Source organism: Vitis vinifera, chromosome 2 (genome assembly GCF_030704535.1).
Source record: "Vitis vinifera cultivar Pinot Noir 40024 chromosome 2, ASM3070453v1".
NCBI classification, from domain to species: domain Eukaryota; kingdom Viridiplantae; phylum Streptophyta; class Magnoliopsida; order Vitales; family Vitaceae; genus Vitis; species Vitis vinifera.
The window spans coordinates 10,162,286-10,234,374 of NC_081806.1; the positions used below are offsets into that span (position 1 = coordinate 10,162,286).

General features: G+C 35.5%; 4 protein-coding genes across 6 annotated transcripts in view; 3 read left to right on the forward strand and 1 right to left on the reverse strand.

Moving 5' to 3' along the window:
* The window catches only part of LOC100253940 (homeobox-leucine zipper protein ROC3-like), a 6,912-nt gene extending 645 nt beyond the window's left edge, over positions 1-6,267 (forward strand). For all 3 annotated transcript variants that reach the window (XM_002277637.5, XM_010664800.3, XM_010664796.3), the window contains exons 2-12: positions 28-189; positions 294-454; positions 590-707; positions 1,242-1,430; positions 1,965-2,435; positions 2,683-2,781; positions 2,928-3,140; positions 3,337-3,505; positions 3,960-4,228; positions 4,317-4,412; positions 5,217-6,267. In XM_002277637.5, coding sequence (XP_002277673.1) covers positions 43-189; positions 294-454; positions 590-707; positions 1,242-1,430; positions 1,965-2,435; positions 2,683-2,781; positions 2,928-3,140; positions 3,337-3,505; positions 3,960-4,228; positions 4,317-4,412; positions 5,217-5,681 — 2,397 coding nt within the window. In that variant the 5' untranslated portion in view covers positions 28-42 and the 3' untranslated portion in view covers positions 5,682-6,267. The remainder of the gene's footprint in view (positions 1-27; positions 190-293; positions 455-589; positions 708-1,241; positions 1,431-1,964; positions 2,436-2,682; positions 2,782-2,927; positions 3,141-3,336; positions 3,506-3,959; positions 4,229-4,316; positions 4,413-5,216) is intronic.
* Positions 6,268-16,922: 10,655 nt separating this feature from the next.
* On the forward strand, positions 16,923-22,521 carry LOC100264252 (plastoglobulin-1, chloroplastic). Its single transcript, XM_002276443.5, has 3 exons — positions 16,923-17,655; positions 21,342-21,537; positions 21,999-22,521. The coding sequence occupies exons 1-3, from the start codon at positions 17,018-17,020 to the stop codon at positions 22,311-22,313; spliced, it is 1,149 nt and encodes a 382-aa protein (XP_002276479.1). The 5' UTR covers positions 16,923-17,017; the 3' UTR covers positions 22,314-22,521.
* A 666-nt stretch (positions 22,522-23,187) lies between these two features.
* LOC100241974 (probable calcium-binding protein CML18) lies at positions 23,188-24,621 on the forward strand. The gene has a single exon (XM_010664780.3). The coding sequence runs from the start codon at positions 23,938-23,940 to the stop codon at positions 24,427-24,429; it is 492 nt and encodes a 163-aa protein (XP_010663082.1). The 5' UTR covers positions 23,188-23,937; the 3' UTR covers positions 24,430-24,621.
* Positions 24,622-65,892: 41,271 nt separating this feature from the next.
* On the reverse strand, positions 65,893-70,552 carry LOC100260748 (uncharacterized). The gene is made up of 2 exons (XM_002277445.5): positions 70,306-70,552; positions 65,893-66,773 (listed from the first exon to the last, which is right to left on the reverse strand). Exons 1-2 carry the CDS (start codon positions 70,434-70,436, stop codon positions 66,290-66,292), a joined length of 615 nt encoding a protein of 204 aa, XP_002277481.1. The 5' UTR covers positions 70,437-70,552; the 3' UTR covers positions 65,893-66,289.
* Positions 70,553-72,089: the final 1,537 nt, after the last annotated feature.

Consider the following 72,089-nt stretch of genomic DNA (forward strand, 5'->3'; position numbering starts at 1 on the left):
GGTTGAAAATATACATTTCATACATAGCAAAGGCGAGGGAAAATGTACGGAGACTGCCAAGTTCTGACATCAATGGGAGGCAACGTAGTCTCTTCAGATTCCCTCTTTTCTTCGCCGATCCGAAACCCTAACTTCAACTTCATGTCATCCATGGGTGGCCCTTTCCATGCCTTCTCATCCATCATTCCCGTAAGTTTCTCCTATATGTATCTCGTTTGCCTTAAAAAAATTTCCTCATTAATTTGTACTGAAGATATGAACTAAGCAAATGTGGTTTGTGTTCTGTATTTCAGAAGGAAGAGAGTGGGCTTTTGAGAGGGAAAGATGAGATGGAGAGTGGGTCTGGAAGTGAGCATATCGAAGGAGTGTCAGGCAACGAGCAAGAGAACGAACAACAACCCAAGAAAAAACGCTACCACAGACACACTGCTCGCCAGATCCAAGAAATGGAAGCGTATGCTACTATTTCTCTCTCACTCTCTTCAAAAACATGGTTCTTATACTTCAATCACAACCCATTACGCATAAATGTTGGGAAAATCACCTAAACTCACACTCTAGTTGCACCACCGTCACTCATTTTTTGCAGTTTATTCAAGGAATGCCCACACCCAGATGACAAGCAGAGGATGAAACTCAGCCAAGAACTTGGCCTCAAACCACGCCAAGTCAAGTTTTGGTTCCAAAACCGGCGAACCCAGATGAAGGTGCGCATGTTAGCATCTCGTCATTTAATGATACCCACCTCTCCTTCTATCCCACTCCATTCCTTTCGCTTTCATGGTAACCCTAAAATTAACCAGCGATCAAGCTTGCACGATTCCCGAGAAAAGATAGAAAGCGTTTTGTTTATTTATTTACTATCGTTTGTGCCTGCTCGGAGGGAAAAGGGCCTTTTTTTCCTACTAACATTAACGTTTTAAGCCCTAAGAGGCTAATACCGTGTGGTATGGGTTCGCCATCATCACTCTCTCTTTCTTTCTCTCACTGTTGCAGAATCTTCATTAAGTTTGGTTCACTCATACAGTCTGTAACCCATAAATATATATACAGTTGTGGGTATTTAACCCTACCTGCACCTGTGGTTGTCAGAAGGAGCAAAAGCTTAAATACCAGACTGTTTAGGGTTAAAGTGTTCGGAGTTCAATAATAACACGATGACGATGAATGTGCTCAGAGTGTGTGTAAGGTATAAGATGTAAGATGGGGTTAATTCATTTTGTCGTTTGTTTGTTTGATAGGCCCAACAAGACCGTTCTGATAATGTGATACTAAGAGCCGAGAATGAGAACTTGAAGAATGAGAATTACCGGCTGCAAGCGGCCCTCCGAAGTGTTATCTGTCCTAACTGTGGTGGTCCAGCAATGCTGGGGGAGATCGCCTTTGATGAACAACAACTTCGCATCGAAAATGCTCGGCTTAAAGAAGAGGTATAAGTGATTGTTGGTGGTTTAAAATAAATACCATTTGACAGATAATTGGAACTGTATGTCTTCTTTTGCTGGTGAAGGCATATATCTATTACTTAAAAAACATACACCAGAATATGGATTAATAAACCTGAACTATGTTAAACACCAGTAAATTTTCTTCCTCCCCTCCTGCGAGCCCTCCCCCTCCCCCACTTCTTTATTTTTTTCTACTCTGGGTTATAAAAAAATGATAATATTCTGTGAAACAAAATGGGATGATTTCTTCTACTGTTGAATCCAACTGCTGCTTACTGCTTACTGCTACCTATAGAATATGTTTCTTATTGAAAGTCTGAATTTCCGTTTGAAGGTTTACAACTAAGAAAGGAAGTTCACGCCAAGCATTGTGAAGTGGTTTTTCTTTTAGGCCAGGAAGCACCATGAAGTTTGAAATACTTATTGTTTGTGAAATAAAATTGATGATTTTTTTTTACCACCATGACCTAATTTTTGCTCATACAATTTGTGTTAACGATGTTGAATGTTCTGCAGTTGGATCGTGTTTGTTGCCTTGCTTCACGCTATGGTGGCCGGGCGATCCAAGCAATAGGACCGCCCCCTCCACTGCTTGCGCCTTCCTTGGATCTGGATATGAGTATCTATGCCAGGAATTTCCCAGAGCCTATGGCTAATTGCACCGACATGATTCCAGTGCCTTTAATGCCAGAAAGCTCTCACTTTCCAGAAGGCGGTCTCGTATTAGAGGAGGAAAAGTCTCTTGCGCTTGAACTTGCCATATCATCTGTTGATGAGCTTGTGAAGATGTGCCAGCTTGGGGAGCCTCTTTGGATCCGAAGCAATGAAAATGGGAAGGAAGTAATTAATGTTGAAGAGTATGGAAGAATGTTCCCATGGCCGATGAACCTCAAGCAGCACCCAGGTGAATTCAGGACAGAAGCTACCCGTGACAGCGCCGTAGTTATAATGAATAGCATCAATTTGGTAGATGCCTTCTTAGATGCTGTAAGTGGCTATGATCTATAAATTTGTTTACAGTGTGAATGTTGAAGTATCCTCAATTAGAGTGAAACTAACTGCTAATAGGACCCATAATTTCCTACAATTCGTATCCATCATTAGCACTTACTAGGATTAATTTCATGGGTGTTTTGGGGGGTTATTGTGATATTTTTTATTATGTTAAGCATGATTTTCTGCTTTAAATCACTTGCGCTTGACCAGATGTTTCTATTGCTCATTACTTCTTCAGATGAAATGGATGGAGCTGTTTCCTTCCATTATTTCTAGAGCAAAAACTGTTCAAGTTCTTTCAGGCGTTTCTGGTCATGCAAATGGTTCCCTTCATCTGGTAAGTAATTCAACACCCGAAATTCAATCTCAGAAAATTTGCTAACGCTAACATTAGAAAGCTGTTTAGCTTTTTGTAAGTTGGTGGGTATACATCGAGTTTTGTATGTCACTCACGGCTTAATTTGCTACTTTTTGTTTCTTCAGATGTATGCAGAATTGCAAGTTCTCTCACCTTTGGTTCCAACGCGTGAGACACATTTCCTTCGTTACTGCCAACAAAATGTCGATGAGGGAACTTGGGCAATTGTTGATTTTCCCATTGATAGCTTCAATGACAATCTCCAACCTTCCGTGCCTAGATACAGGAGACGACCCTCTGGCTGCATTATTCAAGATATGCCAAATGGATACTCGAGGGTGTGTTCTACTGTCCCTTTTTGTATACTTAGATCAGTATGAAGACATTCAATTTTGTTGGTTTTAATCTTCTTCGTTTTCTTCCGTTAAAACAAACACCATAAATGCTAAATTGAGGGCTGCAGAACAGATAGAACAATAACTACTCAAATCCTTTCTCATGGTGGGCGTTTTTTTTTTTTCTTTCTCAATACAGGTAACATGGGTAGAACATGCTGACGTAGAGGAAAAACCTGTCCATCATATATTTCATCACTTTGTCAACAGCGGGATGGCATTTGGAGCTACACGCTGGCTTGCAGTCTTACAGCGACAATGCGAGAGGGTTGCAAGCCTCATGGCCAGAAATATATCAGACCTAGGAGGTTCTTGTGTTCACTTCTTTCTCCTCGGCATTGCATTACAAATTTGTACATGTTTTTCTGCATGTAGAGCTATTTATAGACCTGTTTATATGCTCTATAGTAAATGCCCAATTTCATTTTCTAAACTTTTCTGTATCTATATATACATAGATATGCATACATAGTTATCAATTAACCTTCTGTTAATGCAGGCCTAAATGAAGTATGAATTTTGTAGAATGGTAAAATGTAATACACATGTACATGTGACAAACTGTCACAGTAGGGATTAGGCAATTGCTACCATAATCATGTAATCTCATCTGATAACTTGGAAAAAAATCTGTGTTCACAATTTTTCATGCTTTACATATACACAGAGAGACGTGTCTAATTTTATTTCTCTTTCATATATGTTTGTATGCATTCATGCTCACATTCTTGTATGTGACATTTCCCACTCTGAAATTTACAGTGATACCTTCTCCTGAGGCTCGGAAGAACCTGATGAATTTAGCACAAAGAATGATAAGAACATTCTCGGTTAACATCAGCACTTCCAGTGGTCAGTCTTGGACGGCTCTTTCTGATTCCTCTGATGACACTGTTAGGATAACCACAAGGAAAATCACTGAGCCTGGGCAACCCAATGGGGTTATCCTAAGTGCTGTATCCACTACTTGGCTGCCACATCCTCACTACCATGTTTTTGATCTCTTGAGAGATGAACGTAGGAGAGCTCAGGTTTGATTCAGACATAATTCTTTCAAATCTTCAAGACACATCCTAAAACCCATACTCAAGACTAAAAATGATAACTTGTATTTTGCAGCTTGATGTTCTTTCCAATGGGAATTCCTTACATGAAGTGGCACACATTGCCAATGGCTCTCATCCAGGAAACTGCATTTCTCTTCTTCGCATCAATGTAAGTCTTTTCTACTATACAGATAGTTCTATAATATTTTCCCTTATCATAATTCAGATCTACTGATCATTAACATAGGAAACCAACATAATCAGTGTATTCAAGAATGAAAATACTGTCTCTTTTATGCATCATATATATCTCATCTCCCAAATGATATCACTTAGAATCTAGATTAGTGAAGTCCGATCAATCTCAACCTCATAATAGATTGAATAATTATGTTCAATAACAAGGAAAAATATGAAAATGATCCATGGTTATTCTGAAGGAATGATAAATGTTGCAAAAATTTAAGCAAATGTTGTGATTACCAAATTATGTGGGAAATGATTAGGAAGTTGGGTGTATGGTTTGGGAGCCATATGCAGTGACATCTTTTAGATGTTTTCTTATTACAAAAAGTTAGCCATGTTAGCTTACAATTTTGGGATTTGAATCTGCCATCCATTTACTGGATTTATTAAGGAATGGTTATAACATATTGCAAAGAAAAAACTAATGACTACAATTGGGTTTAACTTTCATTATTGTACCCCTAAACCTTCATAGAAAGTAGAGAAAAAATGGTTTATTTATTTATTTATTTAGTTTTCTTTTGTCCATCAGTTGATTTGGATAATCGCATTCCCACCAACGATTATTGATGCTATAGATTTGAGTGTTCACATGTATATTAGTTAATAAAATTGAAAATATTTAGAGAGATGAAATAAGTGCTGAACCAATCTTCTTTAGGAGGTGCTCATCAATTTTCATCTAATTTAAAAGTGTGTAAATTAGAGACCCTTTTCATGCATGCAGGTGGCCAGCAATTCATCACAGAACGTAGAGCTCATGCTGCAAGAGAGCTGCACCGACCAGTCCGGCAGCCACGTGGTTTACACCACCATTGACGTGGATGCTATTCAGCTAGCCATGAGCGGTGAGGACCCCTCCTGCATTCCCCTGCTCCCAATGGGGTTTGCCATAGTCCCAGTGGTACCTAACAATGACTGCAACATCATGACCACCACCGACGACAACCCGATGCCGCCTTCAGGAGACGGAAATGGACACAACTCAGGCTGTCTGCTCACTGTAGGTCTACAAGTTCTGGCCAGCACAATCCCAACTGCAAAGCTCAACCTGTCGAGCGTCACGGCCATCAACAACCATTTATGCAACACAGTACATCAAATCAATGCTGCACTTAGCAGCATCTGCCCTGATAATAGCAGTAGCATGGTCGGCTCTTCCACAGAGCCAGCTGCTCCACCAAAGCAGTAGACCTAGGTTTCCGTATCTTAATTACCCAAAATCTCCCTTTCTCTACCTTCTCCTCCGATGGAAACAAACATCCCTGCCTCACACCAAACGTGAATCTTGGTTTTTTGCATAATGGTGTGAGAAGGGGCGAGGGGACCACTGGGTTCCTCTCTTCTTTTTGGGGTTTCTGAAATGGAAAAAAGGATGGGGGGAGATTTTGGATAATTAGTAGGAAACCAAGAGAGGAGTGAAAGGTCAAATAAGCGAGGTGGGTGTTTTGGTAAATAAAGAAAGAGACAACGATGTAATGAAGGTAGTAGTTAGTTAGGTAGGTGAAAATGTCTTAAATGGAGAAATGGTAGGGACAGTGGTGGTGGAGGGAGTCAAGAGCGCACCAGATGGGATCCTTGCTTGCTGGTAAGGCTTAAAATGCGTAAATGGCGTTTTGAATGCGCTGGCCTCACCAGTCAGCAAGGGTGTTGGTTCGGGAATTGACTCCTGCTTTGTTGTTTCCTCTTCATTTTTTTTTATTTTTTTTATTTCAATTTGAATTTGAATTGGTCTATTTTTAATTCCTATGCTACTGATGAATTGTTTTATTTTTGTTGACGTCCCCTCTTAGCTCCCTGCATGCTATATCTTCAATTATCTACTTTATCTGATACCTCATACAACTCTCTCCTACCTCCCAATTGGTTGCCAATTTACGTTGGGAGTATGGATTGGATTTAGTTGAGCCCCGTTGGATGTAATTGGCTTGAATTTATGTTTTAAGTAATATTATTTTCAAAATATTTTGCTTAAATTATGATATTTAAATTTTTTTAATTAAATAAAAGTATTATTTTTCATTGATTTTAATGAAAAAATATGGTGTCTCTCTAAATACTTGGAAGATCTGAGTTTAACCTTGAGAAATGTGGATGATGGTAAAAGGCTATATCCAAACTCTCCAAGGTGATGAATAAGCTTTTCCAAATAGGATATCATGTTTTTTCTTTGGCCTCATTACATGTCTATACAATCATTCCTTTGTGTTTAAAAAATAAAAAATGGAAGGCTAAGTACCCAAGAACAAATAAATCAAGCTCGTCAAGATCTCCTTCCCTTTCTCAAATTGGAATTATTCTATTACAATAAATATGATGTTTTTGCATAAACATTTTCAAGGTAGAAAGTTTGATTTTTGTAGTAAAAACATGTTTATCATGAAAAAAAATTTGTCACACAATTATCACAATAAATCCATAACGAATTAATTTTATGCACGAATAAAATTTGTTTTCGTATTCCATTAAGAGTTACTTTTAGCTATGAATAATATTTGTGACGAAATATAAAATATTCTAACAAAAACTATCTCTAACTTGAGACAAGTTTTGTGTCAAAAAGTTTATTTATTTATTTATTTATTTATGATGAATGTTGTTTTGTGACAATATAGCCCATCTTTCACTTCATGACCATTTTTCGGAAAAATTTTCTTTCTTCTATATATGAACCAATTGATGTTTAAGGAATTATACTAAAATTTTAATTAAGTTCAACATCATTTCTATATTTATATTTATTTCAAACTACGATTATTTTTCATACTCTTATAAATGAAAGAGTAAAAGCTTTAAAAAAAAATTAAAGATTTCAAATAAACTTTATAAAATTACTAACACTTATTTGTATAATTCTTCTTTAAAAAAATTCAAAGAAATAATTTTTTTTTAATTTAAAATAAAAATGAGATTTAAAATAATAAAAGCTTTGGAAAAAAATATAAGGAAAACCAAAATTGTTAGTAAATGAATCTCCGAAAAAATGTAATAGTTATGTAAGTCAAAAGAAAAAAAATTAAAAGAAAAAAATTATTTTATAGCATATATAAGAAACAATTTGATCAGCTCAACAAATACAACCACTTTATAGCATTAAGTCATCCATATTCAACTAGGGACATTGCTAAACCTCTTATAGACCATGTCTTTTGTTTACATGGCATGCCTACTACTATTATTAGAGATAGAGATCTAGTCTTCACGAGCACCTTTTGGAATACTTTTTTTCGAGTTGCAAGACACTCAATTGTGCTTGACTTTTGCATATCACCCTCAATCAGATGGATAAACAAAGGTTGTTAATCATTATTTGGAAAATTATCTTTGCTACAAGACAAATTGATCGACCAAAAAATCTTATTAACTCACTTTGGACAAATGGTGGTTCAACACTTCCTTCCACATTGCCACTAATCTTACACCATATGAAATAATTTATGATCTACCTCCTTCTTTCCTAATGCATACTCCTAATGATTTTAATGTGGTAGTTGTTGACCAAGAGCTAAAGGACTGTAGTGCCATAATGTAGGTGTTGAAATAAAATTTAAAGAAGGCTTAACACCATATGAAGCAACAAGTTGGCTAACATCATTTTGAAAGATCCTTTGAGGTGAGCATATGGTGTATTTGCATTTTTGACCATATCAATAATCATTTATTACATTTCGTAAAATCAAGAAGGTCCCTCCACAATTTCATGGAACTTTTAATGTTCTTTCTTTTTTGGATTAGTTGTTTATCGTTTGATATTACCTCCTTCCTCTAAAATTCACTATGTTCTTCAAGTTTCTTGTCTAAAGAAGAAGATTGGCTAAAATTAGTTGCATAACCTAAGTTGTCATTGATTAATGATAATGGCTAGGTCTTGTTTGAACCCCTTGCAATTAAAGTTCATCATAGTATTAAACATGGAAACTATCCCAAGACTCAATTCTTGGTTCAGTGGTTCAATTCCTTTTCAAAGAATGCCACATGAGAAGATTGGAGGAATCACTTAATTGTTGTTTTCCTCATTCCAAACCATGGTTGTGAAAGGTGCGCCTAGGCTCTGAGAGGTGCGACGCTACCTTCCGGTGCCTCACCTGAAGGCAAGCGACGCCCCTTCACGAAGGCGTTGCTTAGGAATGCAAGGCGCGACACAGTCCACAGGTGCGCCTCAATCTCCTACCTCCTTTTTCTCCTTCTCCTCCTCCTTCTTCTTCTTTTTCTTCTTATTTTCCTTTTCTTCTTCTCCGGTGTCAGGTTGTAGAGGGTAGATAGAAGCCCTATTTTTATTTTTATTTTAGAACAAAAACAACATTGTTTGGTCTCTGTTCTTTTAAAAGAACAGGCTAAAACAACGCCGTTTTGACCTTGTTTTCCCTTCCAGACACCTTTTTTGGTTGTTTTCAACCCGACAACCCTCCCAAATCTTGCCCTAGCCTTAGCCATGCAGTGAAAAAGTGAAGAAGACGAAGAAGATGAGGAAAAATAGAGGAAAAATAGTCACGTACCTTTCTAAGACCTCGGTATTTTTCTATTTTCTTCACTTTTTTGCATTTTTTTTTCATTCTTGTCTCATAACTCTCATTGGCATTTAAAAAAAAAAATATAAATATTGTATTTTGACATGAAAATTTTACTAAATAAAAAAAAAACAAAAAAAACACTTATGTGCATATTTTTTGTTAATGTGATATGTATATTTTTTTTTTCAATTTTTTCTTAATTTAATTATAATTATTTTATTGTAGTATAGATAATTTGTTCGCAAGATGGATAATGAGAGTGAAACTCAAGTGGATTATAATTCAAGTGGAAAAAGAGATCCTGGATGGAAGTATGCTCGTTTGGTTAATGAAAAAGATTTGGACACCATCATATGCATTTTTTTTTGTGATAAAGTAACCAAATGAGACATATATAGACACAAACAACATCTTGTTGGTGGATATATAAATGCTTAAAAATGTAGAAAATGTCTGGAACATGTTAGAGAAGAAATAGAAGAGTATATGAGTTCCAAGAAAAGTCAAAAAAGGCAAATGAATACGGGGAAAGAAGATGTTAATGAATATTTGTTTGGTTTGGAATATGAAGATTTTGGTGAGAAGATTAATAGTAGAATGAATGTCACTAACATTTCTAGTAGAGGTAGTAACCGAGGAGGAAGTGGTGGTAAGATGTTTTCTTCAAAAAAAAACTAAGACAAAAAGGTTTTATGGATCATTTTTTCACTCCTAATGCAGAGATAGTTATTCAAAATTGGAGTAGGAAGATGAATCAAACTATCATCAATGATGCCTACAAAAAGGAAGCAAGAGAAATAGCTTATATGTTTATCACAAGGTGATGTATGAGACTGCTATTCCATTTAATGTAGTCACATATTTGAGTTTCCAACTAATGATTGAGGCTATTGACCAATATGGTGTAGGTATAAAGGGACCAACTCTTCATGAGGTAAGAGTTACTAACCTTAAGAAAGAATTGGCTCTCACAAAAGATTTGATGAAAGATCATATGGTGGAATGGAAAAAAAAAAAATGAATGTTCAATTATGTCGGATGGATGTACCGATGGGAAAGAAACAACTTTGGTGAACTTTTTGGTTAATTGTTCAAAGGGAACCATGTTCATGCAATCTATTGATGCTTCTTCAATGATTAAGACAAGAGAAAAGATGTTTGAGTTACTTGACAAATGAGTAGAGCAAGTTGGTAAGGAGAATGTTATTCAGATAATCACTCAAGTTATGTGATAGTAGGTAATAAATACTATTTCTTGAATTTTTATTTACTTTTAAAATTTAAATTATTTATCTTGAGAACTTATGTAAATTTATTATCTACAATGTCACATAGGGAAGTTGTTAGAATTAAAGCGCCCGTATTTGTATTGGACACTATATGTTACACATTGCCTTGACTTGATGTTGGAAAATATTGAAAAATTACCAAACATCAAGAGGACATTGGAGAGGGTTATATCACTAAATGGGTATATTTATAAAAGCTTAGGGTTACTCAATGTGATGAGGTGGTTTACTGGACAAAGGGAATTGCTTAGGCTTGTTAAGAATCGATTTGCAACTGCTTTCATCACATTATCGCAATTGCATGAACAAAAAAACATTTTGAAAAAGATGTTTACAAGTTTAGATTGGTCAGATAGTAAATGGGCAAAAGAGCAGAAGGGGAAAATATTGCCAATATAGTTCTAATGCCTTCATTTTGGAACACTAATGTGTTTTGCTTAAAGGTTTCGAGTCTCCTAGTTCGTGTGCTTCGTTTGGTTGATGGTGAAAAAAAAAATCTTATGGAATACATCCATGAGGCCATGAATAGAGTTAAGGATACAATTGTGAGAAGTTTTAATGGAAATGGAGAGAAGTACAAACAAATCTTCAAAATCATTGATAAGAGGTGGAAGATTCAATTTCATCAACCTTTGCATACAGCATGGTACTTTTTGAACCCAAAATTTTTCTATGATAAACCAGAAATAGAGCATGATGTAAAGATTATGAGTGATTTGTATAAATGCATCTTAAGGCTAACAAGATACCCTGCTAAGCAAGAAAAGGTTGTGGCCGAAGTGAGTTTGTACACAAATGCCTAAGGACTATTCGGGAATAGTTAGTTGTTAGGACAAGGAAGACTAGAACACCGAGTTAGTTATTTAGTTTTGTTTATTTAAATCATTAGATTGTATTTTTGCTAAAATTGGTTATAATTGTTTCACTAAATTGTTAATATCTATACTACAGCTGAATGGTGGGCTGCATATGGAGCTTCAACTCCAAATTTGCAAAGGTTTGCAATGAAAGTCCTCAACTTAACATGCAGTGCATCGGGTTGGGAACGGAATTGGAGCATCTTTGAAAATGTAAGTGACCAAATAATTACAAGTAATAATCTAATAGAGTCTTGAATGTAACTTAAAGTTAAAACTTTAAAATATATTTATGAGTTTATGAATTTTTACATATTCATAGCAAAAGGAGAAATAAGTTAGATCATCAACGCTTGAATGATTTGGTATACATTAAGTATAATCGAGCCTTGAAGAGAAGATACAATATACGTAACACCATTGATCCAATTTCCTTGAAAGATATAGATGATAGCAATGAATGGTTGATAGGAAGAATGGAATATGAGGATTCTTATGGAGGTGCACAAGATGATTTTGTATTTGATGATGACAATTTGACATGGGGTGATGTTGCTAGAGCTATTGGAGCTGAGGAGGCCAAGTTTGATACTAGAGCTAGAGCTAGAACAAGATCAAGCATAATACCACCGACGAGAGGGATAACTTCAAGTTCTAGAACTTTGCCTTCTCATTCATTAATAGATGAAGATGAAGATGGAGACATGGTTGATTCAGCAGATGAAAAAGATGGGGAAGACTACAAATGTGATGATGATTTTATTGATTTAAAGGAGGAGTGATGATTGCTTGTTGTGGACAAATTTTTTATTTAAGTGTTTTTAATGATTTTTTTGAATTGTAGACAAATTTCATGTTTTGGTTTGGAAACTTTGGATTTGGATATGTATTAGGCTATTAGCAATATGGATTTGGATTTGTTTTTATGCTTGGAGTTCTTTATTTTTATGTTTTTTGTTGATTAAATTGAAGTTTTGGATAATATTTGATGATTTATGTGTTTAGGACAAATAAATAATTGTTAAATTTGATTATATTATATAAAAATATATGTGTAAATTAGGATGTGCCTCACTTCACTAAAACTCACGCCTTAGGTGCGCCTCAACCTCCATAACTACTTTGCACCTTGGTGCGCCTTAAGTCTTTTAAAACTATGTTCCAAACCTTGAAAACAAGGTTCCTTCAAAGGAAGGGAATGCTATGTACTTTCCTATAACCAAGGGTAATAAACTAGAGGGAAAATTTGAGAATCAATTGACTATCCTAATTTTAGGAAGTTTCAATTATGGAGATAAATAGGATATAGATTGCTAAGATAATGGGTATGAAATGCTTCAATTTTTCTTATTTAATATGTATTGTAAGTGAAAGGAAGTAATCATCTATAGCTATTGTATTATTTTTTAACTTTCAAAAATAAAGTTCTATCAAACTCTCTTTATTATTCTTGGTTTGTATCAATTAATGGTGTTTCTATCATGGCTGGTGAAAAAAAAAAAAAATGTATAATGAAAAAATGTTGAATAGGAAAAAAAAAAAAAAGGAAAAAGAAGATAAACGATGTCTTTTATATTTAAAGAAATAAAGGTGTTTTTACATTTAAACCTTTTGTTAAGGGGTCTAACAATGGTGGGAACAAACTTTAATGATGGGTGTTATTGTAATTTTAGAGACTTAAGTGTAATTGTCAAATGCCTAAAAGGGGAGTCCATATAGTTTATCCTAATATTAATGACATATTGTCTGAATAAGACTAGTGTTAAAATGTAAATGTGAATTCACATTTACATCAAATCTTAATTCATAATTAGGGGTCTCCAAAAAGCCCGCGGCCCGCCGGGCTAAAGCCCGGCCCAAGCTCGACGGGCCCGAGCCCGTTTATGGGCGGGCCGGGCCGCGGGCCTAAAATTAGGCCCGGCCCGGCCCGTAGGCCAGGCCCGTAGGCCCGCCCGTTTAAAAAAAAAAACTAAAAAAATAAAAAGTATTAAAAAAAATATTCATTTCAAAATTTTATTCATTGAATGTATAATTACATTTTAAAATGTGGGAAAATTTTACATCACTACAAAATAAATACATCCCAACTAGGTTGGCACCTATTTATTTGTCAATCATTTGTATTTTTCAACCACAAAAAATAAAAATAAAAATATAATATACATTTAGTCATTATTTTCTGGCGGTGATGGCGAACTATCATGCATCCATGAAGATCTTGATAGTTTTAAAGATTCCATATCGACAAGCATCTCTGTTTCTCGAATGGAATCGTACATCCTTTTTTCTGCAATTTCCCAATCTTTTACACATATCCCTGCTTCAATAACGTCTGGCGCTAAGTTGCATCGTTTTTTACTAATAACTCTTCCACCTGCACTAAAAGCAGCTCCTGATGCAACTGTACTCACAGGAACTGTTAGTACATCACGAGCAATTATAGAAAGCACAGGATATTTGTGTTGATGTGATTTCCACCATATTAAAATATCAAAATCTTCTTGATCTTCAAATGGAATTATATCAGTATTAAGATATTTATCTAAATCAGATGTATTATTTGGAGAACTATTTGTTGTCTTTTTTCGACTTTTCAACATTTCTAGAGCTCTTTTATAAAAAGATGAGGAGTTTGTAGATGTAGGTGGTAATTTATTAGTATTAATATCATTACCATATTTTTCTTTATAATAGTTATATAAATTATATAATAATGAATTTATTTCATTTTTAATTTCTTCAATTTTTATTTGGTCATTAAAATAAATAATTGTTAACCATTCATCCAAAGCTTCAAATTTCAATCTAGGGTCCACAATTAAAGCAATATAAAAAATTAAAGGTATTTCTCCCCAATATTTTCTAAATTTTTCTATCATTGCAAATATTGTATCATTAAATATTTCAAAACTTAAATATTTTTGAAGTACAATAAAAATATTAGTTATTTGCATAATAACTCGATTTGAAGTTGGATAATATACACCACAAAAAATGTTTGTTGAAGTATCAAAAATTTCAAAAAGATCTCTTAAAAGATCCGCAACATGCCAATCATAATCACTTAATGCATCAATATCTGCATCACAATCATTGTTAAGTAATTGTATTTCATATAATTCGACTACTTTTCTATATTTTGTAATATTTTGTAAAAGTTTATATGTGGAATTCCATCTAATGGCCATATCCAAATTTATATTTTTTCTTTTCATATTTAACATTTTGCAACAATCAAAAAATAATTCATGTTTTGCTTGAGAACTATTAATACTATATGCAATGCCTCTAATTTTTTCTAATGTATCATCAACATTTTTTAATCCATCCTTTACAATTAGATTTAAAATATGTGCACAACAACGCACATGAAATATTTTAGCATGATCATCTTTTACTTGCCAATATAGTTTTAGTCTATTTATTGCTGCATCATTATTAGCAGCATTATCTAATGTTACTGTCAATATTTTATCACGAAGGCCTAAATTTATAATTTCTTCATTTATTAAAGCTGCTATATTTTTACCACTATGTGGAGCATTTATTAATTTAAATGAAATTATTCTTTTATTTAATTTCCATTCATTATCAATGTAATGAGCAGTTATACATAAAAAATCAGTGTGAGTTAAAGATGTCCAAATATCAGATGTTAAACAAATATTTCCTTCAAAATTTGCAAAAAAAATTTTTAAAATTTCTTTTTGTGTATAAAATTTTTTCATAATATCTCTTTTAACTGTATTTCCAGACCAACCTTTAAATTGAGGATTAATACCTCGTTGAATTGTTCCTACAAAATCATGAGTTTCCATCATGTTGAAAGGTTGTTCTGCTCTTATTATATAATCAATCATTTCTTCACAACAGTTAGATTCATCATAAGAAAATGTTTTTAAATTTCCACTTTTATTTTTACCTAATTGCATATAATTTCTAATATCTACATTATTTTTAGTTTTACAATTTTCGTGATGTCTTTTTAAATGACTTGTGCCTGCATTTGAGCCACCAGTAAGAAATTTATTACAAATTTTACATTTTGCTTTTATTTCTTTTTTATTATTTTATAAAATTATTTCTACTCTATCAAAAAAATTCCATATATTTGAAGTAAATTTTTTGTTTGATGATATTTCATCACATGGACTAGATGAAGAAGCACTTGTTGTCATATTATAATTATTGATAAAATATTATGCCAAAAATAATAAAGTAATAAATATAAAAAAAAATGTAACAAAAAAATAAAGTAGTAGGGGTGAAGTATGTTACTCAATTAGAGAACCGATGCAGAAATTCCTAGCAAATTTGAACTCTTGGAGCCACCAATGCTTGTTTTGCACCACCAACAATATTGTATAATTTGAGGGAAAAATAAAAAAAATTGAAATATTGTAGAATGTGAGAGAAATAGAGAGAGAAATAGAGAGAATTTGATGAAAAAATGAAAAGGGAGAAGATGTATTTATAGGAAGGTTTTTTTTTTTTTAAAAAAAAAAAAAAAAAAAATTGGCCATGTGACCGTTGCCCAACGGTCACATGGCAGCTAGGAGCATGGGTTGGACTGTTGGAGCCTTTAATTTTTTTTTAAAAAATAATATACTTTATGTTATATATATATAACTAACTCTAACATTTAACACAAAAGTAATGTGACTCAGTTGGTTAGAGCCTTTACTTTGAACCATGAGGGGAGGGGTTCGAATCCCCCCCTCTCCATTCATTTCTAAAGCCTTTTGGCTTATTTAAAAAAACCCAAGGCTTGGCCCGCCAGCCCGGCCCGTTGACCAGTCAACGGGCCCATAGGCCCGGCCCGAGCTGGGCCGCGGGCCTCCTATTTACGGCCCGGCCCGGCCCGGCTCGCCCGTTGGAGACCCCTGTTCATAATTATCAACTTTTTCTATTATATTACATATTTTAACATAACCAATGTTTATAATTGCATTATTTTGTACAATTTGGGTTTTTGATGTAGTCCATCCATATTTGGTTTTCAAATTATTTCAAAGGATATGCAATTGATGTTATATTAAATATGGAATATATAAATTTTAAAATTAATTAGTTAATTATTTTTTCAACTCATATGAGAGTAAAATGTCATCCTAACTTAATGCAATCAAATTAAGTTTAGGTTAAAAAAATTTCACCAAAATTGAGTCAGCAAAAATTGTATCAACTTATGCTATTAGCTTAGATGATGTTTGGTAAAACTTAATAGTTATCATTTAATGACTTAAGTTGACTTTAAGTTAAATTATATTTAAGTTGTTAACTTAAAATTTATTACTTAATTTTTATTTTACGAGGTTGTTTGATAAAATTAATTTAAAATTTATTCTAAATCATTAAATTGACATATTTATCCTTATAAATTATAATTAAGGCAAATGAAGTCGAGTAACAATGGAGGTAGTGGAGTAACAAAAGAGATCGTGGATGTAACTAAAATAAATGAAGATAAAAATATAAAATGAAGAAATGAACTTAAGAATAAGTTAATTATTTTTATTTATTACTTAAAATTAAAATAACTTTAAGTAATACTATTAAATTATTTTATCAAATATTCTTAATTTATTTAGTGACTTAAATTAAGTTATTAATTTGACCGAGCACATCATGAATAATATGCCAAAAATACTATTTTACTATATTATGAAAAAAATTAATTTAAGTAATAGCATTATTTTCTTTACCCCAAATCCTGATATCAATATTTTATGTTTTTTAGCCATATATATTTAAAAACCAGAAAATAAATTGAAAAATGAAAAATCTAAAAAAAAATAAAAAAATCTACGATTACAAACCTCAGACTCTCCGTGCCTGCCTCGTCTTTCTCAGTGTAGAGCCAGACCACAAATGGCGATGCTACTCACCTCACACGCTTCTCTATTCTTTAAGAACCCTAAAACCCTTCGATTATCTTCAATCCCCACCCAAAGCCCTTCTCTCTCATTCGCCAAAGTCTCCACCCAAAACCCTCTTTTCTCCTCCATTCGCCTCTATGCCGCATCCCCCGACAACCCTGACTCTTCCTCCATCAAACCACCGTCGGCCAGCGACGGTGATGCATCGGATTCCGAGGCGTCTGATCAAGACATTCAACATGATGCTGCTCCTGCTGGTGTCGCCGACGAATGGGGTGAGAAGGCGGAGCCGGAGCTGGAGCCGGAGCCGGAGCCGGAGGATTCGTACACGAAGCTCTCCGGCGCCGACCCACCCAGAGACGAGGATGAGTGGGGTGGAGATGGGGATGCGAAGGACGCGTACATCAAGTCGGGCAATGGGATAGCAACCGCAGCGGCGGCGGAGGTGGATGAGGTTGGGGATTTGAAGAGATGTTTGGTGGACACGGTGTACGGAACGAATTTCGGGTTTGAGGCTACCGCAGAGGTGAGGGCGGAGGTTGTGGAGTTGGTGAACCAGTTGGAGGCGGTAAATCCGACTCCGGCTCCAACGGAGGCGGCGGAGCTTCTCGACGGCAACTGGGTTTTGTTGTGAGTTTATTGCCTTGCTCTTATAATTTTTAAATACTTTTTGTATATAATGAAAGAGAAATGCTACTGTTGTTATCTTATTGTGTGAATAGGATTTGTGAATTTGGAAGCACTTGAAAGTGATGGTATAGGATCAATTTTGGTGTGTTCTTAAATGCCATGATTCCATAATGTTTCACTATCATTCATGATGATTGCCTCCATTTTCTGTAATAGTTCTAGTGATTTGTATAATGAATTTTATGAAAGAAACAGAATGGGCAATCCATTTTTGGGAAGATGCCAGGCATGGGTTTATCAATGAACAGATTAGTTCCCCACTATAATCTATGCCCATTTGTCATTCTATCAGCAAAACATTGAACATTTGGTGCATTGCATGATGATGAGTGCTTATATACACTATGCCAAATAACTTCATTCACTGGAAAGAAAACTACTGAGAAGAGCAGAGAAGCTGTTCTCAGTTGGCAACCAACTAAATAAGGAAAGCTGCTCTTCTTCTTTTTTTTAATGTATCAAAGATTATATTTCTAGCTTCCATTCTGCTACACAGCATTAATGTGTTTTCAAGCATGGTTTTTGTCCTCAAGGATATGAGATGCATGTTTAAATTATGGGGATTATTCATGTATGTGTGCATGCATTTATGTGTTTGGAAGGATGTAAAAAATGTGTGATATGCTGGTCACAACTCATTTGAACTTCTCTCTTTATGGCAGAAAGTGGGGTTTGCTGTATTTCTTGACTTTGATATCTTCCTTGAATTCATTTTTTTTCCTTCTTATTTTCCTCAATTTAGTGGGTTTCAATGTGAAGCCTTGGCATTTAAGATGATGTCTTTCCTGAGTTCCGAGTTGGAGAATGGAAGATTTGATTTCATTTTGCCTATTTCTTTGAAATCTTGAACTAGAAATATGATGATGATTAGCTGTTTTTGAAATCCAAAACCCTTTAAAATCCATTTATAATTCTTGAGGGAAGCATTGTTCTTTGGATGAGAGATAGGTCCTTTTTGTGTGTTTTTCATTTCTTTTCAATGAAATTATTCTATTTTCTTAAGAATTTGAATTTGAGTTTATTCAAGCAAATAAAATTAGGAAAAAGTGAGGAAATTGATAACCAATATATATGAATCAAGTGAAAACACTCAATGGACATTTTTCAGGTTAAAAAGGGCTTTTTCAGCTGGTGTTAGCCTTGGGAACACCGTGTTTATGATATCCTACATTCAATTGTCCAAAACCTTAGGAAGTCAACTTTGGTGCTTCAATTTGAGTTCTATTATTTATGCATAGAACATGCTACAACACAAGAGGTTCTGGTAGTTTTTCCTTAAAAGTTGCCAAAGTTTGCTACAATTTGTTCATTTACACAACAAAAACCTCTTTCTTTCTTTTCTTTCTTTGCCATTTTTTTCACCAAAAGATTGATATTTTGGGCTTAAAATGGCATATTAAATAAACAATAGTCCTGATAAAAAAACAAACAATCATCCAGCTATTTCATTTGACTCCTAACCTCAAAACCTCAGGAGCTCATTGTGATATGGGATTTGTAGGCAACTAGGCATTGGTGAAATAGCTTAGAATTTTGGGAAATTTTAAAGGACTATCCATTTTAAGAATAAAACTAATGACTAGCTCAGGAAATTCAAGGCAGATTAGAGCCGCGACAATCCTAGAACTAGGAGTGAATTTTGTTCAGGGATGAGGAAATAAGCTTTTATGGTTGCTTCTCTTAATTTTGAGTTGGAGTATTGATAACATATTCTTGTGAAAAGAAGGGGGGAGTAGAATAACACAAAACGTGAGACACTTCAAGTCTTTTATCCAGAGTTTCAAAGAAAATCCTCTCTTTTGTCATTTCCCAGGTTTGGATGCATAAGAGGATTGCAGTTGTGAGACTATGCTCTTATTGTTTCTATTTGCTGGATTTTTTAAGATAGGTAGGCTATGGTTCATGCTGCAATTGAGACAATCCATCTAGTTGTAGTCTCAGCAAATTAACATTTCTCTATGCCTTATCCTGTAGCTTGTATATCGTGTGGAAGCTGCTTCAAGAACCCAACAAATAGCTAGGATTTATTGATAATCCCTAATTGATTAGAACATCTGGTTGGACGCTGTAATGGAGTTCATCTAAATCTTATCTTTCCAAAACTGATACTTCTTATGCATCCTAGGGGTAACAAATGATTTTACATTATTTTGGAGAAGCTTAGTCGAATAAATTGGATCTGTTATTTGATTAAGTATGCTGTTCTCACCAATGGGTTAAGAAACAATGAATAATAAGGATTTTAGTACACAATAAGGAGTTGGAAGAAGATTTCAAATCTTTGGTAACATTTTTTAAACCTAAAAGCAAATATTTTTAACTTTAAACCCTTTTACAAACCACAAACACAAAGATTGTACTCAATAGACCAAGGAGTAACAAAAAGTGGGTAGAGAATACAGAGAAAACTGCCATAAACCTGGGGAATCTGAAGACAGTTGGGAAATAAGAAAGAGGAAAGGTTAGATGAGGAAGATTTTGTGTTAACTGGTAAATAATGATAATTTTGACTGTGTAGAACTTTTAACTTCCACATGGCCCATAGCCTACCCTAAAAAAATAAAGAAATCCTTCCACATGGGCCATAGTTGAGGGAATTGGGGTAGAAGTACTAAGAAAAACCTACAGAACTAAACAGTGGAAAAGGGGAGGTAGTCCGCAATCATAGTTTTTTATCTTCATTTTATTATTGTTATTATTATTTTAAATCTTGTAGCCAAAATGCCTTCAAAGAAGAAGACCCAAAAGTAGATATAGAAAATCCTAAACATACCATTTACTGGTATCCTTTACCTCTGCTGCATCTCATGTAACATTTTCCCTGTCATTTAAGTTGTTACAAAGCTTATTACAACTTAAACAAGTGTGGACACCCTGATATAACCACACTTAGGCATAATACCAATGTAAAGAAGTGGCCAAAAGTAAAACAGAGTACAGATAAATTATAATGATCTAAGCTACATAAATATCATTTTTGTTCCTTTGGTATATGGTCTGTCTTGCCCCTACCTATCAAAAATAAAATAAAATATATGGTCTGTCTTGCCTCCAAATAGGGTAAAATTTTCTATGGATGAGCACAACTTTTGTTTCCTCATTGTGGCGTTATGTAAATCCTAAAAAGGGTATGGTTCATAGCTGCTTTGATTAGTTTTCAGGGAAGCCTTATCCTGAGATGGCATGGCATCATCAGGGGAAGGTGGTGGCTCTAACACCACCAAGGAGACTAAAGAAGGGGTAAAATGATCTGTTGGCACTCCTTGTGAACTTCCAGAGATATCAAAAGATTCAATTGACTTGTATGGAATATGGAATGTTTCTTTAGATGGATCTAGGAATCCAAAGTTGCAAACGAATCTTCCAGTGGAAAAAGGAGTGAGAACTAGAGAAGATTTTTTAGCCATTAATGCTTATGCTTTGCAGACAGGATTTGTTGTTTCAATTTCTATGTTTTAGTACCATTGCGCTATCTTCAGTTGGTGGTAGCTTTTGGAGGAAGTTTTCCTGGTCCTTTCTAGTAGTCTTTTCTTCTTCCTTTTATTTATTTTTTGTCCTTTCTCTATATGTTTTTATATTTCTAATTTACCCACCTTTGCTCCTGATTTTGTTCTCAAACCCAACAGGTACACAGCAGCTTCTGAGCTATTGCCTCTTCTGGCAGCAGGTTCTACTCCTTTGTTGAAGGTTAAAAGTATATGCCAATCAATTGAAACCAGCAGCCGCACCATCGTCAACTCCACCACTTTGTCAAGCCCCTTTGCCACCTTCTCCTTCAGTGCATCGGCCACGTTTGAAGTTCGAAGTCCTTCAAGAATACAGGTAATCCTTGTCAAAATCTTGAAATTGTTATTGTTCTGTAAGCAAGACACATTCTACACCTATTCAAATTAGTGAAGGGGGAAGTGGGTAAAGGTGCAATGTAATCAATCACATACTACATACTAGTTGGTGTACCCAAATAGATTCTTTGAATTAAAATGTGAGCTAATTGGGTAGCCCACCTATCTGCTGGGATGGGGAATGGACACTTCAAATCAGCATTCGGTAGGTTTGAGGATGGGCTGTAATTTTCAACTACACTTTGGGTTTGGTACAGGGTAAGCTTTAAAATGTACCATTTCAACCAGCATGCCTTGTTAAGATAATTTTAAACTTTTATTTGCAATGTTTGATGTATTTTGCAGCATAGAATGGTTTATAAGCTCAGACTTGTTAAAAACTTTGAAGAACTTTTAACAGAATGAATGGATGAGTACCATATAATTTTTCAATACATGCAGGTCCAATTTAAGGAAGGAACCCTGCAGCCTCCAGAGATAAAGTCAAGCCTTAATCTTCCAGAAAATGTGGATGTCTTCGGGCAGAAAATCAATTTGTCAGCTGTGCAGCAGTATCTTAATCCACTTCAGGAGGCAGTGGCAAGCATCTCACGAGCCATTTCTGGGCAGCCACCTCTGAAGGTTCCGATCCCAGGCGAAAGAAGCTCCTCATGGCTTCTCATCACCTACCTTGACAAGGATATTAGGATCTCAAGGGGGGACGGTGGTCTTTTTGTGCTTGCTAGAGAAGGTAGTCCTCTCCTAGATCTCTACTAGACACAAGGTAGAAGCTTACTTATGATATTCATGATGTGTAAAGGGCACGCATATAGGTTCTATATATTACTCTTGTTTGTATTGGTTTTGGTTCTGTTTTGCACCCACATTTTTACATGGTAAAAAAGAACATATGCCAGCTTACCCATTACTCCATTTTCTGTTTGGCCACCGAGTGGTTTAGGAATCAAGGAAAATTATGAATAAATTTTTTTTTCCTTCTACTGTTTCCTCAGCAAGTAAAAAGAAAAAGAATTCTACAGGCATGGTGACGCAGGCGGGTTGAAGAAAACTGAATACTACAACAATAGGAATGAGAGGCCGTCATTTAATAAAAGTGGGCAGTCCCACTCCCACCACCCACCACCCACCACCCAATGGAATGGAGTTGTTTCTCTCACATCCCATACAATCTTGAAGCTTCCCACCTACCAATTTCTAACGGAAGATATGGTCATCCATATTTTGAAAATGCCCTTTGAATCATAGTCATTTTACCTTGGGATTCAATTGTTTTAAATATTGTATACCAAGAAAAGGTCATCAGATCTTTTGATTTTTTAGATATTTTTGATAACATATTTTGTTTGCATTAATTTTGTCAAAGAAACAATATAGAAAGAAAATCATAATCATGGCCAATATATTTGTTTCATTAGGATGATGCTTGAAATGAATGCTTAGAAATAAGATTAATATACAATAAAAAAAATATTATATACAAATTAATAAGATTAAGATTTCAGATATAGTGGGTAAAGATTATGTATAAAAATTAAAATAAAAGAGGGAAAATTTGAAAGAGAAAAAAAAAGGAAAGAGGCAATAAAGAGAGGGGGATTTGAAAAGGTCAGAGAGGTGACTCCAACGAGGAAGACGTGCACTATTCACGTAATTGTCGCCTGCTTTGCCGCATCTACACTTGTCATCTTAAATGATTAAATCAATTTTCCATCTCCTTGTCCATTTCTTCTTCTTTCTTATTGACTCCTAAACCCACTCCACTTTCTATACCCAACCCATAAAAAAAAACCTCTATTTTATTCTATTTGTTCTTCTCTTTCTGCCCCCTCCAGAGTCAAAGAAGTTGGCTGTTTTCTTTTCAGTTTTGAGGTTTCCTGTTGCTGTTTCCTGTTCTTCCATGTGATCCGCTATTTGGGTGTTTGAGGATTTCTCCCTAGTAATTCGGATGATCCATGCAAGGTGGTAGAAGAACGATTTTCATGGAGATCTTTCGCCTTTGAATACGTAGAGAGTAATTGTTGAAGAGTGTGTGACAGAAAGATACAGAGAGGAGGGCACAGATTGGAATTTTTGTTGCCTGACTTGGTTGTTTGGAAGAAAAGAAAAGAGAAGAGAAAGGAAAAGAAAAAGCAAATGCCTCTTAGATTGGCAGTCATAGTGGAACAGAATTTAGTTTGAAAGAGAGGGCGTGATCCAAAACGGTCCAAAGATCCAAACCCAGATGCTAAAATTCATAGTTGTTGAGAGACAGAGTCGCAAAAGAAGAGGAAAGGTATAGTTTCAAGAACTCAAGAGTTGCAGGACTGTAAGTCTCTTGTTGAGATTGCTAAGGTTTTGGTTCATAAAGTCAGCTTCAGCTTGATATATCGTTGGTGGAGAAATGAGCGTGGATGAACCGGTGAAGCTGGACGATGAGCAGATAGCGGAGCTACGAGAAATATTTCGATCATTCGATAGAAACAATGACGGAAGCCTAACGCAGCTGGAGCTGGGATCTTTGTTAAGATCATTAGGTCTGAAACCAACTCCAGAGCAGCTGGACGCCCTAAGTCAGAAAGCAGACAAGAACAGTAATGGCCTAATTGAGTTCTCAGAGTTCGTCTCACTTGTGGCGCCGGACCTTCTTCCAGCCAAGTCGCCATACACAGAGGAGCAGCTGAGACAGCTGTTTCGGATGTTTGATAGAGATGGCAATGGCTACATTACAGCAGCGGAGCTGGCGCACTCAATGGCCAAGCTTGGCCATGCACTCACTGCAGAAGAGCTGACAGGGATGATCAAAGAGGCAGACACTGACGGCGATGGGCGGATTAACTTTGAGGAGTTCTCTCAGGCGATAACCTCTGCAGCTTTTGATAATTCATGGGCCTAGACTCTTTTACATTTCTGTGGTTTCCTTTGATTCACACTTGTGGTGGAATATGAAAGTATAATGGTTCCCGTAGTTGCAGTGTTCTCAGTTTGGGGTGTCTCTTTTTTCCTCTAGCCTTCATTCGAAAGTTCACACTTTAACAAGCAATTTCTCCAATTAGAATTCCTGTCAGGCCAAGCCTGGTGGTGATTAGATTTGGTTTTCCTTGTGAAGTTAATGTATTAGGTGTTTAGGTGTTGTGAGGTTGCCTTTAGGCTTGTTTAATTGTTTCACAGATGCTAAGACTAGACATTACAGATGGTTTGAAATGCTAGAACAGAGAGAACGAAAATAAGCACTAGAATTTCACTACTAGTTTGGATTGTGTTCTGGAAATGTAAGTAGGAATTAAAAAGTCGTTCATCGAAACCAAAACTCACTCTTACCAGCATGATATTGTGATTCACCTTCATTTCCCTTTTAAACCGTGATATTATGATTCACATTTCCCCTAATTCTTTTCGATTCTTCTTCCTACATAACAAACACATGAGGGTTGGGGTATGATTCATTCCAACATCCCCACCATGCACAAATGTATTTTACATAATGTAGCAGATTCTTTTCATTCGTATCAACCATTCTAATTCCAGAAATCATCGTGCAAAGAGGAAAATCAAATCATCTTGCCCTCCTTCCAATAAGATATAGATGATGAATTTCAGTCCATCAAAAGTGCCCTTGGCACGTATAGCTCCTTTGTTCCTTGGAAGTGATTATCCATGGAGGCTATGGTTGACATCTACCGAGAAAGAAATTGGTCAACCGAAATGCTTCCCCAGTTTGATACTCCAGCAAATACAGGTACTTGGTGTGTAATTTTTGTTTCACAAACTCAATAAATATCTGTATCCTGTGTCTATTCCTAGGAGTGTTGAAAAGCCTCGCACCATTTTGTCTATTTCTGGCTTCTAAACAAGCAGCAAATCTACGTACTCTACAGTGTTGTTGAATCTCCAACGGGTGAAAAGGAAACCCACCATGTGACACCTCCTATTTAATAGATGAAATCTTGAAAACACAACGTAGTCAACATGGGACACTGCATTTTAATCATCCCGTATATTTGCTTAAAATAAAATTTCAGCATTATGCCAATAACAAAACCAGTATGTGGTATATCTTTACTAATTTTGTAGAAGACTCACTTCCATCTAGATCAAAAAATAGTGTGGAGGGGGAGGAAATGAAAAAGAAAAGAAATTCAGGAGCAACTTCAAATAAATGAAAACAGTGAATTTACTTTGCCTTCTGCTTGGATTTGAGCATCACGAACCCAACAAATGTGCATAAGAAGCAGAGAAGTGTCACTCCAGCGAATACAGGTATGAGTATGGCGTAATCTTGAGGCAGAAAGTACTTATGGATAAAGTGATCACTGTCTACAAATGGCTGAAAGACCATAATAGAATATGAACAACCAAGTATATGCAAGTCCCAAAAGGAGTACAGGATCCAAATTGAACAGAAGGCGAACTTACCAGGATGATGACCCAAAAGGTATAATAAGCGAATATGGATATGCTGATAAAAGATAATAGAAACCCAACCGCTCTGTCTGCTAATTCCATTCTGACTTACAGCTTCTACTGCCTGTAAACCCATAGTAAGCACATTAGCATCTTTGTACATGGTAGCAGACACTTCAATTTTTAAAAGATGCATCACATCCACCTGGAAAACAACCATCCTGGCATCCTCAAGAAGCCTAGGTTTGGGAAAAGATCAGTGTGACTTAATAAAAAAATATGTAGCAAAACCATAGCTCCCTTATAGTAGTTTCTTTCTGCCAATAAGCCCCTATGGAGGCTCTGTCAAACTGCAGAACCTGATTTATGGACTTGACCACCTGTATAACACATACAGGGACTTGCCTTACTAAAGTGTAATAAATTACTAATTGGTCCCATGTACCGATTTCCATGTCTTTCATCCAATGTTTAAGCATTAGTATGAAATCATGATTTCTTAAACCATAGACCCATGGGGTTTTTTTTTTTTTTTAAAAGAGAGAGCATATATTTTATTAGTGCCTAAGTGGAGGCGTAGCATAGTATGTCCAAAGTATACAAACAATGCCCAGCATAGGCACAAAGGTAAGGAACAAAAAACCCTTCACCTTACTTTAAGCTCAATTAATCTACAAAATCTAACATAGACAATGTGTGGTCCTCTAAATACACCCTAGCACAATTAACAAAAGTATACATAAACGTAGATTTGATTGTTTGGTTGGACTACTCAATATCATTAAAAGTTCTTCTATTCCTTTCCTTCCAAAGAGTCTGCAACAAGCACAAGGGAATGACCCTCCATGCTTTTTTCTATTTTTTACCTGTAAAAGAGTCATGTTCATCCAATGGGCTCCCTCTAACTGAAGATTGCATAACCCACTCCACTCCAAAAAGAGAGTAAATCAGGTATCACACCATTCTTGCTTTGGAACGATGCATAAGCAAGGGATCTATCATTCCCTCCTCACCTTTGCACAAGTAACACCTATTTAGGAGATTCCAAGTCCTCCACACTATATTAGCTGGAAAAGGTTGTCTATGCCCCCTAGAAGAAGAAAAATAAAGAGATCTAACTGAAAACTTCCAGCTCAGTTTGTCCTCCACTTCCCTTTTGACTACCAACGTTTGTAATTTCCAAAACAAGGTCTCCACTGCAACAAGTTCCCAATCATTAAACTGCCTTGAAATGGGGGCTCTAACTACCCCCTCCCACAACCTCCTCCCAAGCCTCTACCACCCATCCATCTTTGTTAGTAGCAAAAGAAGATAAGTTCAGGAAGGGTTCTTCTAGTGTTTGATCTCCGCACCATAAGTCTTTCCAAAATTTAACCACCCTTCTCTCATTCCCAACTAAAAAGTGAGATCTATTTTTTATACCCTCCCGTTCCTTTTTGATGGCTTTCCACACCTCCACTCCATAACCATCTCTCACCCCTCTTGAACACCACCTCCCATCCTCCTCTCTGAACTTTCATATTATGATTTGTTTCCATAAGAACTCCCTTTTTGTAGCAAATCTTCAATTCCACTTTACCAAGCAAAGCTATGTTGCACCTACTACCATGAGGGTCTTCATACCCTTGTCCACATTCTGAAAAGAGTTGAATATATACTTGAAATTTTTGTTGAAGGTTATGCAAAAAATGGGATTTGGGCCAAAGTGGATGGGATGGATGTGGAGTTGCATATCTACTGCCAAATTCTCAATGTTGGTCAACGGTGTGCCAGCTGGATTTTTCTCAAGTTCTAAGGGGTTGCGTCAAGGGGACCCTCTATCCCCCTACTTGTTCGTCATGGGAATGGAAGTGCTAAGTGTGCTTATCACGAGGGCTGTTGAAGGGGGTTTTATCTCTTGGTGTAGCATTTGGCAAGGTAGAGGGCAGGCTGTCAATATATCTCATTTACTTTTTGTGGATGATACAGTAGTTTTTTGTGAGGCAAAGAAATAGTACTTAACACATTTGAGCTGGATTCTTTTTTGGTTTGAAGCGGCTTCAGGGTTAAAGATTAATTTGGACAAAAGTGAGGTTATTCCGATAGGGGAGGTGGAAGAGGTGAACGAGATGGCTGTTGAGATAGGGTGTAGGGTGAGACAGCTGTCTGCCGTCTACTTGGGGCTGCCTTTAGGGGCGCCTAATAAGGCCACTTCCGTGTGGGATGGCGTGGAGGAGAAGGTGAGGAGGAGACTTGCCCTTTGGAAACGCCAATATATTTCCAAAGGTGGGAGAATCACTCTTATAAAGAGCACGTTGACCAGCATGCCCTTGTATCAAATGTCTTTGTTCCGTATGCCAAAATCAGTGGCAAGGAGGCTTGAAAAGTTACAAAGAGACTTTTTGTGGGGAGGGGCCAATGGGGAAAAAACAGCCCACTTAGTCAAGTGGGAGGTGATGTGTGCGGATAAAGAAAAGGGAGGGCTGGGATTAAGGAAGCTTGCTTGTTTGAACAAAGCCTTGCTACACAAATGGATTTGGAGGTTTGCTCGTGCTAAGGAGGATCTTTGGAAGAAGGTGCTTGAGGCTAAGTATGGGCAAGAGGACTTTGGATGGAGGACAAGGAAGGCAAATGGGGTGTTTGGAGTAGGGGTTTGGAAGGAGATTTTGAAGGAATCTGATTGGTGTTGGGAAAATATGGTGTTCAAGGTAGAAAAAGACAATAAAATCAGATTTTGGACAGATCCTTGGTGCGGGAATAATGTGCTGTCCCAAAGTTTCCCGAATCTCTTTGCCATGGCTGCCCAAAGGAATGCCACGGTGGAACTCTCTTTTCTTTACATTCAAGAAAAATCCCATCATACAAACTTAAATCCAGAAGAACAGGGATTATCAATTTTATGGAGAGAGAGAGAGAGCGAGAGAGCGGAGGGGATGAGGGAGATGAGAGCGCGACGAAGCGAAGGAAAAGGGAGAGAATCAGCTTCGTCGTGGAGTCTAAGGTTTTTGAAATCGATGCAGAAGAGAAAAAGGGAAAGATACAGGTCGAGATCTGGGAGAAAAAGAAAGGGATTTCTTCTTGGGTTAGATTGGGCTCGGCGAGTCTAGGGTTTCTATTGGAGAGCCTAGACCATTGTATAAAGAACGGGAAAGGAGGTAAATGGGAAAGGGAGTGGAAAGAAAGTGGGAGATCCTACTCCCTGTTGCGGAATGAGAACAAAGCGGGGCCGTTCCTCAGGCTGGGGGTGATCGATCTGGAGAAGAAACGGCACAGCATCATTATTCCGAAAGGGAAGGGGGAGAAAGGGGGATGGGTGATCATGGCGGAAAAACTACAGCAAATGGGAGGTCTCATGAGAAGGAAGGAGCACAAGCAGTCAGAGTGGGGTGGGGGGAACCTTGTTATGGAAAGATCGTATGCGGAGGTGGTGATGAAACAGAAGAACAGTGACAAAAACGTAGTGAGAATGAAGGTAAGAAAGGAGGAAATACAAAACAACTTGCGACAATTGGCTCACTGTATTATAGGGACTTGGGACCCTAGTTCAGAAGGAAGAGTGGATCTGGAGCCCTTGGGGCGGTCGCTGGCAAAGATGTGGGGTTTGAAAGGCAATCTGGGGATGGCAAGATTGGAAGAGAATAAGGTATTGCTAGAGTTCGAGATTATGGAAGAAGCTACATGGGTAATGTCATTTGGGGAAAGATCGATTGGTGGGATTAATTTGGAGTTAGAGAGATGGAACCCTAGGGTCGGCTGCTTAGAAGAAGGGGAGATTACAAAGGAAATTTGGGTAAGGATTGCAGGGCTTCCATTATCATTATGGAACACGAACATTTTGAAAAGAGTGGGGAAGGAGTGTGGAGGTTTTATAGCAATAGACCCTCGGACGGAAAAGATGCAGGAACTTAGATGGGCTCGGATATTGATCAGAACAGAAGGAGAAGATCTGCCAAGGGTGATGGAGATCGTAGTTGAGGAGAAGGTGTACTCCCTTGCTCTATGGTGGGAACTGAAGCCGGCTCTGAGGAAGGCTCAGGAAAACAGGTGTGCAGAGCATGAGAGAACAAGAGGAGAGGTTCGGGGTGAAGGGGGGCCACGCGCTGATACGCGAGTGGGGAAGGAGAGGGACAGCGCTAGGCTCGAGAAGCTGTGTCTGTCAGAAGAAAGGACGGGGGATAAGGAAGGAGAGTTGGGCAGGGAGTCAGCCAAACGGGCCCAAGGCAAACCAGGGGCCTGCCCATCCATGGAAGGTCTGAATTTTGGGCCTTTGTCGTTAGGCCCAGAGGTGGGCTCAAAAGGAAAACAAACGAAGGCTGGGCTTTTCACACAAGGGGTAACAGTGGGCCGAAATTTAAAACAAAAAGGGGTAATGTGTGAAGCAGCTGGGAATGAGGCTGGGCCGTCAAGAAAATGGTGGACTGAAGTGGAGGAAAGCCCTTTGCGCGACGGGGAAATGGCTCTGGATGTCAGCCCAAAAAAGTCAATGCTCCAAGACATGAACAGAGGCCATCAGAGGAAGGTGAGCTTGCTGGCCAGTCCTTTCTCTGAGAGTGAAAGCAACACGGAGGAAGAAAGCTTCAAATACTGGGTGACAGAGGACGTGAGGAAGCACAGTATGAAGATTTGGCACTCGGCGACAGATTCGACGCTAGTTGAGGAAGCGCTGAGGTATGGGTCTGTCTCACTGTGGGAGGGTGAAAGGGTTCCGGGGTCTTCTCATCTTATTCCCTTTCTTTTAGATCGGGCTCCGGAGGGGGAGCATTACGATCGTTCAAGATCAGTTGGGGAGGGGCCTCAGTTTGAGGTGCCCTTGTGTGTTTTATCGGGAGACGGAACAGAGGAGAATGATAAGGGCTGTTGGGAGATGGTAGGGACTGATGGTGACAGCGATAAAGATAGGGGTGCGGAATGGGACTCAGGCTTGAATAATCATCAAGTGCTCAGAGGGGAGAAGGAGGAGGAATGGGAGGAAAGTGAATTGGCAAAATTCAGTCTCTTTTTGGGCTTTTCGACTGAGGGTCTGGAACAGGAAATCCTGGATTTTTTGATTAAAATTAGAAAAAGAAGGGAGAGAATTCAGGGGAAGGTGCTGCTAGAAAAGTCTAAGTTTGAAAGAGAACTAAAGAGGCTGGAGTGTTCAGTGAACTATGAGAAGGGAAGAAAGCAGAGAGACCCTTCACAGGGTAAAGGGTGTCAAATTACAGTGGTTTAATGAAGCTAAAATTGCTGAGTTGGAATGTGAGGGGAGTGAACGAAAAAGAGAAAAGAAAAATTATCAAGACGTTCATAAGAAATCAGAGGGTGGACCTGATGTGTATCCAGGAAACAAAGATCCAACAAATGACGGAGGATGTGGTGAGAAGCTTAGGCTCGGGGAGATTCTTAGATTGGAGGGCCTTGGACGCTAGTGGGACTGCGGGAGGTATTCTGATATGCTGGGATAAAAGGACGTTGGAGATTTTGGAGTGGGAAGCGGGCCAATTCTCCTTATCTTGCAGATTCAGAAATGTAGAAAATGGTACTGTTTGGGTATTCACGGGGGTTTATGGGCCTTTTACAAAAGTTGATCGGGAGTGCTTGTGGGAAGAGATTGGGGCGATCAGAGGTCTATGGGAAGACCCGTGGTGTGTTGGGGGTGACTATAACATTACCTTGTTCCAAAGAGAAAGGAGTAGGCAAGGAAGAATAACTTCAGCTATGAGGCGTTTTGCTCAGATTGTTGATGAAGTTGGGCTGATGGATATTCCGCTGCAAGGGGGAGTGTTTACTTGGAGTGGGGGCTCTAACAATCAGACTTGGGCTAGGCTGGATAGGTTCTTGGTGAACTCTAGCTGGCTTGATCAGTTCAGTGGAGTGCTTCAGCGGAGACTGCCTCGGCCTCTTTCTGATCACTTTCCGGTTGTATTAGAGGGTGGTGGCCTGAGAAGAGGGCCCTCTCCTTTCAGATTTGAGAACATGTGGCTTAAAGTGGAGGGCTTCCAAGATTTGGTTAGAAGCTGGTGGGGGGAGATTGAGGTTAGAGGTAGTGCTGGTTTTAGAATAGCTACAAAGCTGAAGGAAATTAAACATAAATTGAAAGTCTGGAACAAGGAGGTGTTCGGGAACTTGGGGTGTAATAAAGCAGCAGCTTTGCAACAAGTGGAATTCTGGGACCTTGTGGAAAGTGACAGAATTTTGTCAATGGAGGAAACAGAATTAAAAAAGGAGGCCAAGGAAAACTATAAAAAATGGGTGTTGTTGGAAGAAACGCATTGGAGACAATTATCAAGGGAGATTTGGCTAAGGGAAGGGGACAGAAATACGGGCTATTTCCACCGTATGGCAAATGCAAAGCGCAGTAACAATTATATGGACAGAATTAAGATAGATGGGGTGTGTCTTTCTGAGGAGCAGGAAATGAGGGAAGGAATTGCAAATGCCTACCAGCAGTTGCTGTCAGAGGGGTCGGGATGGCAGGCTGACATTGGGGGGCTGCGCCTAGATCAGATCAGCCACCAAGAAGCAGAAAATTTGGAAACCCCTTTTTCTGAGGCGGAGGTTCATTCAGCTTTGATGGGGATGAATGGGGATAAAGCCCCGGGGCCGGATGGTTTTACAGTAGCCTTTTGGCAAAGTTGTTGGGGCTTTGTTAAAGAGGAGATCTTGGCAATGTTTAAGGAATTCCATGAGCACAACACTTTCCTCAAAAGCCTAAATACTACATTCCTGGTCCTAATCCCTAAGAAAGGAGGGGCGGAAGATATTGGGGACTTCAGACCTATAAGTCTTTTGGGGGGATTGTATAAATTACTGGCTAAAGTCCTAGCTAATAGGCTGAAAAAAGTGATTGGGAAGGTGGTGTCCCCTGCTCAGAATGCTTTTGTGATGGGAAGACAGATCCTTGACGCCTCCCTAATTGCAAATGAGGTGATAGACTTGTGGCAAAAAAGAAAAGAGAAGGGGGTCATTTGCAAACTGGACATTGAGAAAGCTTATGACAGTATGAATTGGCAGTTCTTAATGAAAGTTCTACAAAAAATGGGATTTGGGCCAAAGTGGATGGGGTGGATGTGGAGTTGCATATCTTCAGCAAAATTTTCAGTCTTAGTGAATGGGGTTCCTGCTGGTTTTTTCCCGAGTTCTAAGGGGCTTCGTCAAGGAGATCACCTATCTCCTTATCTCTTCGTAATGGGAATGGAAGTGTTGGGGGTTCTTATTAGGAGAGCTGTTGAAGGGGGTTTTCTGTCAGGTTGTAACATTCGGGAGGGAGGAAGGACAACTCTGAACATTTCGCATTTATTTTTTGCAGATGATACGATAGTTTTTTGTGAAGCTAAAAAGGACCATCTATGTCATTTAAGTTGGATCCTCTTTTGGTTTGAAGCGGCCTCGGGGCTAAAGATTAATCTGGGTAAAAGTGAAATCATCCCGGTGGGTGAGGTGGAGGATATTGAGGAATTGGCAGCGGAGATAGGATGTAGGGTGGGATCTTTGCCGTCCCAGTATTTGGGTCTACCCTTAGGAGCTCCTAACAAGGCCTCCTCGGTGTGGGATGGAGTAGAAGAAAGAGTGAGGAGAAGACTTGCGCTTTGGAAACGGCAATTTATCTCTAAAGGTGGCAGAATCACTCTGATTAAAAGCACCTTGGCCAGCATACCCATTTATCAAATGTCTCTATTCCGGATGCCGAAGACTGTGGTTAGAAGGCTAGAAAAATTGCAAAGAGACTTCCTATGGGGAGGGGGAAGTATGGAGAGGAAAATTCACCTAGTGAAATGGGAGATAGTGTGTGGGGAAAAAGAGAGGGGTGGGCTTGGTTTGAGGAAGCTTGGCCTATTGAACAGAGCTTTGCTTGGAAAATGGATATGGAGGTTTGCTTGTGAAAGAGAGAACTTTTGGAAGCAGGTGATTGTGGCAAAGTTTGGGCAAGAAGATGATGGTTGGAAGCCTAAAAAGCCTAATGGGGCGTTTGGGGTAGGGGTGTGGAAGGAGATCATGAAGGAGACTGATTGGTACTGGGATAATATAGAGTTTATGGTGGGGAAGGGTACTAGAATCAGATTTTGGACTGATGTGTGGTGTGCGGGCTCAGCGCTGTCCCAAACCTTCCCGCACCTTTTTGTTTTGGCTGCTCAAAGGAATGCTACGGTGGAGGAGATGTGGGATCAGAGTTCGGATCAAGGAGGTTGGAATCTAAGATTTTTGAGGAATTTTAATGACTGGGAGGTGGGTATGGTAGGAGATCTGCTCCTTAAGCTGAGAGGGTTTAGGCCTTCTTTGGAGGAAGATTCGGTCTCTTGGAAGGGAGGAAAAAGAGGTAAATTTAAAGTAAAGAAAGCGTACAGCTGCTTAGTTAATCCTATGGACACCGTTTTCCCGGAAAAATGCATTTGGGTGGATAGAGTACCTACCAAGGTTGCTTTCTTTGCGTGGGAGGCTACATGGGGGAAGGTGTTAACGCTTGATAGACTTCAGAGAAGAGGATGGCATCTCCCTAACTGCTGCTTTTTGTGTGGTTGTGCAGAAGAATCTGTAAATCATGTCCTTATTCACTGTATAGTGACTAGAGCCCTTTGGGAGTTAGTCCTTGGGCTAGTAGGTGTTAAGTGGGTCTTTCCAGAATCTGTAAAGGAGGTCTTGTTTAGTTGGAGAGGTCACTGGGTGGGAAAAAAAAGGAAAAAGATTTGGAAGGCCATCCCGTTATGTATATTTTGGACGGTTTGGAAAGAAAGGAATAGGTTAGCCTTTAAAGGGGGTGTGATACATAGACAGAAGCTAAAGAATTTTTTTGTTTGTAATTTGTGGGGTTGGGCTAGATTGGATATTGGAGATAACTCTCTCTCCCTTCTAGGCTTTCTAGAGTGGCTAGCTGCCACTTAGGGGAGGTGAGGTCTTCTTGGTCCCTTTTGTTTTTTGGTTGTGAGGCTTTAGCTGCCTTGTATATCTCCTGTATACTGTGTGGCTATTGGCCTCTTTTTTAATATACATTGTCTTACTTATCAAAAAAAAAGGAATGCCACGGTGGAGGAAATGTGGGACCAGAATTTTGGCCAAGATGGGTGGAATTTAAGGATTTTAAGGGCCTTTAATGATTGGGAGTTGGATACGGTGGGCAACTTGCTAGATGTGTTGAGGGAGCCTAGAGTTACGTTGGAGGAAGATTCGGTGATTTGGAAGGAAGGAAGAGACGGGCTGTTTAGAGTCAAGAGAGCGTACAGTGTGTTGGCAAGCCCCATTGTTGCTGAGTTCCCGAATAGCAATATATGGGTGGATAGAGTTCCAACCAAAATTGCTTTTTTTGCATGGGAAGCTGCATGGAGGAAGGTTCTCACTCTTGATAGGCTTCAGAGAAGAGGGTGGCAGTTCCCAAACTGCTGTTTCTTGTGTGGTTGTGAAGAGGAAATGATAAATCATATTTTAATACATTGTACAGTTGTCAGAATATTGTGAGATATCATTCTTAGGTTGTTTGGTGTTCAGTGGGCCTTTCCAGAATCTGTAAAGGAGGTTTTATTTAGCTGGAAAGACTCTTTTGTGGGAAAAAATAGGAAAAAACTATGGAAATCCATCCCGCTGTACATTTTTTGGACAATTTGGAAGGAGAGGAATAGACTAGCTTTTAGGAGGGGGGTGTTAACAGTTCAGAAGTTAAAAACTTTGTTTGTGTTTAATGTTTGGGGTTGGGCTAAATTGTACATTGGTGTGGAGCTGATCTCCCTTATAGGCTTCTTGGAGTGGTTAGCCTCCACTTAGGGGTTGGGGTGTTTTGGTCTTTTTTGGTTGGGAGGCCTTAGTCGCCTCGTATACTCCCTATATGCTTTGCGGCTATTTTGCCTCCTGATAATATATTCTGCGCTTACTTATAAAAAAAAAATATACTTGAAAAAAACAGTTCTATTTTTCCTCTAAAACTACCACTTACAAAGTTCAAAAAGTGTGAACCTAAACAAATTCATATAGACAGCTTGACGAGAAGTACATATAACACAAGCAACAAACATAGGACAAGAAAAATACCATCATAGATAAGGAAAATCCTAAAAGTAATAGAACAGACATGGCATGGACATGAGAACAAGTAAATAAATATTTTAAATAATATGTTTCATGTGGCATATAAAAGTTTGATTAATTTGTTTAAGGTTATAGAGCCAAAAAGTCCAAAAATGTACATGATAGAAAAAAAAATTATGAAGTTGCAAGAAGCAATGAGGAAAAGAAATCCATAAATGTAGTGTGTGATGGCTCCTATGGTACAAAGATGAAATTTAATTCTAATTCAACTTTGAGGTCCATAAAAATATGTGGGTGTCCGTGTGAAGTGAGCTTGTTGGGTCTCAGATTCTGTGGCCAGCAGCTCAGATTGTACGAAGAAGAACCTTCCATTTGACTCAGTTTTAGGTTTTGAATCCTAAAACCTAAAACCTAACATTACCTAACTGAACAACTTACAGCACAACTGTGGATAGCAAGGCCAACATATCATTAACCATAGTCAACAAGTTGTTTTACTTTACTGGGATATTCCACATTCTTGATCCCTTGCCATTTCCTTTTTGTGGGTTCTTTTAGACCTGCCTCCATTCTCTCAAAATTCATTTGGTCAATGCTTGTTTGGGATACATTTGTTATTTTTTGTTTTTAAAAATAAAAAGTCTTATATAAATGTCAAAATTCTTAGATACCTTGTGTACTTGAAACCATTATTTGAAATCTAAGGAAGTAAAAACTTTTCACTTCCTTGAATTTATAAATGTTGAAAAGGGTTTTTCCTTAGATTTTAAAAAATGTTTTCAACAACACAAGGTAATTTTTTTCTTGTTGTATAAGAGTTCTCATATTTTGTATACAAGTTTCCATTTATAAAAATAAAAAATAGGAAGTGTATAAACACTACCTTGGTAAATTGGTTAAAGCAGAAGCTTCAACTGCTTCAGGCAAAAAAAAAAAGAAAAAAATTTCTTGGTATTTCTGTCACCTTTTGGCACTTCAGCTCACAGCTTGACAAGTGCAAAGAACAATTCAAATCACCATCCACTACATATTAAGCCTATCCTAGGATCTATTAAACACTTATTTCAAATCATGTTGTTTCTAGTCTTGCCATTCTTCATCTCAAACACCCTTAAACATGTATCAAAATCAACACAGAACAAACATCTTTATAAACCTAATTACTGCATATTCCACAACCCCTTAACCAAGAGATTATATGGCCTTTCCCCCAACCAATTTCAGAAATCCCTTCAACCATAATTCTCAAACCTGCCCATACTTTCAAAATAAAAACAAAGTAGATAAAACAGCTTGTCATGATGGCTTAAAAGAATAGTGCTTGCAATCATTAAATGTAGATTATTAACAATGGAAACTTACTAAATCTTTAGCTTATTACATAAAAATACTTTTGGCCAAGATATGAATCACATTTTTCAGGTGAATTGATGACAAACCCATCTCCAACTAGTCATCTTCCACAGCATCCCATGACAAAGCCATTCAGCCTAACACATAACCAAGGACTGCTATTATAGGAGAACAATCACCGGTATTATTAATGAACCTACTAGTTTACCCTTCCTGTCCATGTCAAACAGCTTTTCAAGCTCTGAGAACACTGTAGTTCACTCTGCTGGACTTCAGTGCATCCAAACCTCCCTCAACTGAATAATTTTGCTGTCCTCCATATGTATGGGTAACATCAGCATTTCAAGATGTTCTCAAAATGTTTGCAAAGGTTTCATTTCATCAAATGATATACAAGTCACATATCAACTTGATAAAACTTGAGCTGTTTACCAGGTTGAGCATTCAATAATTCAGAAATTATTACTGAAAGACTCCCAAATACCCTAGAATTACCACTATGCTTCTTCTAAAAACTTAATTAAAGTTGCAAAATGGACAGCAGTTTAATGCAACGAATCATTGGTATTGTGGTTTAAATTCATCGATTCCCATAAAATCTGAATTTCAGATTATTCAGATAATTCAAAATATAAATTAAGTAAAGATAACCCCACAATTGAAGGAGGGGGGGAATGGGATGTGAAGGACAAAAACGTAAGTCGTAACTGAGGAGATTTGGGGATTTGGAGTATAATTCGAAAATTTTGGCCTTACCTCTTCTCAACTTGACGTGTTCTTCATGGATCATGATAACAGTGTTCGGTTACTCTTATTGACTCATCCAAATCACAGATGGGAATGGGATTCCAGTTCCAGTGAAGTGTGACCCAAATAGGGGCTCGTGCCCAGCCAAAGTGAGCCTACACACCGGTTTTGGGTCAGCCCAGCCCAGAATGCAGCCTAACTGGTTATGGACTGGTTATGGGACTACTTTCCATGCATAACCTGAAGAATATGAAGGTGTCACATGGGAACTTGCCATCGGAGTTCCTCCCACCGTCCCAAGTACTGGTAGGCTCTGTATTCTCCAGAATGTTCTAGAAGAATGACACCACTCTTGCCAAACATCATTGCTAAATTTTGAATTAGAAACCAAATTCTAAAAAGTGAATTTTTTACTCCATCTGATATATTGTTTTTATTTCAAATTCTAATTAAAACAAAAAAAAAAAGGGAGGCAAAAAGGCAGGAGACTGGTGGGACATTGGTGTTATCCAGATAACAATGGGCTACCTAAATAAAAGTGACGCCAATGAGGAGTTTAAACAGTGGACTCCTTCTCCGATGTGGTATGTGTGTTGTAGTTACCAACTTCCCATTCTGGAGAATTTTGTTTGTAATTAAAAGTAAAGAAGGCAAGTCAGTTGCTGTTTCACTTGCCCCATTCCTTGCTGAACACAATTTCCCATACCTTTCTGTTCACTGGATCTGGTCTTGGGTCAAGGGACCACTACCCCAAAGTTTTAAATTTTAATTTACTATAATTAATATTATGTAAATTAAATTAATAAATTTTTAGGAATTAAAAATAGAAAAATTATTTTTTAAAAAAAACATCCAAACAAGGTTTTTTTTTTTTGAAAAAAAAAATTTTAAACAACTTGTCAAATATTCTTGTTTTCTAAAAATATCCAAAAAAATTGGTTTTTATTCTTAAACTTAAAATTAATTTTTAAAACAAATTTCAAAAAAACATAATCAAACAATCACATATTCTCGTAAGCGTGATGAACATTCAAGTGAGAGTATTATAAAATATTATAAATTCAATATACTACCGCCATCAATAAATAATTTTCTTTTATGAAAACCACCATCAATAAATAATCATTTACTCCATTTGCTACATTATCTATACCATATATAAAATCCATAAAGCAATCCATAAAATATGAAGAGTTTGTAGACTTTTTTCTTTCCAAAGTACCATTATTAATCACTTATCTCCCTTCATATTTCATATCTTTATTATTTAACTATAACAATCATTATCAAATTCAGCTTAAAAATCATAATAAATTCACTTTTTTTTATTATTTTTAAGTTATAATTGATAAAATTAAATTCATTTTATTTATTTATATTTCTTTTTTGAAGGTAAGAGTTTTTACTTATTTATTTTATATGCTCTTCTTTATATTCCAAATGCTTGCATTTACAGTGGGATCCATTGGCAACATGGTAGATACCATTTTCATCCAAGCCAAATCTTTTATACATATAATTTTATAAGAATTATGGCTTGAGCTACAGTCCAAAATTCAAATTTTTTAACAATAGAATTGACTGATTAAAAGCATTCAAAGTGAAGCCCTTGCCCTCTGTTTGGTTTCCAAGAAAATAGAGCAATAAAAGAAAGTAAAATTTTCATTCCTATGTTATATCTCATCCTTTACTTCCCTTGGCAGTGTGAATTTTCATTAAAGTGACATTGGTGTGTATTCCGGTAGGTGAAAATTTTGCAATTCAAAATATTAACTCCTTTCCTATTTTCTCTGTATCTAAACTTTTTTACAGAAGAAACCATTCCCAAATAGAAAAAGACCGCTAATCTAGCCAAAATTTCCATTTAAGTTGTAATTCAAACTGGAAATTGTTCGATATTCAAAACGAAACCCTAGAATTCAAAACTTCCACCAACAATTCCCAATTTATACAGCACTCAGACTGAAATCTGACCGGCTGCTTGGGTACCAAGAAAACGAAGAAAATAAAAAGAAAACCACGTTTTATTTATCATCTTCTCTCTCAGTTTCTTTGCTGCCAGCAATCCAAAACAAATAAAAAAATAAAAAAATAAATAAACAAATAAACAAATAAAAAAAAAAAAACAAATAAACAAACTCAGATCAACTAAGCCAGATAGTCATGTGAGTTTAGGTAAGGTGCAATTTTCTGTATTCTCGAGCTCTAAATGGTGAAAACATTACAATTCAAAATTTTCTATCATTTTCTCAGCATCTAAATGATTGTGTATCTAATCCAGAAGTTGATAAATTGAATTGGGAATAGAGATTGGAAGAGTACCTTCAACTATCGACCGAAACGAAGCGCTTTGAGAAGGAATGATCGAATGCTTTGGCGTAAACAGCCGCAGCCAAACCCTAAAGCTGTGAGTTCAGTCGAGGGATGGTGATTGGTGTTGGTTTCACAAATTTAATATTTTAAATTTATATAGCTTATATTCTTAAAAAAAAATTATTTTATAATTAACTAATTAATTAAATCAAAATGATTTCAATCTCTTTTATATTTTTTATATTAAAATATAAAATATTAGAGTGTGTTTGATAATATTTTTATTCTAAGTATTTTTTATGAAAACATTTTTAGGAGAATTAAGTGTATTTATAAAAAACACTAAAAATAATTTTTCAACATTAAGTGACTTTTAATATTTTAAAATTTTTATAAAATTTATTATTTTAAATAAATGTTTTTTAAATTAAAAATATTTTTTAAAGTCATTATCAAATAGACTCTTATTCTTATAATATTATTTTTTAGGCTATGTTGGTTGGGGAAAATTTGAGAGAAATTGTAAGAAAATTAAAATAAAGAAAAAAATTGAAGATAAAAAAAATATAGAAGTTTTTAATTAATTTTAATCACATTTAGTTCCTACCTTATTTTTAATAACAAAACCAAATATATGAATTTCTTTGTATTTCTTCCTTTAACATTTTCCTAAAATCAAACATAGCATTAATATTATATTTAATTTTTTTTTATATAATATTATCATATCTTTATATAAATTTAATTATGTATGTTATTTTATCATCCTAATTCTAAAATAATTATGTAATATCAAGTATCTTTTTCTCTTTTTTTTTTTTTTTTCATTTCCCATAATCATTAGAAATATTTTAATTTTTTAAAATTTAAATGAACTAATAATGTTCTCTCAATCATTTTATTTATACTTAGTATTTTTTAATTAAATATAAATATTATTTAATTACAATTAAAAAAATAGGTATTTTCAAAAAATATCTTTTAATTATTTTCTTTAATAATTATATAAATATAAAGAATGATTAAATATAAAACATTATATATAAATATTATTTTTAAAACATATTTAAAAATATAAAAAATATTTTAAGAATTTTTCCAGTCTCTAATAGACCTTTACTCTATAAAATATATAAAATAAAATAAAAACAATTTTTAAAAACTATTCTAAAAAATTGTTTTTGAAAACATTTCCAAAACAAATCCTTACTATTTGTTTGAATATACTTTTCATTTTTTGTTTTTAAAATTAAGGAATGGTACTAAATCATATATAAAAAGTAGAATCTCTATAAAAGGAAAACAAATGTAGGGACAATTGTGTTTTGGGCCTAACTAGGCCCAAAAATTAAGCTTTGGTTCATATAAGTGAACCATTTAAGCTCAAAACCTAGAGAAAGTATCAAAATTGAGAAGAATGATATAAATTTTTAACATTTCAAAAAATAGCCTTTTCTGAATATGAAAAAAAAAAACAAAACAAAAATATCCAAGTTGGAATTGTTGCCCTAATTTTGCTCACTCTTTATCATTTCAACCTAGACAGTGGTCGTTTTCTTCTTTCCCTCCCGATTTCCTCCATCACTTCCATCTCATCTCTATGTCTCTTTCTTTTTCTCTCAATTTTGTCTCTTCCGACCATTTGATTTAAGGTCAAATACATTGTCGTAATCTTTTTCCCGATTTCAGTTGGTCGTTTATCGTTCACTCATTGATCCCCACCGGTGTTGCCCTTTGTGTCGACTGTAGTTGGCTATTTGAAGTTAGTAGGTTCTCTAATTTCATTTTCTCCTGATTTTGTCTCTACCAACTATTTGATTTCAACCCAAAATACATTGCTCTAATCTCTCTCCCGATTTCAGTTTGCCATGTATCGTTCCCTCGTGAATCCCCATTGGCATTGCCCTCGGTGCAGACCCTTGTTGGATATTTGAGGTTAGTAGGTTGTCTAAATCTCAACCTAGATTTGTTTAATCCTATATTTTGTTTAATCTTCGTCGGTATGATGAGAGAGATTCTTGTTTTCTATTAACCTTCAGTTTACAAAGTCAATTTTGGGTGCTATTTATGTTTTTTGCAAACCTATCTTAAAATGGAAATAGTTCTTATTTATTGTAGTGTTTTTTATGTTGAGATACATAGGTGACTTTGTGATTTTTGGGTGCTTGGCTTTTCTTTTTTTACATTGATGGATTTTTTCGACAGTTGAACCAAATTCTAGGGATGGAATGTTTCGAAATTATGCACCATTCCTACATAATTTTTGGATAGTAGTATTCATTTGTACCCTGTTTTATTGGCGATACTCACTAGTTGCCCCCGTTTTGTGTTCCAAGATAAACAGACTTGGTTGTTATCTACCTTTTATGAGTGGTTATGAATTGTTCTCCTTATGACATAAATTGAAACTATTCATGCGCCTGAATACATTGAGTATCTAAATGGAATTCTATGATGGCATGGAGAAATATAATGTGCCTATATTTTAAAATAAAAAATAAAAAATTATTGACCATGTTACCCTTTAGCCTTGTAAACTAAGGTCATGGGATTAGATTCAATCAACATTTGCTCACACTTACCTCAATATGAGCATAAACCTGTGTCTCGTATGAAGAAATAAATAGCTTATATGATTGATCAAAACCAATTTGTAATTGCACAACACACAACAAATTTCACTAGCAGAATTGACATTTCTTCAGTAAAATAAACAAAATAATGCAAACTGAAACAAACTTCGAACAAATTTTAGAGACTTTCATGTGAATATGAAAATAAATTTCTAATGAAAAAAGAAATCATACAATACTATTTTCCTTAAGGAAATCAATATGAGCATAAACTTGTGTCTCATGTGTTTGTTATTTTATTTGTTTCAGTGCATTTTTTTTATTTTAGGGAATGTTTTATATTTTTCATGCTTGTGTTGATGAAAAAAAAAAAAATTCAAAGTTGACCAACACTAAGTCATGCTAGGGTGAGCATTTTTTAGGGTCTAACAAAGGCACCCACTGCACTTTAGCTGATGTTGTTGCAATTGTCAATATAATAGAAAGAACACAAAATACAGAAAAAATAACCAAACATGTTTGTGTTATTACCTATTATTAGATCAATTGACTGTGAATGGGCTAAGTACTTAACAGTTACAAGTTATCCATCATGAAAAATACAAACCAAATTTCTATCAAGTGTACGAACCCGACCCAAGAAACAAGTCAACAACTGAAAAGCTAGGCATTGAATTTCAGCAAGTGTTTATCTACCAAATATAATTGTTCTGCTACACAAATCCTATTTATCTATCAAACTAGATTGAGGGTCATTTCCTTTCTAAATTTAGGGTCATACGGTCTTCTTCCCTCTTGTCCTGAATAGATGCTTGCATCTAGGTTTCAACTAGCATATTCATTTTCCAGTCATTTATCCATCTTAACATCTCCATTTCAGCATGTTTATTTTATGTGGGCAGGCACCATTAGTATAGGGGTTGTATCTAGCAAAATTGCCCTTTAATGTTAACCTAACAACCCAAAACTAGTTTTCCACAACATCTATCGTGCTCTAATCTTGCAGTTAATGTTCACTTCATTCTCTGTATATTAATGATCAATTGAAAGAGAACCAAATAGTCACTTGGCCATCAATTCTTACAATTCCTCCACTTTTGATGTTGTAGATATTTATTAATTCTACTCTAGGCTTATTGGTTTTTTTTTATGGATAAGCAAACAATAAAATATAAAAGATGCCACTCAAAGAAAACCGCAAGTACACGGGACAATTGTAATCTAGTTAGTGACGTTATATTTTATAAAATTGAATTTCTGTTTAATTTAAAATCCCTAAATTGAAAGGCTCATTTTTCATAGTTATAACTTAAATAAAATCCAAACGATTTACACACCACATAGGAAAAAAGATAAGCATGATTTGGAATTGATTTGCCTATCTTTCTTTCAATACTCATGTTTTTCAATGTATTGGTTCTTTGTCACATTAATATATCTTGTGTCTATGTTTTCATTCAAAACTTGAACTTTTTGTCCTTTCATCCATCAAATCATTTTGATTCGTTGTCAATGAAATTGGGGTAGATGCAAGGGATAAAAACATTTGAAAATGAGTTCTCACTAACATCAAATTCCTTGTTTTTGATAAAATTCATTTCCTCTAAGAGGTTGTATGTCTGTTAACTTTTTCTATCACTAGTGCGATCAATGCAAAGCAGTTTGAGCAGTTGCTTGTTTCTGCTATGGAGGGAGGGGGTATAAAACCTAGCAAAATTGATTGGTTGCGGAAATGGGTCATTCCAACTGCTTTGTTCAAACTCCTCTTAGGTGAAAGCAGCATGGAATGCAGAAGTGTGGAGGTTAGCAGATTAGAAAAACGTGTTAAGTTTCAAACTCATGAACTCATAACAACGAAGGCATAGCAATTTAAGCTATCGAATTGCCCCAAATCAGCTTGATGTGCATTATTCCTCCATTTTACCTAACATCTTAAACTTTTGAATCAACTTTGTAGCTTAACTTTGTATAAAGGGGCAAGTTGTCAGGAAGTCATCAGTTCAGACCTCATTGTATTATTTATTTTCCCAATTTATTGAAACTATTTGTAATTCCAAAGAAAGTAAAGGCATGCATTTTTTTTTTGACTTTCATAATTTATGCTTGATATGAATAAAGGTTGATTACTTGGGGTTTGTTTGGATATATTTATTGGCAATTTTTTGTGTTTAAAATCATAAATAAGAGCATAGGAGGAAATTATGAATTATGTAGTTATTTTATTTTATTTTATTTTCTATAGATAACATTAAGAGGCCAAAAAGAGTTATACATTTAAATGACTTCAGATAAATGTATATGATAATCAATGAACATGACTCGAACTCAACATATTTTTAACGGGTTTGGGTTAAGTATAAATGAGTTTGAGTTAAAGTCATACTAATTTTGCATGACCTTTTTAATTAATAGGTAGTTTTTTTTGTCACTTGGCATAAAATAAATGTTAATATTGTGAGTTGGTGGCTAAGTAAATATGGGAGTCAAGCCTTTGCAAAATCGTAGTGTAATTGGGAATGTCCAACCCAATATCTATAATGGTCCATCTACCAATTGAAATTGTTGATGGTAGAAGCCAAACTCCTCAGAGTAGGGTGCATGTGGTGGTTGTGATGATACCCCCACGTTAAAAAACAAAACTCCATTATTTTGCACTGCATTCTACAACCCACTACCCTTTCCCAAATATAGAATAATTACCACCATCATCATAATAAGTTTTATGTTTCCAAATGATATACAATTTGATTACCTCTACTATTAAAATTTAAGTGCAGTTGCATTGGAGATGGACACATAACCGCCTACATGTTAATCCCCATTGTGTCGGCTTAGTTTTTCTTCTAAGCTCTTACTACCCACTTGAAGTTTCTCATTTATCTGCATTTGTACCTGCACCTTACCCACTTTCCTTTTTAGTGCCACTGTTTGCTTCATTGTCTTCCCAACCCTACAAACTCAAATTAAGGTTAGGTGTAGATGCAGGTGTAGAGAAATGACATCTTCATTTTATCATGATTATCAGCAGCATCCCCACTTGACTTTTCTCATTTGCCTTTCTATCTTCCATTTGGTGTGCTTCTTCTTAATTACTTGTCGTTGCCTTCACATTAAAGGTATGATAAAATATGACTCAGACTTTGTTTGCACAATACATATTGGTCATAAAATGCTAGTGCTACTAATTCGTATGGGAACCTTACCTATTGTGAGATTTAAAAACTTTTCGGATCACATTGAATATGCATTATTGTTTGTTCAACAATATAAATTTGTGTTTTATTTGAGAAGGTTGATGGACCTCACAAATAGGATATATTGTTACATTTTCGTGGGAGGCAAACTTGTCCAAAAAAATGATCGATTGTGGAAATATGTGGGTGGAAGAAGCAAATGTATTCACATATATAAAGGAATGTCATTTGAAGAATTCACTCAAAAAGTCTTAGAGAAATTCGACATCTTTTTTCATATGATGATGATGCACTACACCCTCAATTTTAACCCCAGAGTCATCTAAGATATAGAAAATGAGGATGACTTGGATAACATGGTTTCCCACAATGATGAATTTGCAAATGTGTACATAGTACAATCACCCCATGTGGAAGCCATTGAGGCAAATATACCGAATACACAATTGACATTTGGTTAATACGTTTTCATATGGATGTCTATTTAAAATATTGTGAATATCAATTTTACGCATGATGTAGTCTAATTTTGTTTATGTATGTAAATGTAGAGGTCCACCTCCCACATTTTCTTCATCTAATGCATCATGTGATGCAATTCCTAATACTATGATGCTATTAGAGGTTTTGCATAGCGTTGTGCAAATAGTGAGTATACCTTTTTGGAATCGAATCGATTTCGTGAGGCAATATTAGGTTCTGGACATACATTTATAAATGTAGAGGAGTTTCGAAATGTAATATACCATATGTCATTAGTTGGGAGGTTTCACTTCAAGTACGAGAAAAATTCACTTACTCATATGTCCGTAAAGTGTTCGGCTGAGGGTTGTCCTTGGAAGATAACATCTCATGCTGTAGAAGAGAATGAAATATTGCAAGTTCATACTTACCAAGTTAATCATAATCATATAGCTCAAGATAAGTGTTCATCTAAGGTGAGAGTTTCTTCAAAGAGAGATGTTGTTGTTGTTGAAGATGTGTTTAGAACAACTTCAGAATATCTCTCCTATCAAATATGCGAGGATTTTGAACGTGATCATGGAGTTCAATTGACAATAACCAAGCATGACACCTTAAAGAGAAGGCAAAAGAGCGCATTTATGGAGCTCCACATGCATCTTACGCGTTTTTGCCTTGGTTATGCCATAGGCTAAGAGAACTTAACCACGGAACTATTGTGAAGTACACTTCTCATGTAGGTCACTTCAAGCAATTGTTCATTGCCCATGAATTTTCAATTCAAGAGTTCATCATGGGGTGTCAACTGGTATTGGCTATTGATTCTTGCCACACAAGTGGTCCATACAAGAGAGCTCTTTTATCCGCTATTGCATATGATGCAGACAATGGAATGTTCCCTCTAGCCCTTGGTGTGGTTGGTTCAAAAAATTATGAGGATTGGTATTGGTTCTTGGAGAAATTAAAGGAGGTCCTAGATGGTAAAGAAGTAATTATTATATCAGATAGACATCAGGGGATATTGCATAGTGTTTCGGAGTTGTTCGAGATAGAAAATCATGCCTATTGTTATCAACATGTTAAGGAAAACTTTTCTAACTTCTTCAATAGACAAAACATTAGAGGAAAGAAAGGGAAAGAAGATGTTTTGTTGCTTTTAAATAGCATTGCGTATGATAGGATGGATATAGACTACAATAAGGCATTTGAAAAACTTGTGCGCTTTAATAACAACCTAGCAAGGTGGGTTGCGGAGAATAGTCCGGAGCATTAGGTGATGTCAAAGTTCCTTAAAAAACATTGGGATAAAATGACAACTAATAATGTAGAGTCCTTCAATGCGTGGCTAAAAGAGGAACGCCACCAAACAATTTATACATTGTTGTTGATGCACATGGATAAGCTTGTAAGCATGTTGGACACCCATATGCATGGTATAAAAAAATGGAAGAATGTGGTTGGACCAAAAACAAAGGAGGAGCTAATGTCAAATATCATGAGGTATGGTCTGATTAATATGATGCCTTATTTGGGAGAGACGTTTGAGGTGTTTACTGGGAGGTTTATTTGGTTGTGGATATGCAACAACATAAGTGTACTTGTCTAACATGGAAAATGTCCAAATTTCCATGTGCACATGTATGTGTTGTGATCCGCACATGGAGACACGATGTGTATGAGTATATCAACCCATGTTTTCATGTCTCCACTCAACATTTGATTTACTTAGTTTGGTTTCAACCATTACCAACACACAACATTCCCAAAGTTTGTAATGATGAGAGTTTGCAAGATGGAAAAGGCAACTTATTTCTTGGTCTCCAACCCTCGCAAGTGAGACGTCTTCCAAGAAGACCCTAACAAAGGTGCATTAAGTCACAATTTATCCATAAGAGAGCTATTAATTGCTCTCGATGCAATGACATAGGTCACAATCGGTCTAAATGTAATAATTTGTTACCATGACATGTTCATTTTTGTGTTTGTAAGGTTTTCATCTTGTGGACGATCCCTTATTATTCCATTCTATGGTATGTGGTGGCGGGATAGTTGCTTTTGGTACTTATGTATTGCCCTTATTATAGGCATGATGCACTACTTTTTTATTTTCATGATTTGGAGTTGCTTTCATTAATGAATTAAATTGAAAGTGCACTTTCAATGTGGTATCCTTTAAGTTGTTGTATACTTTCACTCGCTTATTTAAAGTATGACCTATTCACTATTTTGGTCCAATTTTAAGCTGAATATTAAGAGGGAGTATGGTTGTTGAGATTGTATAGGTGGATGAGGTCTCTACCATATTTGTTGTAGTGGGTTCACATCATTGCATGCATGTATTTTCATGTGACTTAGTTGAACTTTCATAATATGCTATTGTACTTGGTGTGTAGTTATTTACTTGGTAGGTTTAACTGTGAATAACATTGTACTCTTCTATGCCTAATGATGTAGCTATATTATTCATAATGTCTGGTAATGGGCCGAATGGTTCTGGTAACAATTCACACCCTATCTCGGTATGGTACAATGTACTTGCTTATCTTAATTGTTTTTTGCATTCTGGCTTTGCAAACATACTATTTGAGAGGTTGTGGCTTTTCCAATAGAGTGACACAACAACTTATACTTTACAATTATGCAATCTATATGTATTGTGAAAACATAAATTAGAATGCATGTTGGCATAAAAAGAAGTAAAAGATCATTTTATGATAGTTATAGATTACAGTCGGTGTAAAAAATGTCTGCCTTGTGGATATATTATGTGATATCATTTTATGATATTTTCATTTTATGATACGTTTTAATTAGCATATAGATATATTATGCAAGAAATTTACGTAATACCTTCAGCTCCCTTGTTATAGTTATCATGTCTCAGTTATGTTGGAAAGTTCTCTAATATAATATATTAATAATTCAATATTTTTTTATTTTATATTATTCTATCAGTTGTGTAAGTTATTGGGTAATTTTTTTGTATAATTTGGTCATTTGGAAAATGGTTAGGCACATAAATACTAAGTACTTGTGCTTCAGTAAATATCTAACTATCAGGCTTTAGATAACCTCTATTTTGTTCACTTGATTAATTATTGTTAAGGAGATTAATGTGGTTAATCATCCAATAGGACCAAACAAGTTTTGAAGACAATTGAAGGCTTCTTGAACGATTTTGCTGTTTATTTAGTTGTACATTTCTTCTTTCATTACTTTTATATTTTAAAAGAAAGCCAATATGTATTGTTTGGTAGTGGGTAACTCAAATTGATCTGGTAAAGAAAGATGAGACAATTACATTTGCATATGATTTATGTCACATTTTCTCGTCTATTAGGAGCATCCACTGATGCCATGCTTCTGACTGTGCCAACACACTATCATGTGTCCCATTATTTGTGTGAAATGGGAAGATGTAGATGTTTGTCATCAAGTGCTAATATTTGTGCTACTGCATTCTGTAACTCTTATAAATTACATTTTCACTTTTTGTCCTATTTTTGTATCACCAACTGCATTGATGTTGTTGTTCCTGACATGACCATGTTTTCAAACATTGCATGCAGGCGCCATCAATGTTCACTTGATGCTCAGTTGCATGGTTCAAGAAACTATGCAACCGTTTACCCGATGAAAAATTGTAAGCCATAGGAGACCTTCAATTTGGAGGTTTCTTGGCCTTAAACTGTAGAGGTTCGACACAATATCTGTTTGTTTCTAATCCAACATTTCAATGTTGGATTTAGACGGATAGAGTTCTCACCCCACAAACACTATGTTGTTACAGCCATAGATGTGGCCCTCATTTTCGGACTCCCAATAGAAGGCGTATTCTGCAAGTGACATCTACCTCATCAGAGCATCAATTTGGTACAGTTCGAGCATGTGAGAAGAAACTCCTCAACTTACCTATTGGGGAGGAGTTCCATCGAGCATTCATACACTACGCATGTGCCATGTTATTAGCCCCCACGTCTAGGCTCGATGGTTGCCATAACTTGTGGCATACCATCCATGAGGATGAAATTAGAAATGACGTCAACTAGGTCTAGTTTGTGCTTGACCAACTCGTAGAGGGAATTAAGCGATATCAACAATCAAACACTTCTTGGGTACATGGCTATGTTTTGTTTCTATAGGTATTGAACTTATATGAGATTTGTTTTCCATTTTCTAATATAATTTTATTTCACTACTAAGTAACATTTGCTTGTTGATGTTTGTATTTATTATGCAACTACATTATGCAATTAAATTCCAGATTTCTTCAGTCCAAGTCCCCATCATAGTGCCCCCAACATCGGCATGAACTGATGTGTAGACCCTCCATTTTGTCCTCTTAGCATATGTGACACTAGGTGTTTTCCTATACTTCTCTCTTGACTCGTCATCCCTTGGTGGCCCGTTGACACTTATATAGTTTCATTTTCTAAGCCACCTTTAGGGACCCTCTGTTGAGGGACTCATTTGAACCCACATTGTGACCTTGGTCATCCTTCGTCCTTAGGTTAGATCCCACTTAAGTTCACCTAGACCCACTTTGGTTCACATAGGCCTGTTTAAGCTCACTTAGACACGTTTGACCCACTTGGGCCTACTTAGTTTTACTTGGCCCACCTAGGTCACCTTTTAGGCATGTCTTGCATGGCTTCCATGACTTGTTTTCGTACGATTGCATCACTTTTATTTTTTATTTTATTTATTTATTTATAATAATTATTATTATTTTCTATTATATATATATATATATATATATATATATATATATATATATATATATATATATATATATATATATATATATATATATATTCTTACTCATGTAATCAATTTAATAATTTGGTGAAATGATCCAATTTGATCTAATAATGTGGTAAATATTTTTGTTTAATTTAAAAATTTTATAAAATATTTTTATTTAGTCCAATAGTTTTGTAAAATTCTTTGATTCAATTTAGTAATTTTGTAAAATGCTCATTTTTAGTCTAAATAATTTCACAAAATGCTTTCTTTAATTAGAATTTTTTTTTTATAAAAAAATACTTTTATTTAATTTAATAAAAGTATTATATATATATATATATATATATATATATATATATATATATATATTATTTAATAGTTTTTTAAGACATTTTAATTTAGTTCAATATGTGGGGAAGAAGAGTTTTGAGAATGTGGGAACAGCAGCCCACATTGGGAAGGAAAGAGAGGCTGTATTTTTTTTTGGAGAATAAAAGAGTCTTGGTGGGGAAATGGATGAAGACCATTAGGAAGGAGAGACTGGTGGATAGTGGAGGAGATTGAAAAAAAAAAGACTTTTTAGGGAGAATAGAGCAGGCAGAGGAAAGATATAAGGGGAGAGATTGAGAGAGAAAAAAGAAAAAAGAAGAAAGAAAAAACCAAATAAGAGAGGAAGAAAGGCTGAGGGGGAAAAAATAGAAGAAGATTCTTATTAAGTTTAGGAAGACAATAGAGAGCACAAAACCCAATTGAACCTGCTGGAGAGGAATGTTTATAGGTATTTTCGGTACGCGTTTCTTCTTCATTTTCATGATCTTTGTTCTTCATTTTTTTTTACTATTTGGGTATCGTTTGTTTATTTGGTTGTGAATAACTATGATTGTATTGTTGAGTTTTGCTAATCATGGACTCATTTTCATGTTTATTTTTGTTGATACATTCATCGTTCTTTATTTTTTTTCGTTTAATTACTAGATGTTATTTGATGCTTGGTTTCTTGGAAAATCATGGCTTAGTTCTTATCTAAAACTCCACATCTATATTTGAGCTCGTCGATTGTAGCGTGTGATGGAACTTAGTTTTGCTTGACAATTTTATTTCCTAGTAATTTTGGGTGGCCTACCTATTTGGCTTCGGTTGTTGTTAATGTTATTAGGAAGCATATCTTGTAAGAATCAGATGTTCCTTCATCAAGCCTCCAACAAAAGACATTCCTACTTACAGTCAAAGAAAAGTTTGGGCATGTTGTTATGGCTACTCATGAAGCTCGGGAATACGTCAATTCTGATTCAATCTAGATGCCATTAAAGGTTCTCGAATGCTTTGGTGTTGTGAGAAGTACAATTTGGTGATTTTTTTTAGTGGGTACCTAAGATTGATAAAGCTTTTTGCAATTTCCAAGGACGAATAGGATGAAGCATGTGGGCAAGGAGTTAGGATCAAATTACCACTCAGCGAAGAATCAGAAGGAGAAATGGGAGGTCCATGGGTGCTTCGTTTTGGAGAGATTGAGAGAGAGTGAGCTGGGTAGAAAAACAGAGTTGTAAAAAACTGGTTTTTGAAGAGAAATGGACAAGACTTTTTGGGGTAAGCTAGCTGAAAGAGTGGGAGTGTGGAGAGAAAGAGAAAAACAGAGCAAGAGTGGGAGTGTGGAAAGAAAGAAAAAAACAAAGTGAGAGCGGGAGTGTGGAAAGAAAGAGAAAAATAGAACGAGAGGGGAAATGTGGAGAGAAAGAGAAAAACAGAGCACAAGGAAGAGAGGTCGCGTCTTGGCTTGGTTTCAAGGAAAAAGGTGTCTATGGAGAATTGGTCCTCAAGCAATCTGGAAGCCTTCAGCGACTAGTTGGGCATGCCGATAGTGGGCTTCGAGGCTGAGATCTTGGCGTTTCTTAGAAAAATGGAAGCTAAGAAAGAGGTAAGGGATCAAGAGGATGGGAAGAGAAAGAAGAACTCTTCTTCTTTAAAATTTGAAAGGGAATTGAAGGACCTGCACCATTGTCCTTATAGGTTACTATTACTTGGTTAAAGAGGTCACTTGGGATCTTATTGGCTCCATCACTACAAGGCCATATCGAACAAGATCACCAAAAAATCCAAGGGATACACATTTATTCTATTCAAGCACCGGAGCGACGCTTGGAAGGCGCTGAAGCAGCTATAGAAAAAGATTGGGAACCGAATGACAACCTGCAAACTTACTTCGATTGGTTCGGTGCTATCTCCAGCGGTGGGGCAAGCTGCCATGTCTATATTGGTAGCCCAGCCAGTGTCAGAGTATGCTTAGAGGAAGATATATGTGAGCAATGTGGAAGCGGGACTCAGGAGGTGGGAGATTGGAGAGATTGCATCTCGGATTGCACAACTTTATTTTGGGCAGTATATGCGGACGAGTGAAGCAGGTTACTCATCATAATCTTATGTATTCTATGAAGCAATACTGAGCAGTTACCACCATAATGAGGTTAAGTTTTTGGAGCTCACTCTTGACACTTTTAGGATGCTTCAATGTTTGGAGTGGGAGCCTAGTGGATCATTCAACTAGTCGGATGATGCTTCTTTAAGTGGGATGGGTACTAAAATTGGTCAAAATGGATCCCCTGGTCCTAGCCACATAAACTACTCTCATGATATTATTGATCCTAGTTTGCCACCTAACTACTTCATCTCAGGCCCACACTTTGCATGGCCACCTTTGGAATGCAAATCCCACTGACCACGTGTCATTCTCTTTCATTTTTCATCCTCACACATCAAAATATAATTTTCAAAACTCCGATTTTCACGTTTAATTTTCAAAATTTCAATTTTCAAAACTCCAATTTCCAAATAATTTTTAAAATTTCAGTTTTTGTTTTTTATTTTAATATTCAAAACTCTAATTTTCAAATTTAATTGTCAAAACTTTTGTTTTCAAATAAATTTTCAAAATTCCAATTTTCAAATCCAATTTTTAAAAATCTCATTCTCAAATAATTCTCCAAAATTCCAATTTTTATAATTTCCATTTTCAAATAATTTTTTAAAATTCAAATTCTCAAATTTAACTTTCAAAGCTTCCATTTTCGAATAATTCTTCAAAATTCTAATTTTAAATTTAATTTTCCAAACTTTAATCTTTAAATAATTTTCCAAAATTCCAATTTCCAAATTTAATTTTTAAAAACTTCAATTTTCAAACAATTTTCAAATTTAATTTTTAAGAAATCTCATTCTCAAATAATTCTTCAAAATTCCAATTTTTTTAAACATCCATTTTCAAATTTTCCAAAATTCCAATTCTCAAATTTAATTTCCAAAACTCCCATTTTCAAATAACTTTCAAAATTCCAATTTTCAAATAATTCTCAAAGCTCCAGTTTTCTTTCAAATAATTTTAATTCCACTCCAATTTTCAAATATTTTTAATTCTATAATTTTTCATAATTTTTTTATGGTTTTAGTTCAAGAAATTTTTTTTTTTAATAAACTTATCACATTTCCCTTCAGGTAAGCATTTTCACAAATTTTCTTTAATTTTAAAGTAATTTTTTGTTTTCTTTGATTTTTAATATGCATGAAGGCAATTTTCATAATTCCAAAATAATGGAATTTGTGGGATTAATTCATGCAAAAGAAATTGGGCTTTAGTAGGGGCCTAACATTCATAACATTTCTTTTGAAAATAATTAAAGTGAATTGTATGGTTGATATTGTTTGATTTTAATTAGTTTTGTGTGAGATATTTTACACTTATCATTGTGTACTAACTTTGTTTCATGATAACGCTTTATTACTTGCTGCCAAGGTACGCTCTTACTCTCACTTTGTTAATTCATTCGTTATCATGACTTGCTTTTGATTTATGATCATTTTGGTATCCATTGATTTCCTAATTAATTGTCATGTTTGCTTCACCTTATTTAGTAGAGACACGTTTTTTAGGGACTTAGAGGGGTGCTATGGTCTTTTATCGTACCTTCCCAATAAGTAACCTAACCCGACGTTGGTTTTCCATAAACTATCTTTTCCAAATAAGGAGTCACACTTAAAGTTTTCTTTCTTATTTTGTTTTCCCTTAAAAAAAATAAAATAAAAATAAAATAAAAATAAGTGGCGACTCCAAGTCTTTTCTAAAAATCATATTTTCACCAAATAAAATAAAAAACGAGTCATGCCATCAAGTGGAAACGCATCGTGAAAAATACGGGGTCCACATGATGAATTGATTAAGCAACAACTAGCTCATGAGATAAGGGAGTTTGGATCATTCAGACATGTCAAGGTTTATTTTTAAGTGATTCGTGTAGAAATATAGTGTCATTACCAACATAACACACATTATTTCAGTACTAATCTTAAGTGCTAATTGTAGGGGTTTGAGAGATCTCCAGCTGTAGAGACTAATGTAGAGCATGAGACAAATGTTGAGCCTAAAAATAGTGATGTAAGTTGGCAATTTTTTAAAATTTTAATGTAAGTACATTTCATTGTAATTGTAATTTTTTATACTTGTTCACTACAATGAAATATGTGGTTGTGACATTTTTAACTCAAAGATAGTCAATGACCGTATGCACATGAATTTACATGTGATAGGAAATATAGCACCAATATCATGATGCAGAATGAGCAATCGACCAATATCAAAGGGGCATACAACAGCAGCTAGGAATAATGTGTAGCCTAATGCAAAAGTTAGGGGCTCAAAGACATAGTGGGATCAATTCAGATGTTGCTAATCACTTTGGCTATGCACTAGTCAACAATCCCACAACCGATGACCATGCATTTCCTGGTGAAGAGAACATGCCTTGGCATAGTGCAGACCATGTGATAGACTCACCAGATTGCGTTGCTACCCTTGACTTTGAGTTGCAGCCTAGTGTACCCATTCATGTACTAAGTGGTAAAATTTATGCAAACATCCATATGATAGGCAACCCAAGGACCCAATGATATAGTATACCTCTCTACTAATTATTGCTAAATCTCGTATTGTAGATGGTGAAGAACAAGATGAAGCTAATGTAATGTCATTGAGTGTTTTTATTATACTCCCCACAAATATGAGCGTGCGGAGACGCCGAGTACGTCAAATGGCCCCAAACCTCTTATTTCCATTCATATCCTAACCAGAAACCAAATAATCTGCCATAAGAATGGACCTAAAAGAAGCAGCTGCCTTTGTCTTTGGAGGGGATTTGGATGCTAAGTAACATACTTCGGACACACTCCTCTCATTATACGAAAGTGAGAAAACAAAAACTAAATTGTATGTGTTTCTGACAGTGAAAAACTAGTGGCAATGCATGACACTAGCTTAACCGGATAGGGAATGCTTTGAAGGGAATGGCTGGATAGGGAATGACGTGCATAGGACTTCTTATCCTTCAATATGCATTAGTTTAAGTTTGAAAATTAAAATATTGTTCTAACGTATTTAGTTGCTTACACTTTTATGATCTACGAAATCAGGTCGTCGATGCCTACAGTAGATTGTTACAGTATGAATATGAACTGAAGACGAAACTATTTCTATCCTCCTACATAGTTGTAATGATGATTGATCCATTAAATCATTGTTAAACTTTAATTTTTATCTTGAACCATGCATTAGCTATAATTACAAATCTGATGTTATTCTCTATTTGATATGCAGGAAATGATCATTCGCTCCCTAAGGAAAACACTTAGTGAGGGAGGCAGTTATAGGACGATTTGAGCCACATTTGTATCCCATGGATATTCCATATGGGAATGTGAACAAGGTGTAATTCATTTTGGTTACATGAAGGTCCATTATTTAGATGTATGTTTAATGGAAGTCAATTGGTGTAGGTCTTCTTACTGGTTCTTATAAAGAACCATTAGACACTCTACGTATATGACCTACACAATAAGAGAATCCAATTGCTAGATTCTCAGCCTGGTAAGAAGAAGACCACTTTGAGTGGAATACAACAAAATCTGGTAAAGTAACAAGTAACAACTAATAATTTGTTAGGTTTGTCTTCCCAAAGAAGTTTCAATTGTTGCATTAATAAATATTTCAAGCTAAGGTTGTCCTATGGCTCTCTGTACACAAGAAAGAGGTCATACCTTATGAATTAAGGACATTTAATTTCCTGACACTAGATGTACCACCCCAACCTAATGAGTGAGTGTTTATCTTACAGTCCAGGTTTATGTTCAAATGGATTGCAACTTATTTTAAGTTCCTCTGTTATTTATAATTCTACACTTAATAACATCTTGGTCATAATATTGTGGTAAGCACGATTGCGGAGTGTTTATTATGAAATTCATGGAGTTGTGGTCAATGAGGGAGGAGGGGAGGGAGGGCTTCTCCAAATCAATCGATGTGATATGTAGGAGAAACTATGTATTATCATCTTATTAATGTTAAAATAGTTAGAAAATGCTAAATTAATTCATTTGCTGATTTTTTGCTATAAACTTGAATGAATGTAGGGAAAGTTGAAACATTATAGATTGAAGATTATGGGGAGTTTGTTGTTTTCACCACAGAATGCACACCAACAGCGTGTCATGAGGGATTAATGGGGACTGTAGTTTTTTATGACACTGTATAAATTTGATTTGGTTGTAATTTATGTTAGACAAATGTAGTTATGTAAATGTTTGTATGGTGCCACTTGCGTAACTGAACAATGGCAGTATGGGATAAGTAGGAAGTTGGATTATTTTTGGAGACAATGACAACAATAATTAAGTTTATTGCATAATTGAACAATGACACTATAAGAGAACACGTCATAAAGTGTTATGGCAAATACAAGGGAATGGAAAGAAATTAAAACCTTCGTTTTTATGTAATAGGAAAGTTTTTGAGTTAAATTGATTGTAATTGCATTCAATTTGTACAAAGACGATTAAAACTTTCGTTTCTGATTGTAAATGTATGTTCATTGTTATAGGAACTAATGTAATTGGAATTATACATAGATTTTAATTGGTTTATTTTAGATTCCATAATAGGCTACGCTAGGTGTTTGGACTATATTATAAAATGTTTTATTATTTATTATTAAACCCATGTTATGTCATTGTATTGCATTTGTATTTCTGATTTATGAAAGTTTTAGTTCATATTGTATATCAACTTTTTGAAGCTTCTGCAATGTGATTGGTCATTGTTAGAGCAAAACTATGTGTAACAGTGGTAGTATATTAGGTATATTATGATGAAGTGTATAACCAATAGCAAGGAAGAAGGATTTTAAATGGAGAAGTGCTTGGTTTTTGTTATCAAAATAGAAGAGACAAGGCAAGTTGAAGAAAATGAAGAAGAATGTGAAGATGTAGAACTGAAGCAGAGGGCTTGGCTTGGCCATTGCTGAAGTCCTTTCCTTCATTGTGTAGTGAAATAGTATTAATTATTAGGGAGAATATGCTTAATGAAACCATAGATGTTGGGCTCTCAAATGTCAATTGTAAATTGCTTGGCATCTTCCTGGGATTATAATTTTCCTTCGATTCGACCGACAAATCCTATAACAAGGCTGACTTAAGCATATGGACTCATCCATATTTAGAGCTTTCCCTTTCATGTAACAACTTTGATTATTTTTTAGACAATAATAAAGTTCTTCTTAACATATAGTTCTTCATATTGTAACAACACTATAGCAATGCTTCAAGGATTGTAGTTATCAAGTTGTAATTATCTAACATAATAATTTAAGATTGAAGAGGCATTATATCTAGACATTGGATTGTTTGTGTTCCAATTAATACGATTAAAAAACTCCTATTTGGTAGGGCAAGAATGACTATAAATTGTAGTTTCACATGACATAGAACTTGTTGTATGGAAGGACAGAAATAGTATAACTCGATTCTAATCAAACATGTATTCGGGTATGCGCAAAATGTTTTCCAACTCCGCCATTGACAAAGCCCGACCATTGTCTTGTGCAAATTGGATGCGAATGCGCAATAATGACGCACGAGCTCTACGACGCATCATGGAAAGTGAGTGGACGCATCAACTGGAGGAATCAACGAATTTAGTCCAACAACTTATTGTTTTAGGTGTATGTGTACCACGTAGAAAGTCGTTATTTGTTCGTCAATACGATTACATCAGTTTATCTGAAGCACTTAATATGATAAGGGAGGAAAACAACTAGATGGCAATTCAAATTAATGATAATTAAAGCTAATTATCCAACAACTTAAGTAAGCAAATGCTTGATAATTAATGATCAACTTTGTTGTTAGTGTTCCTTTATTAGCTGACCACCCCATCATATAACATTCAAATTAGTATGACATCTTGTTAGTCTGACAATCAATTTTAAATAGTAGTCACATATTGCATGTCATGGTGTATCGAATATATTCATTTTGAACACATTGTAGGTGGAATAGAATTTGGTTAGGAAAAATTAATAAATATTTTTTTTTTAATTTACCAATTATTCACATTTTGTCACATTTTCTAAATATGTCTTAGCCAAATTAAATAATAATAATAATATTTTTCATATCATAGCAAACCAAATCAAATATATTCGTTCTGATGATCTTTCGAAATTACCCAATATGACGTTATAATGTACGTGAAGAACACTTTGGTCATAGTATATTATTAAATTTTACGAATGACTAAAAACGATGAGTCATGAGAACACTATTTATCTGAAAATTAACTTGACAATGACACTTTTATCAGGCATATGTATTTATATTTAAAACTTTCATATAGGTCTTGTACTTTCTATCTATATTACAGATAGGCCCTCATGCCAATATTATGACTAGGTCCTCCAACCAATTTTCAAACTATATAAATGGTATAACCTCAACTTTAACACCATATGCTAGTTCAAAGCACCATGTAAGGAACCTTCATTCCAAACATATATCAACCATATTGTCCAAGTATGTTTGAAAGCATAAATTTTATATTTAATTTATTCAATTAAGCATATTATCAAAGTTTTAGGCAAATATGAAAGAAAAGCCTCATGAATAGATTGTTTATATGGTTGCATCAGTATAAACAAATACATGGCAAACAAAGATAAGATCTATGTTGTTTTTAATGGAAGGAGGTCGAGTGTATACACAACTTGGCCTGAATGCCAAACTCAAGTCATTGGTTACAAAGGTAACATTTATATATCGTACAGAACTCATCGTGAAGTTGTATCGGCATGGGTGATGTATGAGCCTCGATGAAAAAAACCTAATGCATCTATCGAATTCGGCGAGCATGCAGAAGGTAACCAAGTTATTAGCCAACTAGTAGATGACCAAGTATTAAAGAAGACTTCAGATCAGAAACAAAATTTTCTTGCTCCTTTTGTCCTCGGATGTGTTGTAACATTCACAATCATGTTTGTCATTCAAAAGTTCTTTTAGATATGCTCAAATATGGTGAGACTAAGCAACATGTTGTACTTGTATTACGTGTCTTGAATGCAATGGTACTCTGGCCATTCATCCTTCATTATTTTTTTCAATTTTAAAACAATACTAAAACAACATAAAACAAAATCAAAAGTTAAAATTGTGGATGATGAGATTTAAAGGGGAAATGAGTGAGCGAGTTCTTTAAAATCCTTGTACACCCTTGTATAGTTAGCATATGTACCTTGTACACTTAGTATAAAATCCTTGTACACTTGCATATTTACGTACACCTATAATGCAATGTGTGCATATGGGTGGGTTAACTATGTTTCCATTGTCATGGCCTAGGAAAAGAACTAAAAAAATGAAATCGAACCCAACCATGTATTCCTAATCATCATTTATGAATACAAAGTGATGAATGTATATGAGATCAAATAAATGCATGGACTACACGTGATCAAGACATATGTGTGAGGAATGTCTATTATCTCATGCTTCGAAAAGGGAAATGAGTGATTCAGTGCCTCAAAATAAGTTGAAATCATTCAAGATAGGTACCTTTGTACACCCGCATACAGTTACCATATCATGGTTGTACACTTAGTGTAAAGGCCTTGTACAATTGGCAGAAATTCCGTACACCTACAACACATGAATCCATATGGGTAGGGGACCCATGTTCCAATGTCATGACTGACCAAATTTTTAACAAATTTGATGTCAAATTATGTTTCTGTTCACCATTAATCTAGTAAGTAACATGATGAACATGTACGAACTCACAAAAAATTAATGGAATGAGTGTCTGATCAAGTAATATGTGTGATGAATGTTCCTCATCATTGGAAAATGGAAATGAGCAAGCGAGTTCTTCATATACCTATCAAATCGTTATGGCTAGCTACCTTGTACACCCTTGTATAGTTAGCACACAAAACTTGTACACTTAATGTAAATGCCTTGTATAGTTGCACATTTACATACATCTATAATGCAATGTGTGCATATGGGTGGGTTAACTACGTTTCCATTGTCATGGCTCAAGAAAATAGGCAAAAACAATGAAATCAAACCCAACCATGTATCCCTAATCACCATTTATGAATACAAGGTGATGGAATGAAGATGTATCATGTCAAATAAATGCATGGCTTGCACGTGATCAACCAATATGTGTGAGACATGTATCTCATCCTTGGAAAAAGGAAATGACCAAGGGAGTTCCTCAAAATCATTTGAAATCCTTCAAGACAAGTACCCTTGTACACCTTTGTATAGTTAATACATTTGCTTTGTACACTTTGTGTAAATGCCTTGTACAGTGGCATCATTTCGACATAGCTACAATTGAACGTGAGCATATGGGTGGGTTAACCATGTTCCAATGTCATGCCTGGAGAAAAATGAGGAAAATTAAACCCAAATTATCTTAGTATTCATCATTAGTGTGGTAACTTATCTAATGAACATCTACGAGGAAAAAAAAAATGAATGGGATGAGTGCGTGATTAAGGAATGTTTGTGAGGAATGTCCCTCATCCGTACAAAAGGGAAATGACCAAGACAATTTTTAAAAAAGATTTGAAATCATTCAACATAGGTACCCTTGTACACCCTTGTACAATTACCATATTTTCCTTGTACACTTAGTGTAAATACCTTGTACAGTCTAAAAAATTCGATATAGATCAATGAATGAGGAAAACTAAAGTCTAAATTTGTTCCCTAACTACTAGTCCATGATTCTTACACAATAATCATACAAATAGATTAGTGAATGATGCAAATGAAAAACTCTTCTACTGACTTCCTACATGCACAACATTTGCTATTAAAAAGCAAATTTCCCTATTTTTATTCTCTTACTCAAACATGAAGGAGTTTCAATCATACAATTAATGGGGTCCCAAACATAAAGAATTTTAACAAATATGGATGTCACAATTCATCCCTAAACCTAATAAAAACACCCTTAATCCTCCACAAACCTGAGTTCCAATTCCAGAAACTATACTAACCCAAAAACCACTTCAATAGATGAACATATTTTCATGTTCAAATGAGGTCGTTGGGCATATATGCTACTACCAGTGCTGCAACGACTTTAGATTTTGAAGGGAATGCTTGCTTTTGAGATTTGTTTGACCCAAAGGAATTGTGGAGAAATTGCATGATCTTCATAGAGTCTTCTTCCCTATAGTTTACCCTCTCTCTCTATGAACCATACCCAAATCCTCTCTCTGAATTTATTTTATTGGACAATAAACCCAAGTCATAGCCACATACACATTTAAAGAGATCTAACATGGCAACTTCAATTGACCAAATGTGAAACCCAAATTTCACAAACATCTTATATGGAAATTTGAAGGGTATATTTGTCTCTTGATATCTTATATCCTTCCTCTCAATTATGCAACTTATATGGCCTAAAGGTTAATTTTGCATTACAAATGACTGTGTGAGTTCTTCAAAAGCATTTGAAATCCTTCAAGATGGGTAGTCTTGTACACACTTGTACAGTTAGCACATTTGTCTTGTACACTTAGTGTAAATGCCTTGTACACTCACAAAATCCCACATAGGTACAACCGAATGAGTGCATATGAGTGGGTAAACAATGTTTCCATTCACATGGATTAAGGAAAATGAGGAAAAAGTTTACCCTCATTTCAGTTCATATTCATCATTAGTGGGGGAGCTAATAGAATGAATTAACATGGTAGACATCAAATAAAATGCATGCAATGAGTGTGTGGTCAAGCAATGTGTGTGAGGAATGTCCCCCAAGATTAGAAATGAGTAAGTTCTTCAAAATCACTTGAAATCCCTTAAGATAGACACCTTTGTACACCCTTATACATTTAGTACATTTGCCTTGTACACTTTGTGTAAATGCCTTGTACAGTTGCAGAAATTCGACATAGCTACAACTGAACAAGTGCATATGGGTGGGTTAACCACATTCCAATGTCATGGTTGAGTGGAAAAAGGGGGAAATGAAACCCAATTTAGGTTCATATTCATCATTAGTGTGCTAGATCATCCAATGAATGTTTATGAAGGGAAATGAGGAATGTTTCCCTTAGAAAAGGGAAATGAGCAAGCCAATTTTTCAAAAGGATTTGAAATCTTCAACATAGGTACCCTTGTACACCCTTGTACAGTAAGCACATTTGTCTTGTACACTTAATGTAAATGTCTTGTACAATGGCAAAAATTTTACATGGCTACTATTAAAAGTGTGCATATGGGTAGGCTACCATGTTCCAATGTGATACCTAAGGGAAAAAGGGGAAATGAAACCCAATATAGGTTCCTATTCATCATTAATGTGGTAGGTCATCCAATGAACATGTATGAAGTAATAAAATTGAATAGGATGAGTGTGTGATCAAGGAATGTGTGTGAGGGAATGTCCCTCATCCTTTCAAAATGGAAATGATTTTAAAAGGATTTCAAATCCTTCAACATAGGTACCTTTGTACACCCTTGTACAGTAAGCACATGTACCTTGTACACTTAGTGTAAATGTCTTGTACAAAGAAAGAAATTCCATACAACTACTACTAAATGTCTGCTCATGCATAGGTTAATCATGTTTACAATCTTTTAGTTCATAAAATAAGGAAAAACTGAACTATCAATTTATTCCCTAACTACTAGTCATCATATTATTAATCTCTTACTCAAACATAAAGGAGTTTCAATCATATAATTAATGGGCTTGTGCTTTGGATCATAGCAAAATAATTTTCACAAATATGAATGTCACAATTCATCCCTAAACCTAATAAAAACACACTCAATCCTCCATCAACCTAGGTTCGAATTCTAGAAAATATACTTACCCCACAATTCTACTCCAAAAGGGCATATACCCTATTTAGCATATTTTCATCTTCATAGGAGGTTGTTGGGCCATTGTCATCATCACGACCACAGTTGTAGCCATTCTTCATCGAAGTTTTTCATTTTCTCCATTTCGTGTGGTGGACCAACTTTTCTACTTTCAAGATATGTTTGATCCGAAGGATAGCTATTCTAGAGGACTTGCATCATCATCGGAGAATCTTCTTCCCCAAAGCTCACCTTCTGGACGATACCCATTTCTTCTCTTTGGACGATAAACCCAACAAGCAGATTCTAAAGTGAAAATTTTTTAAGACAAGTGAAATGGCATTTTTGAGGAGATCTTTTCCATAAGATTCACTGTAAGTTTCTTGAATTTACTTACATTGTGCTACATTCATATGAGCCAAGATGGATATGATCAAAGCCTCATTTATCCCCCACTCTGCATCCAAAAAGGCTATGTTATTAAGTTCAAAATTTTTTTAAACACCCCAACACGAGATCAAAATGGTTGCCTTTCCTAAAACCCTATACTAACCCAGTAAACAAAGATCCAACACATCATCAAATGAACTGACATGATCACATCAAAATGTGAGAAAGGAATTCAAGCCCCTCGTCATTTGGATTTGGGAATGATGGTGATAAAATACATGCAAAGGCTTTTCTAAGTTGCTCACAATCCTCGGTTGCTGAAGGAACTGATTGGGGGATAGTCACAGTCGACATCGTCTGTGAGTATGCTGTTTACGAAGGGAAAGAAAGAGATAGGGGGGTGGTGACCCTTATGGCCTTTATTTCAAAATTTTTAGACAATTGACATGGCATTTTAAGTTTACCACCTATGAATTAATTTACCAAAGCTTAAAAAAACACAATTGTCCCAAAAATGTATAGATATGCTATGTCCTTAAAAAAAACATTTTAGAAAATTTTAAAATTTAAAATGATAATTTTTTTTAGACCTTAATTTTTTAAACAATTTTTAAAATAGTTATTTTTAATATAAACCTCTAAGAATTCTTTTTGTCTTATATAAAAATTACTACTTATTTCTATATTTTTTTTTAAAAAAAAGGAAAAAATCAGCCTTTCCCATTTGATTTCATAATAAAAATATAAAAAAATCAAATATAATTAGAATTAATAAAACAAGTTATCTCTTTTTAGATTATCTTTATATAAAAAATTAAAATAACTTGTGAAATTGATTTACTGAATTTAAATCTATTTTTATTGTTTAGTTACTTTTCCTTTCCCTTTTTTTTTTTTTTTTTCCCTTTCTGAACATAAAAAAGATAGGCCTCAAAAAAGAGGGAGACCTGAATTTTGCTACACAAACTTCCTTTTTCACAAACAAACCACACACAACACAAGTTGTAATAATGCCATCTATTATTATTCCCCCATTACTTCAACAGACAAGAAAGCCAAAGACTTTATCCCAAAAAAATCCAACCATGTGAATAATAAAGTTATAAAAGCCAGGTCAAATCCACTGTGCCCGTTTCACTCCCTTCAACAACTCAAAACAACCAGCAACACCAGCCGTCCACCAGTTCATTTTGGTTCACCCTACCCGTGTGGTTTTTATTACTAATCTTTTACAGACCCAGATATGGGACTCTACTGCCCAATTTAGGGTTGAGCCACCACCCTCAACCTCAAGCAACAGCAAGTTCCGGAAGAGGCTCAAAAGAATGTACAACAGCCAATGTAATCTATGGAGGAAGCAAAAAAAATTATTTAAAAAAAAAAATGGCAGTTTCGGCCATTAGTTCTGCAGCATCCACTGCATTATGTCTTTCCGAATCACCCCCTCGAACCCAGCTCTCCCGCAACTTGATCTCAGCACTTCAGGGCCCCAGAAGGACATGTGCCTATATTGGGTGGTCATCCCAGCAGATGTTGGGGGCCGCATCATCATTGTGATAGGGGAGAAGGGTTTGTGCCATATGTATTTGGAAGAGGAAAACAAATGCCTTTTGGATTCATGATCCACACCCTTGAAGCTGGATTTTTGGATGGTGGCCCCCTGAGTTTTCTGGTGTTGGGCATTGCTTGCCTGCTTAGTCATGCTACTGCTTGTGCTGCCAGCCAGATGGGGTTTTTCTAGGGAACCACGGATCTGAGCAGATGGTTTCATGCGGTCAAGGCAACGGAGGATCCGGTTACCAAGGTTCCGCCCCACTTCAATGTCTCTTTCTTGAATACTCCGATGAACCTTTAGTGCAACATCAAAGACAGCTCGTGTTCGCCTGCCAAGTGGAACATAGTAATTCAAAAAGACCGGAAAGATGTTAAGGAACAGATGTACTAGAACAAATGCATCAGTGCCTGAAATTGGTTATTTTGGCAACAGAGCAGAAAGAGAAACAAAGTTTAGTGATAATGCTCCATTCATCTCAGATTAATGGAAATACTCAAATATGAATCAGTATCACAAAACACTCTAATAACTATCAGTCACATTTACAAAACACGTCTTACCCACTGTTATTTACATGCCCCTTTTCACATTTCAGTTTTTGATGAAATGAAAGGGCCTAAAGCTCATGCTGCAGAAAAAAAAAAAGAGTCAGGACATTGTGTAATCATGGGTGCCAGAAGATTCCAAGTTGCAACATCAGCATAGGCCCCAAAAGCCTAATTAATCAAAGCTAAGTTTCGCTCGATTCTATTTTGCACACATGTGCACAGATGAATGCCAATAGGAAAATCTCAAGAAAAAGATTGTGTTTATGACTGGGGTTTTGCAGTTGTTACCTAAATAATAAAAATGATAATGTGCCTGACTTGGAAATGACACATGCCTATATCTCTAATTAATATGTGAAGTATATATCTGTCAAAACCCAACCACCCACCCACCCCCCCCAACCCCCCCCCACACAAAAAAAAAAAAAAGAAAAAAAGAAAAACAAGAATAAAATAATATAAAACAATAGATAGCAATCAACATTTACCAAAAGACACCACTGCTACCCAGATTGCGAAGTCTCTACAATTGACCATTTCTTTGGAAAAATTCTGCTCTTGAACATTGAAGTTGATGTTGTTTTGAAAATTTTCTCCATTTCTTCGACAAAGGATACAAATATTGAATTTGGAACCCAATAAAATTGAAAGCTTAACAGCAGGGGGGCATGCACACTCCATTACCAAACACTGACGTTGATCAAGATTTCTTCTCTTTTCGTTGCTTTCAAGGCCTTCCTTTAGGTGCTCCTTGTACATGTCCTATATAATCTGGTGTACCTTTTTCAATTACTAATTCATACATGCCTATCTTTACCCATCAAAGAAGAAAAGAAAAAAGATTCCAGACAATGTTTCTTGCTTCTATTTGTCATGTCTCCCATTTCCACCTCTCATTACACTAACTATGCTTGTGCAAAATTGACAAGAAATGTGATATCAACAGAGGATGATTCTGATGGCTAAAAACAACAAAGGTAGCATATAATAGGAATGTGCTAAGCTCCGGGATTTTCAGTACAGGTGCAAAGTTTTAGGCAGAACAAGGTAGAAAAAGGTGATTCGCCAGCAAATTTTAGTTTCTAGTGTTCCTACCTTTCACAAATTGCTAGAGGACAGTTTTATAGACTCCATCTCTGTCTATAGTGAATCTTGGATAAATGATGCCAAAATCAATGCATCACAATTCAAGCTGCAGTAGAAACTGTGAACTATATCTGTTAATCTATTGAAGGATATCCACAAATATTTGCAACATCTTATAGGTTTAACACTTCATTGCTTGGGGCTTCCACAGGTTCCATTCTTTGGAAATTTCCATTTTCCATTCTCCAGATGGTCTTGTATGTTCAATTTATGCAGTGTAAAGTTTTATAGCTAGCATGGTATCTCTCTGATATAATCAATGTAATAATGTGCAACCTCTACCACAACCTTCTTAATCAGAAAGACTAAATATACTATAAATTATAGGTGAAGATTCAATAAAATGGAATGTTATTTTCTATGGCTGTTACCCTATGGTTGGTTTTGGGATTCTGGAGTTACTAGGATGTAGGCATAACAGTAACTAAAATTTGGGACTTGCCTATATCAGGAATAATGCGGAGAAAATCCAGAATGAATTCATGAGAGAAAAAGCAATGCACACTAAGAAATTAGTAAAAATGTCCTGTCTTTACATATAATGATCTCCTACACTTCACTCAACCAGAAAACTAATGCCCGGTTTGGAAACTGTTCTTGAAAACAAATTTCTAACTTAGAAACCATGTTTGATAATCTTTTGACAAAAACAACTTTTTGAGAATTTGTTTTGAAAATAGATTGTTGTCGAGAACAAATTTTAAGTGTTTTTAGTTATTTTTTAGTGTTCCGAGCAACAATTGAAAATATGGAGACCAGTTTGGAAACTTCGCATTGTACATTAGCATGTAATACCTGCATTGAGAATAAGTCAAGAAAATTGTTTTTTATATTTGAGTTCCCAAATAGAATTTTGCTCCTAAAAATAATTGAAAGTTGGTTTTAAGAACTATTTTTTGAAAATTGTTTTTGAAAACATTCCCAAACAGAACCTAATATTCTATGAAAGTCTGTTGTGCCAAGAGGAAAATAGGCTTTCTTGTAGGAGTTCCAATGCTAAAGTACCTCTTCATATGCACAATTTAAATAGCCCCTTAAACCATATTGTCAAGAAACAACACACAATATGGGACCATGCAAACTCACTTAATCATGGTTCACAACATTCAGGGTAGCTATTGTTTGTGCTATTTCCCTCTCAATTTTATCAAAAGAAACCCTAGTACCTTGTTTGATTAGAAAGAAGGGAAACCATGGAAAATCTTAATGCTATGTTTGGTTTCAGGAAAATGTTTTAACTTGGTGCACCCCCTTTTTAGGCACTATTAATATATTTTCTTTTAACCTATCAAGAAAAATGTTTGGTTTCAGAAAAATACTAAGAAAACAAAAACAATGTTAAGGAAAATGATTTTCTTATATTTGATTTTACTATGAAAAATACGAAAAAAAATCAAATATAGTTAAAATTAGTTAGAAACTTATGTATTTTCAAATTATTTAATCTTTACGGAGAAGAGTTAAAATAAGCGAAATGGGTTTCAACTAGCATATAAAAATAAATTATTGACTTTAAATTTATTTTTTATTTTTCTTCACTTTTCTTTCCTAGTTTTTTTCCTCTCTGTTTTCTTTCCCTCTCATTTTTCCTCAAATTTTCCGAACCAAGCATAGCCTTAAATTTCCCTTGGCTCTAGTTTTTAAATTTTTCAGGTGAGCAGAAAACAAAAGGGAAGATTTTAGAAGGCTTTCTTCCCAAGTTAGGAACAAAATTTTAGCACAAGATACGATTAATTTCACAAACCCCGAGTATCTTCCAATCTTGCTTTTTCCTCATGCTTCCTTGAATACAAAGACAAGCACAAAATAAAATAAAATGAAAGGAAAGAAATAAATTTAGGGTCTTTCCTTCTCGCCACTTCCAGACTCATCCTCTATACAATCTCTTGATTCCAAATTGAGGTTCTAACCTTCATCATTCTTCATTAGTTCCAATCAAATCAGTTCAAAGATTAGAAGCAAAGAGGAAAAGTACAAACAAAAAATCAAAATCCATCATCGCACATTTTTCAAACAAACCATGAATCAAAGAAAAAATCTATCAATCAAATGAACCTAAAATGCGAATCAAACCAAATCAACTCATCCACAGTCAAAACAACAGGAAAATTAAAATCTCCCAGATTGAAGAAAGAAAAGAAGCAAAATCAAATGAAGAAGAGGTACCTATGAAGAAAATGACGGATTTTAGGGTGATTAGGGCCGACGAGGCGACGCTGAATCCTGAGAATGAGCTTGTAGGTTCGTTTGAGCCCTAAGAAATAGGCAGTTCCCAATGTGATCTCCCACAACACCATTCTCTCCCTTGCAGAATTTCAATCTTCGGCTCTCTCTTCTGCCTATTATCAGTCGTTTTCGTTTCGCCCAAGTAACACGGCTTTGAGTATGGGACACGTGGGCCTTCTTTTTCTTTCGTTTTTGGGTAAGGGCTACCGTCACCCTCTTTTGTGATTGTGATGTGTGGTCAATCGCCATGGGCGGCATCGGGGCCGTTGGAGTTTGTTTCTTTAGATCTGGACGGTTTATTTTTGTGGCGACTTTGTTGACACGATTGGTAGCCAATCTCGACGCTTGAGTGTAATGCTGACACCATTTGTTTGGAATGGTTGAAGTCTATATAAGACCCTTTGTATCTGTATAACTAATTTGATAAAAAAATACATATGTTTTAAAGAAAAAATTAAGATGAAAAAAAAAACCTTGCTAAAAAAAAATCATATTACTTATATATATATATATATATATATATATATATATATATATATATATATATATATATATATATATATTCAAACACAATTTCAATCATAATCCCAAGATATAGTAAGAGAATATTTCAACACTCCCCCTCAAACGAATGCAAAAATAGAATTTATGAAAAATGGTCTCTACTAGTCTTTTGGTAAAAACGTCGTTTGGTTGTTTGATAGTCGAAATATAGGGCATGTATATCAATATATTGATTAATTTTTCTTTAATAAAGTGTTTATCAATCTCCACATATTTAGTTTTATCATGGTGATCGAGATTGTGATATGGTCATTTTATTATCATAAATCTCATAGGATCTTGAACTTTGACTTTCCAATTTGTAAGCATCGTTTTTAACCATAGTAACTTGTAAACCCCATGTGCCATGGCCTAGAATTCAGTGTCCACGCTTGACCATGCCGCTATTGATTGGTTCTTGCTCTTCCAAGTGATTAAATTTCCCCTCAATAATGTACAATACCCTATTGTAGATCTTCTATCAACAAGGGAGTTTGCCCAATATGCATCTGTGTAAGCTTCTAGCCTTAGATCACCATTGTTGTAGTACATTACTCCTTTACTTGGGAATGCTTTAAGATACTTAAGTAATCAATATACAGCTTCTAAGGGGGATTGTAGTGGTGAGTGCATGAGCTAACTCACAACACTAATCGCATATGCAATGTTAGGTCTTATGCGTGATAGATAAATTAGTTTCCCTACCATTCTTTGATATGTCCCTTTGTCAATAGTTGCTTCTTCTTTCTTCTCCCTTAGTTTAGGGTTAAGTTCAATTGGTGCCTCAATAGACTTACAACCCAACAAACCTATCTCCTTAAGGAAATCAAGCACATATTTTTGTTGAGAAATAAATATACCTTGTTTTAATCTGAAAATTTCAATTCCAAGGAAATATCTAAGACTTCTAAGGTCTTTAATTTCAAATTCATTTGCAAGGTATGCTCTTAATTGACCAATCTCTTCTAAATCATCTCTAGTTACCATAATATCATCAACATAAACAATTAGAATTATTATGTTGCCTTGAGTGGAATATCTGATCAATAAAGTGTGGTCTCCTTGGCTTTGTTGATATCTCTCTTGGTCATTGACTTGGTAAATCTACTAAACTATGCTTGTGGAGATTATTTTAGCCCATATAGGAATTTTTTGAGTTGACACACCTTATTTGCCCATGT

What these genes read in the sequence shown, in the direction of transcription:
- LOC100264252 (XM_002276443.5), top strand. Translation starts at nt 17,018, where the DNA reads ATGGCGATGCTACTCACCTCACACGCTTCTCTATTCTTTAAGAACCCT. An exon ending in GACGGCAACTGGGTTTTGTT is followed by an intron (nt 17,656 to 21,341) that starts GTGAGTTTATTG and finishes CAAACCCAACAG; the next exon opens with GTACACAGCAGCTTCTGAGC. An exon ending in GAAGTCCTTCAAGAATACAG is followed by an intron (nt 21,538 to 21,998) that starts GTAATCCTTGTC and finishes CAATACATGCAG; the next exon opens with GTCCAATTTAAGGAAGGAAC.
- LOC100241974 (XM_010664780.3), top strand. Translation starts at nt 23,938, where the DNA reads ATGAGCGTGGATGAACCGGTGAAGCTGGACGATGAGCAGATAGCGGAG.
- LOC100260748 (XM_002277445.5), bottom strand. Translation starts at nt 70,436, where the DNA reads ATGGTGTTGTGGGAGATCACATTGGGAACTGCCTATTTCTTAGGGCTC. An exon ending in ATCCGTCATTTTCTTCATAG is followed by an intron (nt 66,774 to 70,305) that starts GTACCTCTTCTT and finishes TCCACTTGGCAG; the next exon opens with GCGAACACGAGCTGTCTTTG.